Source organism: Rosa rugosa, chromosome 2 (genome assembly GCF_958449725.1).
Source record: "Rosa rugosa chromosome 2, drRosRugo1.1, whole genome shotgun sequence".
Lineage (NCBI taxonomy): Eukaryota > Viridiplantae > Streptophyta > Magnoliopsida > Rosales > Rosaceae > Rosa > Rosa rugosa.
In genome coordinates, this window is record NC_084821.1 from 12,796,574 (window position 1) to 12,868,662 (window position 72,089).

At 42.2% G+C, this 72,089-nt stretch overlaps 3 long non-coding RNA genes, 1 other non-coding gene and 1 pseudogene across 5 annotated transcripts; 1 reads left to right on the forward strand and 4 right to left on the reverse strand.

Annotated features, from left to right (window-relative positions):
- Nucleotides 1-19,617: 19,617 nt before the first annotated feature.
- LOC133731502 (uncharacterized) lies at nt 19,618-21,484 on the reverse strand. The gene is made up of 3 exons (XR_009856690.1): nt 21,459-21,484; nt 20,932-20,992; nt 19,618-19,897 (listed from the first exon to the last, which is right to left on the reverse strand). It is a non-coding gene; the product is annotated as an uncharacterized LOC133731502 (long non-coding RNA).
- Nucleotides 21,485-24,838: 3,354 nt separating this feature from the next.
- On the reverse strand, nt 24,839-27,446 carry LOC133732165 (uncharacterized). 2 transcript variants are annotated; one of them, XR_009856962.1, is made up of 7 exons: nt 26,838-27,446; nt 26,615-26,677; nt 26,445-26,529; nt 26,301-26,350; nt 25,689-25,737; nt 25,150-25,276; nt 24,839-25,063 (listed from the first exon to the last, which is right to left on the reverse strand). It is a non-coding gene; the product is annotated as an uncharacterized LOC133732165 (long non-coding RNA). The 2 variants fall into 2 exon arrangements; XR_009856961.1 differs by having other exon boundaries at nt 24,839-25,276; nt 26,838-27,443.
- Nucleotides 27,447-33,916: 6,470 nt separating this feature from the next.
- LOC133731671 (uncharacterized) lies at nt 33,917-35,870 on the reverse strand. The gene is made up of 3 exons (XR_009856753.1): nt 35,816-35,870; nt 35,289-35,349; nt 33,917-34,254 (listed from the first exon to the last, which is right to left on the reverse strand). It is a non-coding gene; the product is annotated as an uncharacterized LOC133731671 (long non-coding RNA).
- Nucleotides 35,871-66,294: 30,424 nt separating this feature from the next.
- LOC133730376 (uncharacterized) overlaps nt 66,295-72,089 on the reverse strand; it is a 6,990-nt pseudogene continuing 1,195 nt past the window's right edge.
- LOC133735003 (small nucleolar RNA R71) lies at nt 71,165-71,271 on the forward strand. Its single transcript, XR_009858743.1, has one exon. It is a non-coding gene; the product is annotated as a small nucleolar RNA R71 (small nucleolar RNA).

Here is a 72,089-nt window from a genome sequence, read left to right on the forward strand (position 1 = left end):
AGTTTCGCTTGATGGAGACTTCGTCACTTGGAAGGTGACAAGGGAGAAGTTCCGCTGGCAGGGTTTCGCTCAGTGTAGACTTCGTCACTTGGAAGGCGACAAGGGAGAAGTTCCGCTGGCAGGGTTTCGCTCCGCGTAGACTTCGTCACTTGGAAGGCGATAAGGGAGAAGTTCCGCTGGCGGGGTTTCGCTCAGCGGAGACTTCGTTTCTTGGAAGGTGATTACACGCATTTTTATGCATGTAATTGTATCTAAAACACTAGAAATAAGTTAATCCTCAAGTCAATTATTATGTAATTAATCCAATTTTATTTACTTTGTAGAAAATAAGCGGAATTGCGGAAATGAGAGAAAATGGTGCGAAATTGGAGAAAATTAAAGTTTCCGACAAAAGGACGAAAAAGTCAATGCGGGTCAACCATGGTCAACGCCATCAAGAGAGCGGAATCTAATTGCTTCCGAAAGTATTTGCGGAAATGCATTGAGAAGAAAGAAGAAAATAGAAAAGAAAAGAAAAAGGAAGAAAAAAAAAGAAAAGATAAAAGACTTTGCTGATGTCATCATGACATCAGCATCAGAATGGTTTTTTTTTTCCTCCCTCCCACGTGCATGTCTTTCTTCCTTCCTTTTTATTTTCTCTCTTTCTTATTTCTTTTCTTTTCCTTCCTCTCACCCTCTCTTGTGCTGCCACGTGGCAGTCTACCTCTTTTCTCTTCTCACATCCACACAACCCGTCTCATCCATTAATTCCATAGCCATATATATACCTCACCCTATTCTCTCTCTTCCCATCAACCTACAGCGCCGAAAACACAAAAACAGAGGCAGCCCCTTTGGGCTGCTCTCTTTTCCCATCTTCTTCCTCCATTTTTTTTCCCTCTTCATTTTCTTTAGTTTCTTTAGTTTTATTTTGGGAATTTAGAAGGACTCACTCAAGGCTTCAAGGGAATCATCATCAAGAGCACCACACCTCTATTTTGGGTAGTTGGGTGAAGAAATTGCTTGGTTCATTCTAGCCCATAGCTAGGAGTGACCAAGCTAACTCTCCCCTCTCTTCCTTATTATCTATTCCATAATTTTATTTGCTATTGATGATGTATTTAACTATGGATAGTGAGTAGTTCAATTTTGGGAGTTAGGGTTGTGAAGCCCTAACTCATCTTGTATAAATATTGATGCTTTAATTTTAATAAATGCAATTTCCATTGTGTATGCTTTAAATCCGAATTTATTGGTCCTTAGAAGCATGTTTCTAGGCTTTGTCACCCTTTGAAATTATGTTGTGAGCAATTGTGATGAATGGATTGATAAATTGACAACTTATTGGTCTTGTTGCATCTAGGATTTAAGTGTGGTAACCATTAGCTAGCTTAATTGTAGCTAAGCTTGCTTGGGTCTCTATTATCTTGCACTCTAGGCCTCTAATTTTGGATATTGCGGCCTTAACCGGCGTAATGCCCAAATTAGAGAGTTGATTGTGGCCTTAACCGGCATAATCAATACACCGAAAGGATAATTGGTTTAGTAGCCTTAACCGGTACTAGATACGGGACTCGACACATAGGAAATGCATGCATTTGTGAAATTGGCATTGATATTTGCAAGATAGTTAGTGTGAATCACCCGACACTCCCATGCTCCCATTAATTTGAAAACCCAAATTTAATTTTCTAGTTCGTTAATTAGTTGTTTAATTTACTTTTTGGTTGCATTTAGTTTAGTTAATTCACAATTCAAAACTTCCTACAATTTTCGACTCATTTGTTTATATCCACCACTAGGCTTTTAGTTTTGATTAGGCTTTGGTGAAAACCAAAGCCGAGCATTGCTAAGGTTTGGTGCCTTAGATTAGCATTTTTGTTTATTTTCTTTTTCTTTTCTTTATTTGCTAAGTGTCTTTATTTCCGATTACCCAAGGATTGTGGGTTAGCCACTAATCCCCGTGGTACGATAAACTTTGGGCTCAATATTTCCCTATCTTGACAACGATACGTACGCTTGCGTAAATGTGTATCCAAGTCAGAAGGTGACAAGGGAGAAGTTCCCCTGGCGGGGTTTCGCTCAGCGGAGACTTCGTTACTTGGAAGGTGACAAGGGAGAAGTTCCGCTGGCGGGGTTTCGCTCAGCGGAGACTTCGTCACTTGGAAGGTGACAAGGGAGGGGTTCCGCTGGCGGGGTTTCGCTCAGCGGAGACTTCGGAAGGTTGGTGATTTCTTCCCAAGTGGTTACTTCCATTAGACGCTTCGTCTGATGGTGATCGACACGTGGCTAACTCCTAGAGGGTTAGCGTCTGGAGGCGTGTCTCCTAAGCCTGGCCGTCTTCTCGCCATTAATACGAGTAATTATGGATTCCGTAACCGAGGCGACGCCTCGGTTAATCCGGAGAGTAACTGGAGACGTGGGACACGTGTACGGCTGGTGCGCGATGTCGTTTTTCAGTGGACGGTTGATGTCACTACGCCAATAATATGATCAGACGACAGTTTTTCACTGTCGTCTGATACCCCTCTTTGCTGTTGACTGAGTGAGAGCCGTCTGATGGAGGTATCAAACAACAGCGAGATTCTGTCGTTTGAAGAAAATTTGGACAAGAGCAAGAACTAACAAGGCTGTTGTCTGAACACCAGAAAAGACAACAGACCTCCTAAATAGCTGTTGTCCAAAGTGAATAAAGTCATCAGAATGTAAACAAAATGAACTTCTAAGGTCATTTAGGACAACATTTTTCTCATAGTAAAATGTTGTCCGTAGTCGACTCAAACAACATCTTTCTAGATTTTGCAGTTATTGAAGTTTATTTTCAACCATGGTTTTGCTACTATGATGTACTGCTTGTTGAAGTGAGACAATGTTTAATTTGTACTCTATGTTGTTTTGCTTTTGGTCAAACAACAGCATATTTGTAGTTTGGGCACTATGATGTAGTGGTTAATGAAGTGAGACAACAGAATATGTACCTTTAACATTGTGTTTTACAATGTTGGGCAATAGAACCAGTGTAAAAGATGTTGTTTGTTATGTTGTATAGACAACAGTTTTTTCACTTGAATTTTTTGTGCTCAATTGTCAGACAATGGTTTTCTGGTGAAATTGCATTGTCTGAGATTGGATAAGAAGACATACATTCTGGATATTGCATCTAACAAAAACCTATCAATCAACGCATTTATGAACACATCCAATATTGATACCAAAAACTTTCCATTGATTCCAACAAGAACTAAAATATTCCATTAGTTCGATTCATTCCAACATCGATCAACATAGTAATCAACACCCTGATGCCTACACATATACATTAAAACCAAAAACATGTGCTTGTATAACTCTGTCCAATGCACATTCACCATAATATGCCTATACATAAAGGCCAAAAATGGCAACTAGCTAGGGTGATTAAAATACCAAAAACATTATCCCATGCATTTACCAGCTATGTGTGATACTTCATGACAAACTTAGCCCACTCTGTCCTCACAGCATCAAGATCGTTTTGGGTGTAAACCAGTTCCTTGGATGATCGCCCCTGCCACTGAAACAAATATAGTACTATCTCAACATCACAAATCACATCCAACAAGAAAATGAACTTACAAAGCAGTTTAGGCCTAAATTTCAGGCTTTACCTTTGATGCAAATTCCAGATTCCTATCCTCAACTATTTCTTTCATGAACCGCATGATGAATATGCCACAGTCCTTGTCAGTTTGCTACACCGGAATACCCTAAAAACAATACATTACAAGAGCTCAGCAGTACAGTAACCATCATATGTACCAACCAAAGTAGAAAGTGTAAACCTATAAATGAATACTAGCGCTAGACATACCGCCATGTTTTGCCACAATATTGATTTGCGGCTAGATCTATTCCTGTGATCATTGTAAATTTTGATACCACTAACAAATAAACATAAGAAAGCAATAAGTTAAAATCGATCAATTACAAAGAAACAAACATAGACTTGCAGTGCCATCATTATTCGACTTTGAATCAGGAACCCATAGAACAGTCCTAAGGTAGCTCCTCTGTAATGTTTTTGGGAAAAAATCTTGATTGGCAGACTTGCGACAATCATTAGCCTCAAACTCTTATTATTTGGGATGCCATGGCTCTATTACTCTTCTAGCACTCTGAATAATAAAATAAGTAAGAACCATACAAACATAGATTTATAGCAACCCTTTTCTGTTTTATTTACATTCACATTCAAATTAGCAGAAACACTAACAAAAAAATGGTATGGACTAAGTACTAGGAAGGTCCTACTGACCCTTCAACAAAGCACCCAATGTAATTAGCAAAAAGACAAGCTTTTCCTCATCCCCTAGTTCAATTAAACATAACGAACACCCAAAGAACAACCCCCAAAAAGTTACAAGGTTCTGCATCCGGATAGTTCGGACTTTACTACAACCCGAAGCTGACTCAGTAACTCTTCCTTGTGTCTCCCACACTTAGCATTCTGATTCTGATTTTGATTCAACAACAACATACCAAAACCAAGTCAAAAATCACAAAACCAATCCAAGAATCCTTGCTAACAAAACAATCTCACTGGAATCAAAATCTAATTTCAAAGCAAGGTTTAAATTTCATACATGAGGCAGGAGAGGAACCCCATAGCCTGAAACTTATGCGGATTCGAAACAATTAAATCATCAAGACTAACAACAGAGGGAGTTTCCCAATCCAGAAAATCCGAAAACCCATCAAACAAACCCAATGATGGTTACCTGAGTGTTTTCTGAACTTTTTGCAAGTCTGTTATCCGACAACGACGATATTCGGGTTTCCTCCGGCGAAGAACAACCACGCGCTGCACTGAGGAGGAACTTAAGCCGGCCAACTCCTTAATTGAACCCAAACCCGAATCAAATATGTATATTCCAAAAGGCCAAAACATATGTTGATGCGTGTTCATCCCATATCCGAAAGATCAATTGGGGGTTTCAAAACAATTCCCCCAAATCTAATCCAATCTTCAAAATCCTAACCCTAGACAATAAAAAAAAGGCTCCAGAGATTGAGAAATACCTGCATTGAAGAAGGCAGAGGGGCGTAGGCTAGAGCGGAGTGGCACCTGAGCTCCTCCTTCATGAAATCGAAGAAGAGCAGAGCGAGAGTGAGAGGAGGAGAGAGAGGCAGTAGTGGCTTTGGTGTTCGTGGAAAGAGAGAGGTCCTTGGGGACTGAGAGAGAGGTCAGAGGACTGGGTTTGAGTCGAGTTCACAGTTTTAGAACATTTTTTTGATGACAAATGTTTTAGAACATTAGGAAGAGAGTGTGAAAAGGTTTTCTATGAAAAGGGGGAAATTTAATTTTTGGTCAAAACACTACTAGAAAAACACCATTTAAGGACATTGAAACTGTGTCCTTAAATACATATAAGGACTCTTTAAAAAAGAGTCCTCTATCCGGGTGTCATCATAAGTCCCAAACAAGGACACTGAAAAAGTGTCCTCTTATCTATACAAGGACACAGTTTAAGTGTCCTAATAGCCTTGGACATAGTGTCCTTAAATCGATTAGAGGACACCTAAACTGTGTCCTAAAAGCTCTAGAAACTGTGTCCTCTTTTCTATACTAGGACACACAAACTGTGTCCTAAAAGCTCCAGAAATGGTGTCCTTAAATCCTTCAGAGGACACAAAAAAAAATACTCATATGTGTCCTTAAAACTAAAACAGGACACTTAATAAAGGTAATAGAGGACGTTAAAAAAGTGTCCTTAAAACTTGTAAAGAATCCAAAAAAAAAAAATTCAGAGTATATGAACAGATCACATGAATGTGAACATAGTCTAATGAAAATGGAATAGAAGAAACCTGTGCTGGTGCAGCCAAAAGGATGCTCTCTGCTAATATATTGAACACCTTCATTTTCATCATCCAACCTCAGAAGAAAGAGCAAAGTCATCATTTCATAACCAAACAGAAATATAAGAACATATTAAAATGAGAAATAGATTAAGATATCACATTTTGATGCACAGATACAAAAAACATGAATGAAATAGGAGACTGACCCATTGTGGAAGAACCACCAGCCTGGAAAGATTTTGTTAAAAGCTCAATAATCTGATCCAATTCTACATTCAAGACTTGGTTGAACTGTGACTCACTCACTCCATCCCTGAACAAGAGAAACTAGGAGATAAAAGATCAAGAACATTTAAGTATAGATGATTGAATGATGCAACATGTTAATCACTGAATCAAGTAATTTTTTTTGCTAAAAATCTTTAACTCCTCCATAGACATTTTCAAACTTAGGATCTTAATAAGCTAATTCCATTATATCAAATCTTGAGATTGAAATGATAATAGATATCAAACCAAATTACACTTGTAAATATTCAAAGAATTTCTGAGGTTTTGTTATAGGGAGGAATAGGTTCACCTCTGAAACAACAATAGAGCAAAAACAATAACACAGGAAAATCAAAAGAGCAACAGAATCAAGAAACCAGCATCAATGAAACAAACATATTAAGGATTTGTTATATACCGAGTAGCCAAAAATAAAACCATCTGTAATTCACTTAGATCTGTGAGGTAGTAAATCAAAGCCTGAAACTGCATATTAGGAGTATGCAGAAAAAAAAAAAAAAAAAAAAGAGAGAGAGAAAAGCAAAGCAATCAATATCAGATTATATCAACTTGGCAAATCCAAATATGTAAGAGGAAGGTTCAAAGGGAACTTACTTTGTAGTCAGCCTCCATCTTGATCACCTCTACAATCACCAGAAAATTACATTTAGTATGAATCCTATTTATTACCATGAATAAGGGCATACTAATTGATTAACAGAAATTCAACCGCAAAGAAAAGATCAAATACCTGTTGTTTAGTGAATGTATTTTCAGTTATGTCAGAAAGCTCATCCACATTTGGAGGCTCAATCTCTTCATACTTCAAAACATAACAGAACTCAAATAAAGAAAAAAGATGCATACGATGATATAGATAGAAACAGAAGTCAATTAGCCACAATAAATAAGGATCCCCTGCAGTAAACAGAAAACACCAGACTTGTTCAAAATCCAAGTTTTAGTCTCTTATATTAATTGTTGCTATCATTCCCCTTGAATCTTTACCAGAAAGAAGAACCCACACAAGCAATCATTTTAAGTCCAGTTACTAAGAAGCATTAAACTATAATTCTTTACCTTAATTCCTTGAACTTTCTCAATTTCAATTACGTATCAAACAACCCAAAAGAGAAGATAATATATTACCTACAAATATTGTCAAGAATGTTCTGAAATGATGTGACTATCCACATTTCCTTGTATATATTGTATAGCCGTGGCAGCTGAAAGACAAAAATTGCATAATAAGAATTCAAGATTTTTACAGAATCCTAAACCCTAAAAGTAACATTGTTACTAGAACTCCCAAATTCATATGACCTATTTCTAAAAGGTATTCTTGGATTTACCTGTATCAACCATACAACACTCACTGTACAATTCATTGTTCACTATCCAACTAGCCATTTGGTCCCACTCACTTTGCTTCCTGCCATATATTGATATTCTGTACTCAGCCATCTGCAGTACAAAAATCAGAGCATCAGGCAGCGAGCCAATCTGGACATGCAGAGAAATCAGAAAGATAAACAAACAAGAAGGAATGGAGAGGGAGTGGTCATTTGTTCCATATCAATGAACATTCAGAGAGGCAAGGAAGGATAATTCAGAAACCTAAACTTCATCCAGATATCTAAATTATTATAAACACTCATTTATATCCAACAGATTGGGAAATTAAAGTATGTATGAATTAATTAATATTTGGAGCGTTAATCCACAGTAGCAGTCTAGCATTCTTCATAATTTATGATTAAAAAAAAAAACTGCTAAAACCACTACAAAAGTAGCAGAGAAAGAAAGCACCTGATGTTTACTGGCAGAAAGATTAGAAAACACTTGCTTTGTCAGCTCATCAAGGAAACAGCCTATTCAACAAAAGATGATCATGAAAATGCCTCTTAAGACTCGACAGAAATAACATCTCAAAAGCCATGGCTTGAGAATCCAATACTTCACTATGAAAAGAGCAAGTAAGCCAATAAACAATTATACCTTGGATAAGATTATCCTGCTTAAGGAAAATCTCCATGAGCCTACTTTGACCATAGGGGTTGTACTTCAAATTGAACTTATCAAAACGATGAAATGTGCTTTTGTCTGCATGAACATCCAAAAGGTCCACATTCAGGTCGTACATGTTGAAACAAATGTGACAAATGTTTATGTCATCCATGGTGCATCTTCACAAATATATTATAAATACACAAATAAGGACCTCAAAGAACAGAAGTCAAATATGTTGAAAATTGAAAGTGGGACAGAGGAGATACCCAGTCAAATCCAGACTCTCAAAAACTTCTCTCAAGGTCAAATAAGTGCCATCTCGAAATATTACAACCTCAATAGAAAAGTATATGAACTTGAGCAACCAATGATTATCATACATGAGTCGCAACTCATAACAAATAATATAAACTCACTACAGCTGATCATTCAGCGACTATAATACTGAAATGAAGGAAAGAAAGAAGAATCACTTGACAACGTATTGGCATTGAAATGTCAAATTACCTCATCAGGCTCCTTCCTCAACTTTGACTTTATAAACCTCAAAAGATGCTTCTGGTTCATGCATGCTGAGTGATGAACATGGATATTGACTTTCCTAACATTATAATAGTCACGATGTGGAGCACTTTTCTGGGCCAGAAATTCCTTATCCGCATTAAGCATTAAGTGAAGATTGAACTTCTACATGGTAGGCAAGCATATTGTTAGAAAACAATTACTTGTCCTCCATTCATAAGAGCATTTGTATGCATTTGAATGACTATTTGATCAATACAAGTCTACTTACTTGTTCCAGAAGATTCAAGTAATGTTGGCATAAAGTTCTGATATTCCCTGCTGCTATAACTCAAAGTATGTGGTGAAGGTCAATGAAAAATGTAGTTTGCATCAGCAACAGGATAAAGCTCTTCTTTTGCTGCAAAAGAAGGGGAAAAGGTAAGCATTCACTGAGAGAGAATCAGGAATCCAATCCATGACAAATAAGAAATCTAGAAAGGAATAAGAATCCTTAGCCTCTTACAATCTTTATTTGGATACACATGAATTACTCCATCTTGCATCTCTCTCAAGTTTGTATTGAAATGTCACATTACTACTGGTTTTCGACTACTATCATTGCAAGCCCATGAGTCTGAAACACAGTACCTTCTGAAGAACATGCAGCTTTTCCCATTTGGATTGCATCAGAATATAGATGTAAACCTCATTGTTCTTTGGGCAAAATGGCAGCACTACAAAACAACATCAAGTTATTTCAATCAAAATTTGATCTTTAAGCCCATAAACTACACAGTAATACCCTTCAATTACCAGACTCTAGTAAAGCTTCAATCTTTATATAGCCCAAAACCTGAAAACATTATTTGAGTGATCATGGCTCCAAGCATGGCAAGTGATGCATTGAGCAAAGCTGTGCACTTCAACCGTGGCCATTTCTTCAGAGCCTATCAACCAAAATGTTAAACTCCTACTCAGACTTGCATATACAAACTGAACCATTCATCCTAAAGATTTGTTTAACATTTCTTCAGAGCACAACAGGAGCATTATTAAGCTCGCAAAGCTTTATTAAGTTAAATTGAAGAACTTTAACCAATAACAGACATGAAGTCAATATTGTAATTAATGTTGATGATAAAATTAAAAGAGTACAAAAAAATCGTAGCAGCTCAAAATGAATGATCTGCAATAGGGGTAACTAGCAATAACCAGTATTTGAGAATGAATTGCGCAACAGGAAAATCGATTATACTTCATAAGACATTTAGACCTCTCAGTATATTAGAATTGAAGCAAAGCCTTTGATTTCAAGTTTGTTCTAGCTCTTTGTTCTAATCAATGTTATAAATCAAAATATTGGTATGTACCTTCTCCAAAACAAACGTAAATTGATTTGTCCTTTGCTCTTTTGTATCTCACTCCTTGAACTTTTACAGAGACTGCAAATGACAGAAAACCAATCTGACATCAATCGTTTTCAGAAAGATGATAATATCGTGAAAATCAAACAAAATCAGTTTGGGTATGTGAAGAAAAGATGGATAACGACGATATTGATGTTGATCTTACGAAGTCGAACTCTTACCAAGTCCTCACTGTTGGTGATTTTGACTGCCGACTTTGAGGTTAGCTAACAGTGATTCTGGATGTTGATGGAGGCTTCCCGAACACAATAGATTACACGTCTTGCTTTTATCCATTAAACTCAAGGGGCTAAGCGAATAGAGGCTTCCCGAACAACTGAAAACAGATATTTGTACAACGACGGCAGCGCCGTAAGTTGAGGAAAAACAGAGGGCAAAAGCAAAACGTCGTGGGCCAATTTCCAGGTAGCGGCGGCAGAGGCGGAGGAAGAGTTGGCCGGAGCAGAGAAGAGGGAAGGTGGCGGCGATCCGAACCGGCTGCAGGCTTTCGTCGGAGAAGAAGCAGGAGGAGAGAGAAAACAATGGGTATCCAGACGGCGCGTGCTGTCGAGGATGGAGGTTGCACAGGATTTGGGTTAGTGGCAGGTGGTGGAGACCAATTGTGTTGCAGGGTTTCGTTTTCGATCTGGTTTATGGATCTGTGGTTCGATCCAATCGGATTGCGGCCCAAATCCATTGGAGATTGGGGTTTCAGATCTTGCAGCAGGCGATCCCTTGATGGTGGGTTGGAGGAGGGTGACGGTGGGTGTCCCGGATCTGGTATTGATCTTCATAGATTGGGGGGTCGTGTTTTGGGGTTGGGAAGGAATCAGAGAGAGAAAGAGAAAGAGGCAACACTACAAATGGGGAACCTGATCGCGAGAGAGAGAGTTAAATGTGGGTGGGAAAAAGAAGTGGGAAGTTCAACTTTTGGCAAAAACAATAGGCGGGGGCTCCTGTTTTTTTAGTTACCCGTCCTTATAGGGTTATTAGGACACTTTGATAAAAATGTGTCCTTATAAGGAGTCCTTGTAGCCCATTTTTGTAGTAGTGAAAAATGGGCGGGCAAAATGAAAGTTTTGTTAGTCATGGAGGGATTGAGTGAAAAATTTGAGTTTTGGTTAAGTATGAAAACTCACACAACATAAATTCATATCCATTGTCTAAAAAAGAGTTGCACAACAGACTATAGAAACAACAAATAATTGTTGTCTGAATCCATTTGTTTAAAGGTATTTTGCACAACCGAATAAAGCAGCAATAAATGACTGTTGTCTAAACCGAATGAGTCAGACAACATCAAAATATAGTGATTGTTTGATAATACATTGCACAATAGAAATGTAAAAAGAGTTGTCTGAATAGATTTATTCAGACGACATCAAATTTCAACCATTGTCTGAATAATAATGAAACAACATCAACAATTATTATGTTGTCTGAAACTAGCTATTTGGACAACATCAATCTGAAAATCTGTTGTCCGTTTAAAAAATGAGGACAACATCACACCTATTTTACAATAACTGTTGTATGATTGAATCATACACGATAGAATAATTCTTGCTGTCGGCTGAATTTTTCAGACGACAGATAAAATGTGCGCAGTTGTCTGATTCAAATATTGGCGTAGTGTGTTGACATAAAAGGGGGCGGAACTCAGCGAGATTTGACACTTTGCTAAGGCTTCAAACTCTACTCGTCGTCTTCACGCTTTGCTCGTCCGAGACTCAAGAAAGAGGCTGCTGGAATTTGGTGGAGATATCGTTCCTGGAAAAATGAAGATTTTCCCCATCGAAGACTATTGTTCACCATCACACCGGAGTTTTCGCCACTAAGGTTTGTATTTTGATTCTCTTCCCTGTTTCATTGGATCTGTTTGTTTCTGGGTTTTGTTGTTTCTGTTTTTGGGGTGCTATATGCTTTTCTCTGGTGTGCTCTGAGGGTGTGAAGTGAGATTTGGGGGTGGGTTATGGTGTTTGGCAGAGGGTTGGTTTTTAGGGATTTGCTAGATGGTCGAATCTGGGTTGAGTGTGTTTCCTCTTGTTTTGGCATTTTCTGGCTAACTGTTCTTGATGTTCTTAGCTATAACTGATGTAGGCGTAGGCTAGATCTTGTTTGAGCTAACTGATTTGGGTTTTAGGGTTTGGGATGGCTAACGTCGTAGAGATTTAGAGCAGTGAGAATTCCGGGTCTGACGTGTCGTTCAGCGTGGCGGATAAAATATTTATTGACTCGTTGCGTCCGTCTGCCCATGTAGGAACCTCACTACCAGAATCGCTAGAGGTTGAGTTGCTACAAACCTTACCCTGGGAAGTAGCCATGGGTCGTGCCTTGCGTCCAGAGAGTTCTAGGGCAGGGGAGGCCGCCGCTGCCAAAAATAGGCGTGATGAGTAGTTGGCAAGGAATAGCGCTACCAGTGGCTCCGCTGGCGGGGGAGAGATGGCGGGGGAGGATGCTGAGTCAGCGTGGGTCCTCCAGGACGGCACCCCTGTTGACGAGGCAGGAGGGCGAATGACTGTTGCCGCCGTCAATCGGGTGAAGCGGATTTTCCGGTTGCCAGGTTCGGTGAAGCTGCGTCCGCCGACGGTGGACGAGAAGGCATCGATTCTTCCAGAGGGGTTTGCCGCCGTGCACGAGGCGATATTCTGCCAAGGAGTGACACTCCCGCTGGTGCCAAATCTTCAAATCTTGGTGTGCGAGTTTGGCCTTGCTTTTGGGCAAATTTGTCCCAATATGTGGCGGTTAATGTTGGCGCTGAATTCACTATGGCGGTTGTCCGGTTGTGAGGGACCAACTGTGGCGGAAGTGCTGCACTTCTACGAGCTGGTGTATGTGAAGCGCCAGGGTTGCAGAGGGCAGGTGAATTTGAGCGTCCGTCAGGGAGCGCCCAAGCTGATCGAGAACCTAAGGGATTCCATGTCCTACTGGCAGGGAATCTTCTGTGTTGCCATGGCGGGGTAGGAATATCAAGCTGGGTCCAACGAGGGGGAGCCGACGTTTAGGATTAAGTCGGAGTTTCAACATATCCGAGGTTGTTTACCGGTCTCCGCTGAACATAGTTGGCGGTTTCTCTTATGCATAGCCTTGTATTTCTACTAACGATTACCGTTTGTTTGTGCAGCGGGCTTGCGCTATAACCTGACTCGTGAAGAAGAGTGTCGCGTGGCACGCATCAGAGGCTGTTGGCGGAATCGCAACTTGCTGGACTTTCGCCTTCTTACCGGTTGGGAGTTGTTGGTCGATCAACGACTGACTCGTGCCGTTGGTAAGAAATCTCAGCCACATTGTACCTTCGATCAGAGTGCCTCAGGCTGACTGGTTTGTTGTTTTTTGTTTTTTTTTTAGAAACTCCGCCAGGTAACAAAGCGAGCCGCGACGCTTTTGATAAGGCTATGGACCGTGCAGAGATCGACAACTTCTTGGAGACCATGTATGCGTCCGGGCTGGCGGCTCAGCAGACGGTCGTGAACCCGGAAACGCTGGCACTGAGCCCGTCCGAGGTTCCAGTGGTGCTACCTATGCCGCACCACTCCCACCTTGGTGGTGACGGCCTGCCAGTCGTTCAAGCGGGGGCCAATGTGGATGGCTGGAAAAAGGGGTCTGCTACAGCCGCGTTGCAGAAAGAGAGGGTGCCTGCCAACCGGCGTGGCCCACATAAGGAGAAAACGGTGCCGCAGGCGGAGACCGTCACCGTTGCAAGGGAGGAGCCGCCGGCGAGGGGATCGAGGCCTGCGGCTGGGAACACAAGGGTGCTCCAGCGAAGGCGCCGGCAGAATGACTCCCTTGATGAGGAAGAGGGGGACGATGTGTAGACCATTGGGGCCCGCCAGCAGAAGAGGGCTCGACAAGCTCCGCCCAAGGCTCCCGTGGTCGAGGAGAGAGAGGCGTCCGCGAGTGACCTGGACTAGTTCGCCGCGTACGCAGAGTTCATGACCAATGGTAAGCGGGAATTTCTTTATCACCTCTGCGAGCAGCTGGGGTTTGGCGGCCTAGCTGGGATTTCGCACCCAACGGCCACTGACCAGTCGGCCTTTAGCTCGGCCTTCGGTCACTTGTCGGTTGGGCTGCATGAAATGTTCCTGGCGACGTCGAAGTAGCCCCGGGTTGAGCGGGAGCTCAGGGAGGAGACCCAGGGTCTTCAGAGAGAGCTGGCGGAGGCAAGGGACAGGCTGGCAGAGGTGGAACGACGCCTGACAAAGGTGGACTGTGATGCGGCAGATGCCCGCGGCAAGCTGGCGGTGGCCGTCAAGCGGGATTTGGAGCGGAATGGCCATGTCTCCAAGCTGGAGCAAGACATGTCCCTGCTGCAGGAGAGGGTGGCTGCCAAGGATAAGAAGATTGATATCCTGCAACGGGAGTCTGCCGCCAGACTAGCCGAGGTGAAGATGCTAGAGGGTGAGGTCGCCCGTCTGAGAGCTGAAGGGAGCCGCGCTGCGGCCTCTGCTGTTGAGACATTCAAACAATCGGCGGATTACAAAAATGCAATGACTGAGGCGGCGAAGGCTGGGGCCCTAGCCAATGTGGAGATGCTGAAACAGAAGGGCGTTATCGACTGGGTGAAGGTGTCCCAGCCCAATGTGCCGCCAGCTAAGAATGCCCTGCCGGCGAAGGGTGTGGTCCCCGCCCAAGCGGAAGGCGCTCTCTCGGGAAGCGGAGAGAGTGGCGCACGCCCGGCGGATGGCTCCCAGCGGACTCCTCCTCCTACCCAGTCAGAGGTGTCCTGTGCTGGTTTCCTGGCGGCTCATACTCGGGCAGATGGTACCATAGAGACTCCAAGTCCCACCGCCCGAGGGTCTGACCAAACAAGCCGCGCACACCCGCCGCCACATGCTGAAGGTGAAGATGCTGAGGCCAACCCCTGATATATGTTGGAACCCCTTTTTGTAGCCGCTGAGGTGTAAACTCCCTTTTTTTTTTTTTTTTTTTTTTTGTAATGAACACTTTTGGGTGGGGAGTCCCAGCCCTTTATATGGAATGAAGTTTTGAAATTTGGTGTTTGTAATGATATGCTTGTACCGCTAGGGTTTTGACTTAGAGTTTTCTTTTGCCAATCAATGAAATATTAAAGGAATTAAGATTGGTCCAAGTGCACCATGTAGCGGACGTGGTCCGCTAACGATTGCTGGCGTTGCCAGTTGCCCTCAGTGCTAGACTTGGTAACCATGGTTTGAATAATTCCTCGTTTCATTGATAGCTGATTGATCAGCGTTTACAAAAGTGGGGTAGTACCCGTTGGGTAGCTTCCCTTAGCTAAATATTGAACAAAAATTTAGCTAAGTCAAGATGCTCCTGGGTAGCGGCATGACTATTTGTAGTAATACCGAAGGTGTTCGGTATTCCAAGGGTGGGTCGTTGTGACGCCATCCTTGCCCATTAAGTAGGAGGTGTCTGGGCTAACTACTTCCACAATTTTGTATGGACCTTCCCAAGTTGGGCGGAGTTTTGTTGGCGGTGGAATGACTTCCTTCATTACCCAGTCCCCCAATTGGAGGTTCCGGGCCTTGACCCTTGCGTTGTAGAAACGCGATACCCGCTGCTTGTTTTGCAAGTTGTGCAAATGGGCCTTGTGTCGTTTTTCCTCTAGGAGGTCCTTGTCCAGGTTGACGCCGTCGCTGTTGGTCTCTGGGCAGTAGCCTTCGACCCTAGCGGTAGGTTGAGTTACCTCAATAGGTAGGACAGCCTCTGTTCCGAACATCATACAAAAAAGGGTTTCGCCGGTGGCGGAAGTTGGAGTTGTCCTGATGGCCCATAGAACTTCTGGAAGCTTCTCCGCCCACAAACCCTTGGCGTTGTCGAGTTTCTTTTTCAGCAGCTTCTTGATTATCTTGTTTGCTGCTTCGACCTGGCCGTTGGTTTGGGGGTGGGCGACAGACGCAAAACTCAATTTGGTGCCAAGGTTGGCGGTGAAAGATATGAGTTCTTTGTTGTTGAACTGTGTGCCGTTGTCTGTAATGATTGTATGTGGGACACCATAACGACAGTAGATGTTCTTCCAGAGGAAGTGAATTACCTTGGCGGTAGTTATTGCCGTCAGTGGCTTTGCCTCTATCCACTTGTTGTTGTAGTCGATAGCAACAATGATGTAATTGAACTGGCCTTTGGCGGTTTGGAATTTTCCCATCAAGTCGAGGCCCCACGTTGAGTGAACCCATGGGCCGATGATGATTGACAGTGGTTCCGCCGGTGCATGTGGGAGATCAGCATACTGTTGGCACTTGTGGCAAGATCTCGATATCCGCCGGGCGTCATCACCGAGTGTGGGCCAAAAGTAGCCTTGTCGCATTGTACGATTGGCCAAGGATCTGGCGCCCGAGTGGTTTCCGCATTCTCCGCCGTGTATCCTTACCAGCACAACCTTTCCCTCTTCTGGGGTTAAACAGCGGAGGTTGGGGTGGGTGAATCCCTGGCGGTAAAGCTTGCCATTCTGGATGTTGTAGCGGGTTGCTCTCCGCTGGAGCTGTCGTGCTTTGACTTTGTCCTCTGGCAATGTCCCGTTGCGCTTGTACTCGATAATCTCATCCATCCAGCTGGGATTGACCTCAATGGTGAAGATCTCCGCCAGGGTTTTTGTAATAATTGGCTTGTCAAGACACTCCACTTGTGTGTCCGCTGGACTTTGATGTGGCTGAGCGGTTGCCAGTCTCGCTAGTGAGTCAGCCTTGGCGTTCTTTTCCCTGGGGATCTGTGTGATGGTGTGAAATTTGAATGTATGCCGCTAACTGTTGGTCCTTGGCTTGGAAGTTGTCGTTGACCTGGTTAACGACTAATTGAGAGTCGCTGAAGATGTTAACGCTGTCAGCCCCCGAGTCGAATTTGAAGCCTTGAAGTTGAATTTCAATCCGTACTCCGCGTTCAGTCCCCCCGGTCCTGTTAAGATAACTCCGGTGCCGCTGGCCTTGGCGCTAGCGGAGCCGTCCACATGGAGGTTCCAGTCTGACTGCTGGGGAGCCGGCTCTTCAGCGGTTACCATTTCCGTTCCGGGCTCTGTCTCCCTGCTAGGTTCGTGTTGACACTCGGTGAGTTCAGCAATGAAGTCTGCCACCGCCTGGCCCTTCATGGCGGTTCTTGGTTTGTAATCAATGTCGAACTCACTGAGCTCAATGGCCCACTTGCTGAGGTGCCCTGAGTGTTCAGGGTTTTGCATTACCTGTCTCAGCGGTTGATTAGTTAATACATGGATTGTGTGGGCTTGAAAGTACTGGCGGAGGCGTCTGGCTGCAACGATGAGTGCGAGAGCGAGTTGCTCTAAGGGAGGGTATCTTGTTTCTGCTCCGTTCATGCCGCTGCCGGCGTAGAACACTGGGAGTTCCTCCTGGCCCTCACGCCGGACAATGGCGCAGCTTACCGCTGACACTGATACCGCTAGGTATATGTACAGTGTTTCTCCTTGCACAGGAATGGAAAGGAGAGGGACTGCCGCCAGGTATTCTTTCAAGCCCTGGAACGCCGCCTGACACTTTGGGTTCCAGTTGATGACTTTCTTGTGGGTCGTTTTGAGGACTTTGAAAAATGGGGCACACTTGTCAGTGAGTCTGGAGATGAATCGAGAAAGGTCGGTTAACTTGCCCTGGAGGCACTGGACAGTGTACCATATACTCAGGGTCCTCCTTGTTGAGGATGGCTTGTACCTTGTCCGGGTTAGCTTCGATGCCTCGTTCGCTGACGATATAACCCAGAAACTTGCTGGCGGTGACGCCAAAGAAACACTTTTCTGGGTTGAGGCGCATACCGTAGGCCAGGAGAATGGTTACTAGATCTTGAGGTTTGCCACATGTCCGCTAGCCTTTATGCTCTTGACCAGCATGTCGTCCACGTAGACCTCGATTATTTTTCCGAGATGTTCCCCGAACATGGCGTTCATCAGTCGTTGATAAGTTGCACCGGCGTTCTTCAGACCGAAAGGCATAACATTGTAGCAGTAGAGGCCCTTGTCGGTGGTGTACTCCTGGTCGCCGGGATGCATCTTGATCTGATTATAGCCGGAGAAGGCGTCCATCATGCTAAGGAGCTCATGCCCAACGGTTACATCAACCAGTTGATCAATGCGGGGTAGCGGGAAACTATCCTTTGGGCATGCCTTGTTGAGATTTTTGAAGTCGACACACATCCGCCACTTTCCGCTGGACTTTTTGACCATAACCAAGTTGGAAATCCACTGGGGATAGATGACTTGGCAGATGAACCCAATGCCCTGGAGATTGGCAACCTCCTTTCCTATTGCCCGGTACTTTTCCTCATCAAAGGCCCTCCGCTTCTGTTTGATGGGATAAAAGGATGGCTTGATGGTCAACTTGTGTGTGATGATTTTAGGAGAGATACCTGACATGTCTGCGTATGACCATGCAAAGACGGCAGCATTGTCACGTAGGAATTGAGTGAGTTCCGCCGCCACCTCTGGGTCTAGTTGGGCGCCTATGCAGACTGTCCGCTCAGGGTGCTCGTCCAAGACGCAGACAACCTTCAACGACGTTTCCATGTTGACCGGCTCCTTCTTTACATAGTTCTTCTCCTCATCCCTAGGGTCCTCGAAGATATTTGGTGGCGGTGCCTGGTTACCCACCGTTAAGATTTCATGGCGGCACGTTGACCGCGCTATAGTTGTTGAATAGCATTCTCGTGCCAACTGCTGACTTCCCCTCACACAGTCCGTGCCGTTGGGTGTGGGGAACTTCATGAGAAGCATGTATCCGGCAATGATGCATTTGAGCTTGTTGAGTGCCGGCCGTCTGATGATGACGTTATACGAGCTGAAACAATCGACGACTATGAATTCCGTATGTACCTCCGCCATGCATGGACTAGTGCCAATAGTTAGCCGCATGTCGTCAGAACCCAGTGGTTGCGTGACATCACCGGAGAAGATGAGCAGCGGTTCATGATCCCAGAGTAATTTTCTGTTCCGCTTGAGGTGGTTGTAGCAACCGTTGAAGATGACGTTGACAGCGGACCCACTATCCACGAGGATTCTCCCCACTGAAAATCTGCCAAGAATGGCGTCGACCAAGAATGGGTCGTCATGGGGTAGATGCACTCCGCGTTCCTCCTCCTCTGAGAAGGTAATAGGTTCCCAACCTAACTTTGGGAGTTTGGCTGATCTCTCGTAGCGGATGTTGCAGACTTCTTTTGGGTGATTAGCGCGTGCATAGCGCTTCCTTGCCCTGTGAGACATGCTAGTGATTAGAGCACCGCCGTCGATGGTGTTGATGTGGCCCAAGGTCTCAATGTTGGCGATCACAGGTGGCGGTTGGCGCACCTTGAACTGCTCCATCTTGCCGTCACGGTACAAGGTCTCAATGGCCGTTTTGAGAGCATTGCAGCTGTTGGTATTGTGACCACTGTCCTCGTGGCATTTACACCACTTGCTGGTGTTTCTTGGTTTTCCAGATTTTGGGTATCTTGGTGGGGGTGGCGGTGGGATCTGATCTTGCACTGATTGTATATTTCCTCATACGAGGCTGTAAGGACTATAAACACCGCATACCGCTGCGAGGACTCCATTTGTTTGTTGCGGTTATGACAGGACCCGCCCCAGTTTTCACCCTGAAATCCGAAGTGGCCCTGCGGGACCCACTTTAGAAGAAATTCTACCAAAAATTTGGCGGAACTTCCCCTAAAAGTAGGCTACCCAAAACCTGTAGGAAAACATTTACACTTCTAAATCATCCATCCTTAATCTTCTGGAGCCATCTGCTCCCCAAATCACAACTCCAATTTCACAAATATCAGTCTCAACCCAAAAGCAATATTAATCCCATAGGTTATCAGAGCAATACTAATCCACTAGGTAACAAAGAAAACAGAAATAGAATGAGTACGCGGAAGCAATGCTGTTGGCTATGCCTCGACTCCATGTACGCCCGACCTCAACTAATTTCGCCTGCAAACTGGGCATTTGAAACCGAAGGGCCCAGGGGAAAAGTATTGAAAAACACGTTAGCGTGAGTGGACAAAAATAAACAAATTTTAACAAAAGGAAATTTAATACTTTCCCCATTTATTTCTCTAAAAACTCCCGATGCATGCAATGTTTAAGGACAACAAAACAAGAGAAGTTCTGTACAAGAAAAACCGACTAGCCCCGCTAGTCACAACTAAAAGAAAAGATTGAAACTCCAGTACTCAAGAAAAATAGAACCAGCCCCGCTGGTTAAACGGAAATCGAACTAGCCCCGCTAGTCAAAAATAGTAAAGTGAGTAGGGGAAGACGATAGCCATACGAGTAAGCCTCCCAGGCTCGGGTGATAGCCTCCCAGGCTAAAGTACTCCCGTAATATACCCTTACGCCACTAAGTGTAGCGATAGGATACTGGGCTTCAGAATTACTGTCGCAGAGACAGTAACCAGCGCCACAAAGGCGGAGGGCTTCGGTGATCCCATCACCTCGCCACAAAGGCGGAAGATCAAAGCTAGCAATGATAATAGTCACCCAAAGTATGGCAAAAGAAAATCCGAAAACCACAGTAAAATCATAAATACATAAGGCTTCCCCAACTCTCGCAAATGAATTTCCAACGACGTGTCCCACACGCCAAGAGTATCTCAAATCAATAGCAAAAATGCAAGAAATAATAATAAATCATAATCTCCATAATTCGAAACAAAACCAATTCCAAAATCATCATCAAGGCATTCTCAATGCCAAAATCCGAAAGTCGATAAATAAATAAGAAAGATCGATAAATCAACGGCGTGTCCCACACGCCAAAAATAAACTCATATTCAAAAAATAAATAAGATAAAATAAGCATGATCCAATGACGTGACCCCGCACGCCATAAAATCTTCAAATAATAAATTATCCAAAACCATTTCCGAAAAAAATCATATGCACGAGAAAGTAATACGATAAATAAATTATCATCTCGGAAACAAATAAATAAATGCATGCATCATTCTTTGAAAATAAAAGTCCACTCACAGTACTATTGGGCGACCACGCAAACGAGTTCCTTCATTTAACCGTAGCTCGCGGCATTGCCCTGTACACAATTATATTTCTGTAAACGACAATCCGATAAAATAATTACGAACCTAAACGAAACCCGAAAATCCCTATCTCCATTACTTCTCAAATTCAACCCAAATCTCTTCCACAACACCAATTCCTCAATTTATATATTCCACAACGAAAACGAGGGAAAGCCGACGGCCGGATTTCCCACAATTCAATCACAAAACTTCAAACTTCGGAAATTCACAAATAATTCCAAACCCCTCCAAAATTCACCAAACTTCACATACAAGATCTACAACAATTCTACAATTTAATGGGCTAAAAACTGAAATTAAAACACTGCCCTACACGCCTCCACGCGCCACCAACAGTGGCAGTGCGTGGGCCCCACGCGCCACAGGCAACCACCTCCGATGGCCACCAAAATTTGGCAGCACCATCTACTCAACAAACCCAACCTCTTTCTCAACTACAACAAGTTCCAATTTTACCTGGAAGAGCTCCAATTTGGCCGTTGAACACAAGCCCAGAAAACCCAAGAACCCTAGAAATTGAAATTGTTAATTCGACCTCTACACTGCAAATGAAATTGTTAATTCGACCTCTACACTGTAAATTGAAATGAAAGACCTTAGGGGAAATGATCTATGTCAAAAACCGAACCTTCGATGCCAGTTTGGTGGCCGGAGACTACCGGAATCGGAAAATATCGGCGTTGACTCAAAACTGCTACAGTGACCTTCCTCTTCTTCTCGTTGCTGCACCTTCCACAGTTCATATTAAGCTACGAAACGAACCCAGAAATGAAGAATAGGAAGAGAGCTTTCCAAAGACATCTTATACGTTAAAATCCGTCGCCGGATGGAGGAGTTATGGCCGGAAGAAGGTGAAGAGGTCGGAGAGGAAGAGAGGGTCGGGGAGAGAGAAGGGAGAGGGCTCGGTAAGTTTCCGAAAATGGAAACTTACCACAGTAACTCGGCTATTTATAGAAACTTACCATATGAACAGTAACTTTAGTATTTCGCTTATAACTTTCACATACGAACTCTGATTTTTACGTACCACATATGCACGCGCTCGGTTTAACGTCCTCTACAACTTTCATGAAGAACATTTTCTCAAATTTTGACCCGAACAAAAAGTCAACTTTTAGGGCTACTGAAGTTACCGAAAAAGAGTAAAAGTAAATCAAATTGTCGTTTACTGTCCAAATGACTAGTAAACCGGTGAATTAAGATACGAGATGTTACATTCTCCCCTCCTTATAAAAATTTCGCCCTCGAAATTTCATGCTGGTTAGAAAGAAAGAACACACCAATTGCTTCAAAATACCACAATCTCAAAACTTATCAAGCTCTTCCTCAGATTAAGCTTTCCTTTTCGCAACCTCAAATCAAACCAACAGAAACTCTTATGATCCCCACTACAAAAGCAATGAAGATATGGCTATAATCCAAAATTATCAACGTCCAAAGTTGAATCACTTGTCTTGTTGAACCATGTAGCACCATAAACTCGCAAGTACATGAATTCCGGGGTAAAAGAAAATTCATTTCAATGGTTAGCTCAGATAACACATGGTATTGTCGTCACAAATCACCCTATTAAAATTATAGCATTCATAACCTTCTCACAAAAGTCGCTTAGTGAAAATCCAACCCATTTACCAACAACATTGTGATAACCATGCCACAAGATGGTCACTGCTAATCAACAATTCCAAAAGACATCACTTCCTTAGCTACCACAAGACAGCACTTCCTTCCTTGTTTGTGCTTAAGTTCCTAATCGAAGGTCGTTCACGTAAAGGTCCTATAGTTGTCAAACATACAAAGGTCGACCTCAAACGAACCTATAAGTTCTTAATCAAGTAGATTATGGGGCCACTACACTTCCACTGCGCTACTCTGATATCTGACTAAAATCATTAGTCCAGCCTTGAGATGACGTTCCGAGCCGACTAAGAAAACTCATTTGATAGCTACCTTACTGGCCACACATATAACACCTCACTCAAAAACTTTTATAAATACGATAATGTGGAAAAACTTTTCTAAATCAAATGTGTCACAAGAAATTTACTATTTACAAATGCCTCCGATCAAAACTGCTAATAATTCTCACAAGTTAGTACTCGCTTAACTACCATGTCCTGTACCACATCCTCAAAAATCCAGTGCAAGCAAGAATTATAACTACTAACTCTACTCCAGCTCAACGAATTATATCCGGAAGAAGATGCATCACACTCAAGTTGTTCTTAGCCGAAGCTACACTTCTTTAATAGTCATAGATCTGAAATCTGGTTGAATCCATGTCGTTCTCGTTGATCTCTAATGCCACATTTGATAATTCTACTTCATATGCCAATGTAATTCTCACAACCGAAAACACCACTATCCGTACTATTAAATACTTGATTGGAATTCAGATCAAACTCAAATAAAATAGCTTCCTTAGATAATTAGAAAAACTCTCTCTCATAACTGCTCCACCAGTCCCAAGTAGAACATTTCCAACCATCTGTCCGACATCACCTCATAACAATTCTACTACAGGTATGACATATAGAAAAGTTCTAAATTCTGTATGTGTCAAATCCTCTAATGGACACATACCTCTAATGGACTATGATGCATCAAACAACACTAGAAATTGTTCCAAATCTGATCCTAAATCTGACCAATAGGAAAGAAATTCAACATTTGAAAAGAAAAATCCTCAAGCTGGAATCTGGTCAGAGGCAACAATCCCAACAAAATTCACAGCATCCCTTGTTGACTCAACAGTTCTAAAGTATAAATATGCCCTCAAGCATTACCAAAAAGTCTTATCCACTACTAAGCAAAAATTTGCAAAAACTCTTTTGCTCAAAACAACCTGGAGAGAAAGTCGAATAATAGGCCAAATGGAAAAGCTCAAAGTCAATTAATTAAACAAATAACACTTTGCGTACCACAGAAACGAAAATCTAATTCCCAAGACAAGAAAATGAGATATCAAAAAAGTTCATTATCTGATGTTACAAGAATCACTAGAAATTAATCATGTCAAACAACGTTCACTATGCCAATAATAGCTTCAGACGACAGATATCATCTGTCGTCTAATATGCAAATTATCTGTAGTCTATCCAGCTGTCATCTCTAATGGCATCAGACGACAGATATCCTCTGTCGTCTGTTCTCACTCAGACGACAGAAGTTTCGTAAGGCTCTGTCGTCTGAACAACCCAACTTTGAAGGATTTGGAACTTTCTGTAGTTATTAATCACATACAACGACATATTAATGTTGTTGAAATGAGGTACAAACTACAGTTTTAATAAAACCTCTGTCGTCTGAAAACAAATAAGAACACATATATATGTTGTCTGAAGTTACCAAAATAAAGACTTGTTTGACAACCTATTGTTTGAATGCATTTTTAACGACATTTAATTGTTGTTTGTAAATCACTTATAATTGGGTAAATTATGCTCATCTGTCGTCTAAATAGTTGTAAGACTTTATTTTTATGTCGTCTGTCTTGTATTCCAACCACAGTTTTAAGTTTTTATGTTGTCTGATAGAAAATAAAACTTCACATTTCTGTTGTTTGATAATCAATTGAACTTCAATTTTCTGTTGTCTGATAAAAGTATTATGTAGTTTGATAGTGAATTGAACTTCAGTTTTCTGTTAAAGGCATCTCTGTAGTTTGATAGTGAATTGAACTTCAGTTTTCTGTTAAAGGCATCTCTGTAGTTTGATAGTGAATTGAACTTCAGTTTTCTGTTGTTACTGTATTTGTGATACAACATATCATAAACCTGCATTTGTTGGATTTGATGGATTTGAACCATAGCAAACCTCATTCTGTACAGTAGTCATCAAAAAGAATTATAAGATCAATTCCTCATTGCATAAATTAACCCACCAAAATACATATCCATCAGTAGCATAATACTAAACTAGCTAGCATGCTACCCTTTACATTAACTGATTTTAATTACTGCCATTGTTGCATGGATCCTAATCTAACTAAGACAAAAACCTAGTAGCATCCATAGAGTAGTTACAGCAACTGCATGCATTTGTTCAACACTTTCCATCAACTGCATGCATTTGTTCAACAATTTCCATCAGTTCTGTCAAAATGCACAAAAGCAGTTCCTAGACACTACTACTGCTCATAACCTACCAGAAACAAAAGCATATATATAGGCTGATACTTAATTTTCTGGGAACTTCAAAACATGCTTAGCCCATTCCGCTCGGATCTCATCAATATCCTTGTCTGTGTAAACCAAATTTGACCTCGTTCCCCACTGCAATAAGGAAATGCAGCAAATTAAATATGAAAGTTATATGCACAGAGCATGCACTATATCATTCACAGAAATTTCTTATCTAAGTACCTTTTATCTACTCAACTACTGATTATACTAAGCCTAAATGCCTCGAACAAAGAGAGCTTCAACTAACAGAAACAATATATATATGATAGAACTTTTCATAGGACAAAGTCAAGGATGGACACTCTTTTTGAGTATAACGAATATGTAATTATGCATCACGTGAATATTGGAACCATTACAGTATATATCTGCAAATTAAAACTTAAAGTATTGTTGTGCTTCTAGACCAGGTAAATTTCACATATACCACTTAACCATCTCAACAACATGAACAATATCATTCTATCTCAATAATTCAGAAGACAAAATTCATCTTCTTTACCTCAGTGTATGCCAGATCTTTGAAACCACTTCATACATCTCCCTGTTCCCTGTTCAATATGCACAACCTCCAAAATCAGGCAGCAATACTTTTACTTCTACATAAATTAAATCAATTTCTATAAGAGGAGAAAACATAATCAGGCAGCAATACTTTTACCTCCAAAATCAAGCCGTAATCTGCAATCCAAAAGAAAACATAAATTGATTTCTTAATGCATAAACTTTAAGAAGAGATTCCAAAAGAAAAAAGAAAAAGGGAAAGAAGGAAAGAAGAGACCTTGGCAATCACACCAGTGCTACAAAAATATTGAAACAAAACACAAAGCACTCATAATTTGACTCCACTAGAACTCAATTCAAAGCATCTTTCTAACTCAGCTTATCAACAACACTACCATATAGAATAATAGAACAGTGGAAGCCACAATTTTACTCCCAACACCATATACCTGACCCAATTATCAAATGCAGGAAAAAGAGTGCATAAGAAACTGAACAAAGCACTCACAGAAGCAAATGAAATAACCAGATGATGGGTTTTTTATAAAATGGTTCCAAAACAATCAGATAAAAGATGAATCCTTTGCCAACAATAGAATCAACAACTTACCAAAAGATTTGAATGACAGCAGATGCAAGATTTCTAATCAGCAAGTGAACCTACCATATCAAATGCATTAATTTTCAGCAGATGGGTAACTCATAAAAACTGCAAAAACCAATCCTTTATGATATGAACAATAAGATTCTTTACCTTCCTCTCCATAATGTGCAGCCAATACATCAGTTGGGATTTCTTGCATCCCATATATTTCAATATCTGTCGAATCCCTCCCAGCCTTTGTAAAATACAGTTTTTGCCAAAAAGAGTATCAGTAGAGTGAAACAAAAGAAATAAAAAGACCAAAATCAATGATAAGCAACCTATGGATTTGCAACTTGTGCTGCATCTTCTGCCCCTTCTGATGCCAATGTACCAGCAATGTCCTGGAATATAAAAAGAAAAATTGAAAACAGAACCAATAATTCATTGATAGAGATTTCACAGGCGCATATTTTCAAAGAAGTAATTTGGCCCTCAAGCATTTTGGTGGACCAAAAGAAAAAAGTAAACTATATAACCAGACAACCCATGAATGCTACCTACCTTCAGGTGCTGCAACTGAGAACTATAAACCCGCTTCGAATACTCAGATAGAAGTTGACCAAGAGCATCTGTATTTGGAGGAATTGCAGCACCAAGTCCGGCCATCCAACCATCCATTATTGCAGTTGAAAGAAGCTCCAACTGACCGGTTGCGCCTCCTGATGCATCATCTCCCGTAACAGAGAGAAAGTCAAAAATGATTGAAGGACAAAGGACAGAGACTTATAATTAAAAACAAAAATGAGTGAATGATATAATTGAAAACAAAGGACAGAGGACAAAGTGAATGATATAATTGAAAACAAAAATTGAAAGAATCATACTAGTCGTAGGATATTGCTGACATGTTGTGATATGATTGAACCAAAAAAAATAATTGAAAGCATCATCCACCCACCTTAAAGTGAATGATATAATTGAAAACAAAAACTGAAAGCAAGAACTGAAACCATCATCCAGACATCCACCCACCTTAAAGTGAATGATAAACAAGAACTGAAAGCATCATCCACCCACCTAAAAGTCTCAACAGAATGCAAAAATTCAAAGCCTAACTCATGTAGATGTGGACATGGCCGACATGTTATTCCTTACCAGTTCTAGGTTCAACTGATTCGGCGGGTTCAAGATTCAATGTTACGTCCCGAACCAGTTCTAGTAAATTCACCCGTTTACTAGTCATTTGGACGGTAAACGACGTTTACTTTCACTTTTACTGTCGTTTCAGCACTTTTAGTGGCCCTAAAAGTTGACTTTTTTGTTTGGGTCAGAATTTGAGAAAAGTTTCTTCATGAAAGTCGTAGAGGACGTTAAACCGAGCGCGTGCATATGTGGTTCGTAAAATTCGGAGCTCGTATGTGAAAGTTATAAGCGAAATAGTAAAGTTACTGTTTACGGGTACTGTTCATGGTAAGTTTCTATAAATAGCCGAGTTACTGTGGTAAGTTTCCAATTTTGGAAACTTACCGGCTCTCTCTCTCTCTTCTCCCCCGACCCTTTCTCCTCTTCGGCCCGATTTCTTCTCTTTCCGATTTCTTCCTTCTCCGGCCGACCCACGATGGAATCCGGACACCGGCAGGCTCGCCTTCTCTCCCTTGTCACGCCTGGGGTGGTGTTTTGCTGTGGCTCGACCGGTGGAGCTCGGAATCGAGCCGTGAAGTTCACTGTAGCAGTTTGGGAGTTTTGTTGATTTCCGGCGATTCCGGCCGTCTCCGGCCACGAAATTGGCATCGAAGGTTCGGTTTTTGACATAGATCATTTCCCCTAAGGTCTTTCATTCCAATTTGCATTGTAGAGGTTGAATTGATGATTTTTCATTTCTAGGGTTCTTGAAGCTTCGGGGCTTTCCTTCACCGGCTTGATTCGACCACTTCGAGGTAAAATTGGATGATGTTGTAGTTGGGAAGTTGGTTGGGCTTGTTGTGTAGATGCTAGTGCCGGAGTTTGGTGGCCATCGGAGGTGGTGGCCGCCGGCGCGTGGGGCCCATGCGCTGCCGCTGTTGGTGGCGCGTGGAGGCGTGTTGGGCAGTGATTTAATTCCAGTTTTTAGCCCATTAAATTGTATGATTATTGTAGAGCTTGTATGTGAAGTTTGGTGAATTTTGGAGGAGTTTGGAATTATTTGTGAATTTCCGAAGTTTGAAGTTTTGTGATGGAATTGTTGGAAATCCGGCCGTCAGATTTTCCTCGTTTTCATTGTGGAATATGTTAATTGAGGAATTAGTGTTGTGGGAGAGATTTGGGTTGAATTTGAGAAGTAATGGAGATAGGGATTTTCAAGTTTCGTTTAGATTCGTAATTATTTATTCGAATTGTCGTTTATGGAAATGTACTTGTGTACAGGACGTTGTTGCGAGCTATGGCTAGATGAAGGAACTCGTTTGTGTGGTCGCCAATAGTATTGTGAGTGGACTTTTGTTTTCAAATAAGTGATGCATGCATTTATTTATTAAAGTATGCTTTATTTAATTAACATATTATTTTCCGAGCATATGAATTGATTTTGGAATTTGATTTCGGTTTATCTCGTGGATTTGCTTTCAATAATGATTTTCATGAAGTAATTATGATTTATACCGGTTGTGAATTTCGGTTATTAATTTGTTATGCTCGGATTCGAATTTATAATTGATGTTGAATTTCGACGAATTATTTTTCCGAGATGATTTCCGGAATTTATTAATATATTTTATTCGTCGATCTTGAGATTTCTGGAATATTTTTCGAAATGGGATTTTGATGGAATTTGGCATTTGGAATGTCTTGTTGATGATTTCGGATTTGGTTTATGATTTCGAGAATATTTTTGGCGTGCGGGGTTACGTCATTGGCATATGTATTTTTCTCGTGAGATGATGGGGAAGCCTTATTGATTTTCGAGTTTTCAGATGGATTTTAACCCACCATACCTGGGTCGTTATATTTTATTGCTAGCTAGCCTATTTGTACTCCTCCCTGCTTACTATGTGTTTGTGGGTGAGTAAGAGCAGAGCATGGGATGCTCCAGAGTGTGGGACACTCCGACCCGAGCTTGGGAGGCTCCCTTCTTGTATGGTGATAACTTCTTCCCCATACTTTTTCGTGACTTGACTAGCGGGGTTAGTCCGTTATTTTCATAACCAGCGGGGCTGGTGTGTTTTCACGAGAATTTTGGATTTCGATGTTATCGTAACCAGCGGGGCTGGTGTGTTTTTATTAGAATCTTGGATTTGTTGGTAAATGTGTTTTTCTTAAATGTTGCATGCATCGTGTTTTTAAAAGGAATAAATGTGGGAAAGTATGAAATCCTTTTTCTTTTAAATTGTTTATTTTTGTCCACTCACGCTAACGTTTTTCGTCTACTTTCCCCTGGGCCTTTCGGTTTCTATTGCCCAGTTTGCAGGCGCTATTAGTTGTGGTTGAGCGTACATGGTTCGAGGCATAGTTGGTGAATAGCTTCCGCACTTCTTTGTTGGCTCTGATCTATCGTGGGTTACTGTTTGGGTAGTCCACTTTAGGGGTGACTCGACCAGTTCTCGGTAGAGTTATCTCTAAGGTGGGCCCCGCAGGGCCACCTCGGATTTTAGGGCGAAATTCGGGGCGGGTCCTGTCAATTTGGTATCAGAGCATTAGGTTGTTAGGTTCTGTAGACTCGTTTCTATTCTGTTACCTTATATGCTTGGTGTTGCCCAGTACCTCTCGAGTGATGGCCCGACTGCAGCGGTTCTCCATCGTGTACTCTTCGGTGCTGTGGTATTCATCAAGTGTGTAAGGTACAAAGCTAGTTGGTTTTCTTCTGGTGCTATGCCTCTTGTACGCCGACCTCTTAGGGTTTTCTTTGCGTATTCGATTGGTTAACTGTTTTGCGCCTATCCCTAGTGATGGTAGAGTAAAACTACTCTACAGTTTTGAGTTTTGTTGCGAAATGTGATTTGAGGAAAATGTTGTGGTTGTCTTTTCCTCGTGCCAACAAGTTTGTTAGGGCAAGGATTAAGGTGCGGAAATCGGAATTCGATTTTTTGTTTGAGTGTCTGAGACGAGTGACAATAGCTTTGGGCTGTCTCTGGATGATATAATTGTTTCGGAATCAGGATCATTGGTGGGAATGGAACTAATGGTAGTTTTGACTTTGAATCAAGTTTCGAGAATTGTGTTTGGTGATGTGATCGGTTGTTAAGTAGCATTTGAAATATTATTGGAAGTTTTTGGTGATTCTTTGGGAACCTCAGTGTTGGAAACCATTTACAAGAGGAAATTGGATTGTTACGTGGTGGGACCACTTTTAGATCCGTGTGTTGTGTGGTTTGATACAAGATATTGGACGAGTGCAATTTGTTCTCCATCATGGATACCGTTCGAGGAAGACCTGGTGAATGGTGTTTTGTCGTCCTGGAAAACTATTTGCTGTTTGAGTTTAATATGTGTAGAGGATTGCTTTGGAGGAATTGAGTGGTCTTACTATCTTGGTGTCATTACTGGTGGTAATGGTTAAGCTGTTGAGATATTAGTTCTGACGTTGAACTGAGTCTCGGAAGATGTGTTGCATGAGGTGATTGGCTATGTAAGTGACATTTGGGGACGTGTATAGTTGTTACTTGTCCGTGTTAATTTCGAGGGCGAAATTTTTATAAGGAGGGGAGATTGTTACGTCCCGAACCCAAATTCACCCGAGAGAGAGAGAGAGAGAGGGGGGGGGGGGGGGAGAAGAAGCATACCTTATTGGTCGAAGCCTAATCGCGACCGCCCAGAGCCCAGCATACCCACCTAGCGCCGCCCAGGAATCGGCTAGACAGACTAGATGGAACCTTGCCCAAACTTACTTTACCCAAACTTCTATACCCAAAACTTCCATACCCAAACTTGCTTTGCTGGAATCGCAGGAGGATGAGAGTGTGTGTGAGCTTGAGAGGGTGAAAGGGATTGAGGGACTGAGGTTCATGAGAGTGAGATCGAGCGTGCGAGGGAGAGATTGGCTGAGAGTCAGAGGCAGCAAAACGAGCCCGAGTTTTTAGATCTAGGGTTGTTCTTTTTTTCTTTCAGCTAAGGGAAAGGTCCTAGCAAAAGGAGCCCGAGTTTTTCTTTTTTAGCCAAAGGAGGGATCGAATACTTTAGATTAGCAAATTAGCTGTCAGTTTCCCGTTTACTCATACGACATATGAATGTAGTCCTAATTTTCCACTCGTTTCCCATTTACTCAGACGACATATGAATGTTGTTCTAAATTTCCACTTTTTCATGCGAATTTATCAGTTCTTTCAGACGACAGATATCTGTCGTCTTAATTTTCTAACTTACTAAAAAGTGAAATAGTATGGATTTTCATGCTATTCAGACTACAAAATTAATTTATATGTCGTCTAAAGAAGTTTAAAAGATTCAGACGACAGAAAACAAAAATTCTGTCGTCTGAAATGTGTCGTCTGAAGGCATTATTGGCATAGTGGTTGAACTTGCAAGTACTAGAATATAGTCAACTCTTCTTATTTAACTTAAGGCCAATGCTGATAGAGGACGACTGTCCTTACCAAAAAGAGGATAAGATGGCCACAAATCCGCTCCTCGATCGACGCTTAACTTATAAAATTTCAGCTACAACAAGAATCCCTATGACTTTCCTGTGCTAACCAAAATTGTACCAAAAACTTTCCAAATCTTTTCACCAAGAATTAATCCAATAACATAACTCAATCATAGTAGCTCAACAATTAGTACTTAAATATCTGTTGAACCCTTGATAGAACATAAGCCCAATCAATTTATTCCAACTCGACTCCTACTTCCTGTTCAAGTCGTCTTACCCTTAAATAAGTAGTGACCGGATTTCACTCATACTAACAACTTCCTATACATTTCCAATTAAGGGTCACCAGGGTGACAAGGTTCGCTCAATTCCTCCAAAGAAATCCATTACATATATTCGAATCAAGCAATAATCAATTCCCCAAGGTAGCTAACACAATTCTCAAAATCTTTCCTGAACAATCCTTTATATAAATCATAGGACACCCGTCCAACATCTTGTAGCACACCAAGCGATATCCGGATCCAAACATGGTCTCACCACAATAATGATCCAATTTCCTCAAAGTAATCATTACTGAAGTAGATCACTTAAAAAAAAAAACATGCTATAATACCTTCAGCCCAAAATAACAAGAGTCCTGGTCAAACCTTGACTCGAAATATTTCCGGAGCTAACTGAAAACTTATTTCCTTAAAGTTATTCCACCAACCGCTAATATCATATCACAACCCATCCGTTAGGCAAAACTTCCACCAAGAGCCTATCACAATTCAACCTTCAAGGCTCCATGATTCAAAACTCGAATCCGATTCCGTATCACATAGTAATTCCGTTCGAACTTCTATGGACACCCAACAAGGTCATTACCGCTATTCCCCAAACTTATGTGTAACTGTTTCACTCAAAAGCGGATAACCAAGGACACCTATTTGCATAATATCACATACGAAGAGTTGATTCCAACTCTCCCAATTATTTACCGACCAAAACAGTAACTCTATTATAAAACCTTAAGCATTCTACCAATTTCTAGAACTTCAAACACATAACTATAAAAACCCACTCATGTTCATCTCCCAACTCGATACCATCCAAGACTCAGGTAGACAAAACTATAAGTTGTGGTATCTAAAGTCAACTTCTTTTATTCCGAGCAAAACTATGCTTATACACCCTGGTTAGGTCAACGACCCAAATCGATAATTTTTAAAAAATTTCATTCTATTTAAAATTCTCATTTACTGTTATCTCTTCCCACTTACCAACATCAGTGACCATAGCCACTTGAAAACACAGCCTCTAGACATAACGACCCAGGACATCTCTTCAATTTCCTCTGTTGTCTACCGGAGAGTGATGCGTAATGACGCCGACATAAGGTGTCCAGTTGAGATACATTCCAATGTGGATTCTCTATAAATGATTTCCAACAATGAGATTCACAAAGAATCTCCATCGAATTCCAGTAATATTCCTCATGCCGCTTACAGAGCCGATCGTATCAAGTAACACATTCTCCAAAACTCAATTCAAGGTTAGAACCATCATTATTACTAATTTCAATTCTCCAAAACCGGATTCTAAAACAGTTATAATACTCAGAGACAGCCCAAAACAATGGTCGTTCATCTCTACCAATAAAGTACAAAATAAAACCCCGGTCTCGCACCTTAACCATGCCCCAACAACTTGTCGGCATCGAGGAAGGGATAACCATAACATTTCCTCGAATCATATTTCATAGCACAACTCGAATCTGTAGAGTAGCCTTACTCTACCAATACCAGGGAAATGTGCATATGTAAGGAGACCAATACGTAGCGGAATCCCTAAGAGGTCGGCGTACAAGAGGCATAGCTCCAGAAGAAAACCAACTAGCTTTGTACCTTACACACTTGATGAATACCACAGTACCGAAGAGTACACGATGGGGAACCGCTGCAGTCGGGCCATCACTCGAGAGGTACTGGGCAACACCAAGCATATAAGGTAACAGAATATAAACAAGTCTACAGAACCTAACAACCTAATGCTCTGATACCAACTGACAGGACCCGCCCCAGATTTCACCCTGAAATCCGAAGTGGCCCTGCGGGACCCACTTTAGAAGAAATTCTACCAAAAATTTGGCGGAACTTCCCCTAAAAGTAGGCTACCCAAAACCTGTAGGAAAACATTTACACTTCTAAATCATCCATCCTTAATCTTCTGGAGCCATCTGCTCCCCAAATCACAACTCCAATTTCACAAATATCAGTCTCAACCCAAAAGCAATATTAATCCCATAGGTTATCAGAGCAATACTAATCCACTAGGTAACAAAGAAAACAGAAATAGAATGAGTACGCGGAAGCAATGCAGTTGGCTATGCCTCGACTCCATGTACGCCCGACCTCAACTAATTTCGCCTGCAAACTGGGCATTTGAAACCGAAGGGCCCAGGGGAAAAGTATTGAAAAACACGTTAGCGTGAGTGGACAAAAATAAACAAATTTTAACAAAAGGAAATTTAATACTTTCCCCATTTATTTCTCTAAAAACTCCCGATGCATGCAATGTTTAAGGACAACAAAACAAGAGAAGTTCTGTACAAGAAAAACCGACTAGCCCCGCTAGTCACAACTAAAAGAAAAGATTGAAACTCCAGTACTCAAGAAAAATAGAACCAGCCCCGCTGGTTAAACGGAAATCGAACTAGCCCCGCTAGTCAAAAATAGTAAAGTGAGTAGGGGAAGACGATAGCCATACGAGTAAGCCTCCCAGGCTCGGGTGATAGCCTCCCAGGCTAAAGTACTCCCGTAATATACCCTTACGCCACTAAGTGTAGCGATAGGATACTGGGCTTCAGAATTACTGTCGCAGAGACAGTAACCAGCGCCACAAAGGCGGAGGGCTTCGGTGATCCCATCACCTCGCCACAAAGGCGGAAGATCAAAGCTAGCAATGATAATAGTCACCCAAAGTATGGCAAAAGAAAATCCGAAAACCACAGTAAAATCATAAATACATAAGGCTTCCCCAACTCTCGCAAATGAATTTCCAACGACGTGTCCCACACGCCAAGAGTATCTCAAATCAATAGCAAAAATGCAAGAAATAATAATAAATCATAATCTCCATAATTCGAAACAAAACCAATTCCAAAATCATCATCAAGGCATTCTCAATGCCAAAATCCGAAAGTCGATAAATAAATAAGAAAGATCGATAAATCAACGGCGTGTCCCACACGCCAAAAATAAACTCATATTCAAAAAATAAATAAGATAAAATAAGCATGATCCAATGACGTGACCCCGCACGCCATAAAATCTTCAAATAATAAATTATCCAAAACCATTTCCGAAAAAAATCATATGCACGAGAAAGTAATACGATAAATAAATTATCATCTCGGAAACAAATAAATAAATGCATGCATCATTCTTTGAAAATAAAAGTCCACTCACAGTACTATTGGGCGACCACGCAAACGAGTTCCTTCATTTAACCGTAGCTCGCGGCATTGCCCTGTACACAATTATATTTCTGTAAACGACAATCCGATAAAATAATTACGAACCTAAACGAAACCTGAAAATCCCTATCTCCATTACTTCTCAAATTCAACCCAAATCTCTTCCACAACACCAATTCCTCAATTTATATATTCCACAACGAAAACGAGGGAAAGCCGACGGCCGGATTTCCCACAATTCAATCACAAAACTTCAAACTTCGGAAATTCACAAATAATTCCAAACCCCTCCAAAATTCACCAAACTTCACATACAAGATCTACAACAATTCTACAATTTAATGGGCTAAAAACTGAAATTAAAACACTGCCCTACACGCCTCCACGCGCCACCAACAGTGGCAGTGCGTGGGCCCCACGCGCCACAGGCAACCACCTCCGATGGCCACCAAAATTTGGCAGCACCATCTACTCAACAAACCCAACCTCTTTCTCAACTACAACAAGTTCCAATTTTACCTGGAAGAGCTCCAATTTGGCCGTTGAACACAAGCCCAGAAAACCCAAGAACCCTAGAAATTGAAATTGTTAATTCGACCTCTACACTGCAAATTGAAATGAAAGACCTTAGGGGAAATGATCTATGTCAAAAACCGAACCTTCGATGCCAGTTTGGTGGCCGGAGACTGCCGGAATCGGAAAATATCGGCGTTGACTCAAAACTGCTACAGTGACCGTCCTCTTCTTCTCATTGCTGCACCTTCCACAGTTCATATTAAGCTACGAAATGAACCCAGAAATGAAGAATAGGAAGAGAGCTTTCCAACGACATCTTATACGTTAAAATCCGTCGCCGGATGGAGGAGTTATGGTCGGAAGAAGGTGAAGAGGTCGGAGAGGAAGAGAGGGTCGGGGAGAGAGAAGGGAGAGGGCTCGGTAAGTTTCCGAAAATGGAAACTTACCACAGTAACTCGGCTATTTATAGAAACTTACCATATGAACAGTAACTTTAGTATTTCGCTCATAACTTTCACATACGAACTCTGATTTTTACGTACCACATATGCACGCGCTCGGTTTAACGTCCTCTACAACTTTCATGAAGAACATTTTCTCAAATTTTGACCCGAACAAAAAGTCAACTTTTAGGGCTACTAAAGTTACCGAAAAAGAGTAAAAGTAAATCAAATTGTCGTTTACTGTCCAAATGACTAGTAAACCGGTGAATTAAGATACGGGATGTTACAGGTTATCCCCATGGGATGGGCGGTTGCCCTTGTTGTAGTGTTGGTCCTTCTGCCGCTTGTTCTGGTGGTGGCCCTACTGCCACTCCCTCTTCTTGTCAGTTGGCGGCGCTGAAGGGGTCTTGTTAGCTGTTTCCTGATGACTGGAGGATGGTTGTGTTGACTTTGTTGGTGTTGCTGGTGGCGGTGGGGTTTCTCCATATGTGATGAATTCCGCCTGGGCGTGAATGACCGCCTCACTCATGACGTGGTCATATGCCGCATTTGGATGATTGTAGTTGAGGTGATAGAGGAATGACCCCTTGAGGAGTCCCTGCTTGAAGGCCGCCGATGCCATTGTTTTGTCTAGGTCGCGGAACTGAGATGCTGCCGCCCGCCACCTTGTGACGAATGCCTTCAGTGATTCGTCTGCCCCTTGCTTGACGCCGAACAGCTGACTTATGTTGTGATGTCTGGTGGACAATAAGATGAACCGAGAGAGGAAGGCGTGTGATAGCGCATGGAATGAGTCAATGGATCCCGGCGGACACTCGAAGAACCAGTTCATTGCTTCACCATCCAACGTTTCGTTGAACAAGTGGCACATGGTGGCGTCGTCAAATCCCTTGTTGTTGGTGACCTTCTTTAAGGTGTCCATATGGACGAAGGGGTCAGACATGCCGCTGTAATGTGACATCTTTGGGGTTTTTGCGTATGCTGGTCTGATAGTCTGCAGAATCACAGCGGTGAAGGGCCCAGGTCTGGAATCGAAAAGCGGATTTTGAGTTGGCGCTGGGGCGCCCGACTCCGCCCGGATTAATCTCTGCTCCAATTGTTGCATCCTTTCTAGTATCTGGACGGTTGGATTGCCGGCGAAACCAGCTTGGATATTCCGCTGGACCTGTCTGCGCCTTGGCGCAGGCGGATTGCCTTCAGTCCTCGCCCTAGCTTCCGAGCGGTTGGTGTGCGGCAGTGATTCCGCCTCCTGCTCCAACATTAGTTGGGGTATGGGCGGTGGTCCCATCCCAAATAGTTCAGGTGGGTCCAGCGGTACTTGCATATGTATGACTGGTCCTGGTATCAATGTTCCAGTGTTGGGCTGACTACGCTTGGTGCTGCGTGATTGCTTGCTCTGCGCTGGATTAGCGGTGGCTTCCAGCGTCCTCTTTAGTTCATCAAAACGTGACATCAGCGTAGCCACTTGTCTTTGGGCCTCGACCTTTTCTCTGCGCTCCTCTTCACGCTCTCTGTTTGCCTTATGAAGGTTCGCCAGTGCCAGCTCGTACATAGTGGTGAGATCTTGGCCCGGTGGGTGGCTGCTGCTTGGATTTGCCTCACCGTCGGGGTTGGCTGGGGTGTTGAATAGTGCCCGATTAACGCCTACCGCTGGGTCGGAGGGTTGGGGAATGGCGGATTGGTCTGCCTGCTCTTCAGCGTTTCCCCCGCTACCGTTAGTCATGGTGATTGTGGTGGGATGACCTTTTGTTCAAGGATTCCCACAGACGGCGCCAATGTTAATGCTCAAAGTCTGGCGGTAGCCAAACCTTCGTTTAACGCGGGTCCGGTGGGCGGACCGCTACTCTGTGGATTTAGTGATCTTCGCTAGCTGTCAAACGAAAGACAGGGCGTCAGAGGGAGACCGCGTTGGGCGGTCTTCACTTCTCCGATGCCTAAGTCAGTCAATGCATATAGACAACATAACAATAAATGAGTAGTAAATGCATAATTAATGAGGAGAGATGAGAGAACCTTTTATAGGTGAAGAGGAGGCTGATCTTCTCCTTGTTTTCGATGTGGGACTGATGTGCTTCAGTCCCCAGCTTCAGGAGCTTCTGATGCTATCTTGGCAAAGCGCGTGGCGGCGCATCGACGGTGATCTGGGGGTGATCCGAGACTCAGGCTATAGCTCACCTGGCTATGTATCTGTATGTTATTCCTTTGGCTGGAATTAGTACCTCTGGTGGTACAATGAGCGTAGCCCATTACAGCTAATTATGCTTGTAAATGTACATGTATGTACACAATACCAGCCTTTTCTGATTTATTTAAGATAGCTTAGGACAGCCAACCCAATATTTCACTATTGTGGTCACTTAATTATTGCTGACTTTGATCAATCTGGCTTGATTAGTGGCCAAATCTAGTCCATGATATTTGATTCATTAGCAAATTACCAATAGCTACAATCTCAGCCCATTTTTTTTTTAGGAGACAATCTCAGCCCATTTATTACCAATAGCAGGCCTGTTTTTTGCCAATTCCCTTGTGGTACTGTAGCTGAACCTTGGGCAAGGTCTAAGCCCATGCGACCATTTTCCTACCATTTTTTGAATTGTTCTGTTAATGAGAAAATTACCAAAGTAACCTCAACTGACTTCTAAATAGATAGAAGGCTTCAGACCACAAGGCTATCGTGATTTTCAAAACTGTTTCAATCTCTGCGTCATTGAAGCCGCCAGAGCACATCGGAGGTCTGATTCTAGTGGAGGTCTGACCCTCAGTAGCATACTGACCCCTAGTAGTAAATTGACCCTCATTATTCATACTGACCTCCAGTAGTAGACTGACCCCCAGTAGGCTTCTGAACTAAACGGAAAAAAAGAAAATGAATAACTGATGTCATTGCAGATTAAAAGGGGAAATCCAATTACATGCATTGCTCTCTAATTGCATAAACTAAAGCTAAGCATAAACTGAATCATATATTCCACAGATATCAACTAACACCAAAACAATCGAAAACAACAAACTCAATGGGCACATTCTAGGCTAAACAATCGCATTCGAAACACATTCAACTAATTCAACCACAAAATCACTTCAAATACTCACCACTTCCTACTCTCTATCCACAAATACTCACCAAGCCTTAAAATTGAAGCAAAGGTCTTCTTTGCCTCATCTATTCCTGCACAAAAGAACAACATGCATCAAAAAAGGAATAATTGTCGGTAAAAACCCAGAACTCGTCCAACTGATTCAGGAGGAGGAGATGTAGAGGTGGGAGGTGTCCGTGTGTGGAAGAGAGAGATGGAGAAGAAGGTTGCGGTGCTCTGATTATGTTAAGACGAAAAAAATACCTTTGATTCGTACTGGCCCCCAATGGTCTTGTCCTCGGAGTCGGCGGAGCAAGCGACGGCCTCGAGCTCTTCCTCATCCTCTGCGTCTTCGATAGGCTCCTCCTCCTCGGAATTGGATAGGGCCTCGTCGGAAGAGACCTTGGGTTTTGTTTTGGTGGTCAATATACTACTAAACCTCAGCAGTTCCTCTTCGCAGCCTAGCTTTGTCGCCCGGATTCGCCAGAAGATTTTGATTTTGGGACAGTTTCGATTTTGGATCTGATTGATTTTGGGAGAAATGGTTTGTTAGAGTCTGAGTGGCATGTTTCGTAATTTTATCAGTCTTGGAGTGTTTTTCTTTACTATGGGCTAACAGGCCGTTGCAGTTGTTGGCCGCACGGGCCATTAATTTTGGAGTCTGCTATTGGTAAATAATAGTGTCATTTTGTAGTTATTGGTAAAAAGCTCTTGATTCATTGACATATCAGTCTTCCATTTCGACTGACATATTGGATCATTGTTTATGGTTGAGGTTGTAGTCCTTTATTGGGTGTTATGATTCCGATCAGTTTGTAATTACAGTTTATTTGGAATGAGGCTAGGTGAACAAGTTATTGGATCGTTGTTTATTTTATTTTATTTCATTTTTTTTTTTAATAAAAATTCACTGAAAAATTTAACGACTACAAATGTTTAGAATGACATCCCTTATAATTTCGGGAGCTATGACAAACCAACTTTAGCTATCACTAGTGCCTAAAGCTTGATTAGCAAGTAAGTGAGCAACTATATTGGCCTCACGTTGAACATAAACTATCCGAAATTCAGGGTGATCATGCATTAGAGCTTTTCACGTCCTCGATCAGAAAACTCAAAGTTGAACAATCAGTTGAGCATTGGTTTATTTCATGAACCAACATCAAAAAGTCAGTTTCAAAGACTACCTGCAGGTATTCTAGTGATGTAGCTATTTTGAGAAGGCCTCTTGAAGTTCAGTCAACTATGCATGAAATGGTGATGACAATTGCACAAAGGGCTCTGTAGCGTCAACCATTAACTCGCCATTTTCGTTTTTAAATACAACATCACTGGAGGTTGAGGTAGTGATACCATAATTAACTACGGAAGACAGTCGTTGTATAATATGTATAACAAAAAAATTGGTTGATTTTTAAATAATGAAATATTTTATTCACACTGAAATCTGTGTGAATAGGTTTTCACACGGACATCCATGTGAATAGGTGAGATATAATCTTAGCATTCACACTGAAGTCTGTGTAAATTGTTGTTTCACACGGATTTTTGTTGTTATTGGTACTGCACAAATTCATGTGGGCCAAATTCTACTTTGTTCACACAGATTTCTGTATGAAATTGTCTTTCACACGGATATCCGTGAGTGTTGAAAATCTGTGTGAATTAAATCTATGTGGGTTGTCCATTTTACTTGTAGTGTGACATCAAGAACACATTTCATAATTTTTTTTTTGGGAGAAAATAACAACTCCACTAATAATAAGAAAGATTACAATAGGTAGATGTAGAAATTGCATCAAAAATGAAAAAAAATAAAACCATGATACCAAAAGGCATAAAAAATTAAGGGGTTAAATACTGCTTACTCCCTATACTTATAGGGTTTCATCGTTTCAGTCCCTGACCTTCGAATGTCACCTAAAAAGTCCCTGAACTCCCAATTTCCTCCAAATTGGTCCCTGCCGTTAAGTATCCTTAAAAAACTTCGTTATCTTCCCCTAAAAAGTCTATTATACCCTTAATTACTTAAAAAAAAAAAAATCTCTTCCTCTTTTTTTAAATTTTTTTTCTTTTTACCTCTTCTTCTTCCAGCTTTCTCGCCTGCTTCTGTTCATCTCCTCATCAAGATGGTTCCAATCCACTAACCTTCAAGAGGTGAAATGAAAAAAAGAAATAAAAAAGAGAGAGAGAAAAAAAAAGTGAGGGTATAATAGACATTTCAGCAACTTTAACAGAAAATTTTGACGGCATGGACCAATTGGGAGGAAATTGAGAGTTCAAGGACTTTTTAGGTGAAATTCGAAGGACAGGGACTGAAATGATGAAATCCTATAAGTATAGGGAGTAAACAATCTTCCACGTACTTATGTTACAAATAGTGTGACCGACTATGAAATGGCATTCTTCTAACTTGTAACTGGTGATGTGACTGTCCCAGCATCTTCCACGTAAAAAATACTCAAAATAGAAGCCAATATGTAGCCATCTAACCAAAAAATTAAAAAGCAAATAAAAATAATCTACCAAGCCTATACCAAATCCATAGACCTAGCCCAAACCAAGATTTGACCCAGATGCCAGATCCAGACCCAGATCCAATCCAGATCCAAGCCAAAAGGGTCTAGACGCAGCCCTAGACCCAAATCCAGATCCGACCGGGATCCCAGATTTGGATCCTAACCAGTAGATCCGTCTACATCACGCTGTCGTACGACGTCTCGATCCTAGAGAGGTTGTCGACCCTCTATGCCGCCGTTCATAATTGCCACACCGATGCTTTCCTATGTGATAGGGCCTGCCCCGGGTTATACCTTGGAATCCTAAGTGGCCTTGCGGGGCCTATCTTAGAAGAAATTCTATCAAAAAATTAGGTTGAGCTTCCCCTAAAAGTAGACCACCCAAAACCTGTAGAAAACACAATTGCACTTCTAACAAACTTGTACTTACATAAGCATTTGCCTAAAACATAATTAACTATAATGGGTCATGCCTATACCGCCGCCAATGGCATCAGCACAGTCAAAGGTGTTACCTCTTGGAACACAGTCAAGACAGGCTACCACCTGAGCTCCGGCTTAGGCCAGGATCATCGCTGACGCGCCGCGCCAAGATCACCTCACTGAAACATCAGAAGTTCCAAACTGATGCACATCAATCCCACATTGGAAACAAGGAAGAGATCAGTCTCCTCCTCACTTATAAAAAGTTCATTCCTCTCTCCTCATTTACTACGTACTCATTTATTAACGTTACCATGTCAACATAAATATATTGACCGACTTAGGCATCGGAGTAGAGAAGACCGCGAACCGCAGTCTCTCCTCTAACGCCCTTTGTATTTCATTTGACAGGTGACGCTAGCGCTGTGCTTTCATCAATAGCTGTCCGAACTAGGACCAGCGTTAACGGGATTCGGTTACCACCAACCTTATTCTTCCGGAGCCACCATGCTCCCCAAATCCCAACAACTCCACAACCAAGTAAAACATCTCAATAACTATTTCCAAAACAAAAGATTTCCAACATGCAAAGTCCACAATTTATTTTACACAAATCTCCATAATTACTCACAGTCAGGTCATAGACCCTGAAGATAAATACTTCAAATTTAAAACAACATCCCTAGATGATTAGAGCAACTAAGACAAGAAACTGAAATAACAACTAGTATGTTAAACATGTAACCTATAGATGATGACAGCAGCGGAAGTGGATACTATGCCTCAATTCCTACTAATGCCGAACAACAACACTGCAAACTGCACAATTGAAACCGAAGGGATCATAGGAAAGTAATTGAAAAATGTTAGTGTAAGTGGACGAAGATAAATAATCAAATTAACTGAAACAGAGAGTTGAATACTCTTCCAGTTTTATAACATTCTTAAAACCAAGCATGTGATACACCTTAGCATAAGAAAAAGCTTTAAATCAACTAATATGAAACACATTTATCGGAAAAGGAAGTCGACAAACCAAGACCAACTAGTGTCCTCATCTATGTGTACAACGGTAACCCTAGGGGTAAACACAAACAAACCCACATACATCATCACACAAATCTCAAAATATGCTAATCTAACCTAGGCCTCCAGTACATCCCCTTTCTCCTGGAGACACAACTACTTTTATAGCCACCAGTACATCCCCTCTCTCCTGATGTCTCCACTCATGGAGACTGATTACACACATTTCTATACGTGTAATTATATCTAAAACACTATAAATAAGTCAATCCTCAAGTACATTAATATGATTAATCCATTTTTATTTATTTTGTAGAAAATAAGCGGAATTGCGGAAACAAGATAAAATGACGCAAAAGTGAAGCAAATGGGAGTTTTCAGCAAAATACCGAAATTATCGATGCGGTTAACTACGGTCAACACTAAAAAAAAAAAAAAAAGTAAAGAAATGAATGAAAATGATGAATGCTGCACGTTTTGTTAATTTTAATTAACAAGCCCAGGCCATATTTCTTTTCCTCTTATCATCACCACCACGTGCCTTATTCACTCTTTCTTTCTTTTTCTATTCTTGGTTGACCACCCACATTGAACTCTCTCTTGGAAACACATGTAGCAAGCCATTGATCAACCAAACTCATCTAATCCTTGCAGGCCACCGAACTCTCAGACCTCTACTCTTCTTATCGGCCCAACCCACCAACCCAATTATCATTCTCACACATCACTCCACATATATATAGCAGCCAACCCTATCAATTAGACAGGAGAATCAACAGCGCCGCACTCCACGTTTTCAAAGGGAGGGCTGCTGCCCTCTCCCAACAGCCACCATCACTCTTCCTTTCCTCACAACTCCCATTTCTATTTCTATTTTCTATTTCTCTTTTCTCTCACATCCTCACTAACAAATCTTTATAAATTTGTCAAAGAGCATCAAGATTTGAATTTGGGTAAAAGTGAGAAGCCATAAATCAAGGCTTGTCATATTTGCTCCATAACAATTGTGACTTGCCCTTGTAACTTCTCATTTCTCTTTACCTTACTCTTTTTAATTTATTGTAATTGATGTATGTTCTTGATATGTTGATGGGTTGTGAGTAGTCTATTAGGAAACTAGGGTTTGAGCCGTAACATGAATTTAATGTAATAAATATGTTTTGATTTGATGGTTTTTAATTTCGTGTTTGGCATATGTTCTATTCTATAATATTTAGCTTAGATGCATGATTAGGAGCTTGATTAACTCTTGAATGTGTAGATGAGCATGCCTAGAACAAATTAAGGGACCTAATCACTTCTCTAATTTATGGCTAGGACACTTGTTTAGAACATGGTTAGTTACAATACTAATTTCGATTGCCGTATTGGCTAGCTTGGGAACCTTGATTCTAGGACTCTTCGCCTTTTGGTGCAACAAGAGACCCTAACAAGGCTCTAGATTGTCCCACTTGAGTTTCTACGGCCCTTGATCCGGAGTAGGAATACCCTATAAGGAATCTAATGACCCATGAGCCTTGAAAAGCCTTGGGTACGGTTCTTGATGCTATTATGAATTGTTTGACCATTGTCGGAACATACTTGTGCATTGAATTTTGCTAGGAGGATACCCTAGTGACCTAATTTTCATTTCTTACTTTTCTTTTCTTTATTTAATTTAGTTGTTAGCTAAAGTTTTCATTTAAATTCTTGCAGAGACCACTAGTCCATTCCCCCTCTCCTAGTGGTGCCGCATCAACTACATAGCTACCAGTACATCCCCTCTCTTCTGGCGATGTACTCCTGTGAGACCACTAGTCCATCCCCGAGATCCTAGCGGTTTAACAACATAAATCACAGTTCAATAAACAATCGAAATATAACAAGTCAACCAATAACTCACCTCATCCTAATAGTTCTAAGGACGTGGTTTGAAGGAAGTACAAATTATTAATTGATCGATAATCCAAATTCAATGCAAGATTCATAACAAAATATTTTAATTTTCATAATATCGCAATTCAAATATTAATAAACAAATTAACTACATTTATTTCAAACACGAGAAAATCACTAAATTAATATAAATCCAATATCGCCTTCCAAAATACCAAATTTCAAGAATTAATATTTATTTCTGAAAAATTAGAATCGCATGCATTTTGATTCAAAATAAATGTCCACTCACAGTTTATTGCTAAAACTACCAAGTATGGGGATTCTCGTCCAATGATGGACCGGTGGCTCGTCATGTAAAAAATTATAACTCGTAATTTCGTAAATGACGATTCAAAATTAATTACAATTCTAAAATGCAACCCGAAAACGCCTTGCACGAGTAATTCGTCGAATATCTGAAATTACATCGGAATCAACCCAAACATCAAGGGTTTCGCCAACTTAATTAATTTAACATCCCAATGAAAATTGAAGACCATCCAACAGTCGGATCTCCTCGAATCACAACTCGAAAATCTGAAAATTCAGAAATTCCAATTAGTACCAAACTTCCTTCGATTTCCACCAAATTATATCTATAAGCTCTACAAGCTAACAGCAACACAACCAGTAAAATTTGGAGGCTAGAATCAACCCACACGACACAATTAGCTGCGGCGCATAGGCCCCACGCGCCGCCGAGCCAACCCTCGAATTGGGTCACAATACCCATGCCAAGATCTTCCTCTTATCAACCCCTTCCATTCCTAAAAGTACAACAAAGTCCAGAAACTAACCAATTTACGAGAAATTATCTCGAAAACGGGAGAAAGACCTTAGAAATTTAATCGTTCGATTCGACCTCCACACTTCAAATCGGATCAAGAGACTTGGAGGAATTGATGTGTGTTCCAAGAGCTTCAGAGCCTAAGAAGAATTGTCTCTGAAGTTGGCCGAAAGCTTGAGTTCCTGTCGAGTACCCGAAATGCCACCGCTACTGCCTTCTCCTCCTTGCTGCACCTTCTACACTCAAATCAAGCCACCAAACCACCACAGACTTGAAGAGGAAGGAGAGAGCTTTAGTTTGACTTTCTATTTATAGTAATTTCCCAAAACAGTAACTTTAGTTTTTGACCATAACTTATCCATACGAACTCTGATTTGAGCTTGCTGCGTGTCCACGAACTTGATTTACATCTTCTAAACCTTCCATGAAGATACTTTTCTCAATTAAGGAACGAAATAATAAGTCAACTTTTTGGTGCTCCTAAAAGTGCAGAAACAAAAGTAAAAAAGTATCAATAATTATCGTTTACCGTCCGAATGACTAGTAAACCGGTAAATTGGGGTACGGGACGTAGCACTATGATCCCTACGCGGCACCACCACGTCCGCCGCCTCACCTTGACTCGTCTGATTGCCATGGACTGTAAACAACAATTGTTCTCCTCGACCACAAAGTAGACATCTAGACCAAATTAGGTTCCGCTCGACTCACCACAGCGTCCACCATTCCACCTCTTTCCGTCACCATATCCGAATGGTGAAACCCCAACTCGAAGGTCTTTCGGCGCTGTCCTTCACAAAATTGACCACGCCACGAGACAACAAGCTGGAACGTGCCGCCCAACACCTTCTCACCCGCAGGTAGCCCAGATCCTCCATTCTCATGGAGGAGAGTTTCAGAAATGAAACATCGTGATGGCGGCCGCTCTTTACCTTAGCAGAGCACTAGGTTTTTTACCCCCACAATTCTTATAATGTACAATACCGGCCACACCAATTTATGTCGTTTAAGAAAGTCATACCTTTAATCAGAAGAAAAAAAAATAATGAAGCTATTATTTTTTGTTTTTTTTTTGTTTTGTTTTGAATAACTAATGTTTTAATTATAAATTCTGAAGTATGAAGACACATATATATTTCATGTATCTTGGGGTTCCCATCTTTCAAGGCTGTCCAAAGAGTGTTTTTTCTGAGGCCAATTGCAGACAGGGTTCGGTGTAAATCAAGTTTCTCAAGCTGCTAGACTACAACTCATTGATTCAGTAATACAGGCTCTTCTAATACATAGCTTTCGTGTTTATTCTTGGTCTTGTTCACTCCTAAAGCAAGTGCAACAGTAGATTTGAATTTTTTTTTTTTGGACAGGTGACCCTCTAAAGAGTGGAGTTGCATTGGTGGCTTGGGATCAGGTTTGTATGGCTGAAAGCAAAGGTGGCTTGAACTTGAAAAACTTGTTTATTTGTTTTGAATCAAGCTCTTCTTCTCAAGAGAGGGTGGGATGTGGTATCTAAATCCTCTTCGTCTGCCATCTTTCTACATGAACGGTTTCTAGTGGATGGGCTGAAGCCATGTAGCTACTATAAAAAGTCGTCCGTTTGGTTTGGGTTGAAGCAGGTTTGGCAAACACTTCTTTCTAAACTTCGTTGGATTATTGGGGATGGCAAATCAATCAGGCTATGGAAAGACAATTGGATAGGTGAAATTCTAGGGATAGCCTTTAATATCGACCCCTCATCTTTGGAGCATTTGGATAATAAGATTAGTGATTTTATAGTCCTCGGCAAGTGGGATCTGCCTGATATCTTTGTTCAGGTTTTTCCGAAAATTGCAGCTTCACTTACTTCCCATACGCTGCCAGATGAGCCGTTAAGTGACCAGGTGGTTTGGGCTGAGTCTTCATCGGGTATTTTAACGTCAAAGGAGGCATATCATTCCCTTCTCCCTTTTCCTCCCTCTGTGGAGTGGGGCACCATCATATGGCATCCGGCTATCCAGCCTAGTAAGATCATTTGTTCTTGGAAAATTCTTCACCGTAAAGTTTTAACTGATGAAGCTCTTCAACGTCGCGGGGTGCACCTTTGTTTCTAAATGTAGCATGTGAGGTGAGGGTGGAGAGTCTTGGGTTCACCTCTTCTGGGAGTGTAGAGTCATCTCGGAGCTTTAGCAGTGGTTATTTCAAATGATCAAGTTGGCTCCCCTCCAGCAAGCTTCTCTACCTGACCTTGTCTCTAATGCTTTTCTTTCAAGATTTGTTAAGTCACCGAGGCTTCTATGGCGCATTGCCTTCTACAATTTGCTTTGGTGTGTTTGGTCTGAACGGAATACAATGCAGCATGAGACAAGTTCCTTTTCTTTGGCTAACCTCAAGCATTTTTTTATTTTATCACTAAAGGAGTCTGCTGGGCTAGTGTTTGCTTTCTCTAATTCATCTTCATCTATGCCCATTTTTGAGTTGTTGAGAATTTCACAACTTAGACCTACAGCTCCCCGGTTTATTGCTGTGTGTTGGTTACCTCCACTGCTTCCTGGGTTGAAAATAAACACTGATGGTTCATTTGGTGGACCAGAGCTTGCGGGTTTTAGGGGGATTGTTTGAGACTATGAAGGTGGTTTCATTTATGCTTTCGCATCTAGAGTGAGAGTTTCTAGTGCCCTAGATGCTGAAGTGCGTGCTTGTATTCCTCGAGGCTATTAAGGTTGCCAAACTAACGGAGTGGCAATACCTTTGGATAGAGTGATCAGATTCTTTGGTGGTGGTAAGGTATTTTGCTAATCCTACTCTAGTTCCTTGGAGGCTACGTATCAAGTGGTTGAATGGCATGATAGCTGTGCGTCATTTGAACATAAAGGTTACACATATCTTTCGTGAAGGAAATTTAACGTTCCGGCAGACGTGTTGGCAAACTTCAGCGTGGCTCATGAGGGGAGTCATGCTTGGCATTCCCTCCCCTAGTTCTTGGCCCCTTCTTTTGGACGGGACTTCACCTCTCAAGGGGATTATAGGTTCAGATGATTATTATGCATGGGCTTTGCTTGGGTGTGTCTGCATGGGAAGGGTTGGTTCTTTTGTAGTGGAATTTTCTGGAATGTTCTATTTGTTTATGGCTCTTGTTCATTTTTGGGTATAGCTTTGGCTTGGTTCTCCGTCCATATGTACTTTTCTATTATTATCAATAATATCTTGGGGAAGGATGAAGAGTTAATGCTCTCCCCGCTTCATTTAAAATATATATATATATATATATATATATATATATATATATATATATTTCATTGAGTTAGAAAATCTCCGATGATACTATTTTTTTTGTTAAGTTTGTTAAAAAAATAGCTAAAATTAGACTATGAGCTACTTTTAGAGTCTTCCAAATAACTCTCCATGTTCAAAACTTCAGGGAGGAAACCATAAATTGTTAGTTCCTTATTAAAGTATTGGTAATGTAGAAAAAATTGTAATTTGAAAATTATTTTAAGGAAACGATATTTGAGAGAGAATTGCTGTGTGTTCTCGTTGATAATAGGAGCCTCTTTATATAAAGGATTACAATGCATAGAATGTGAATCGTACAAGGAAAGGTAATCATACAATGAATGGATATCTCTAAGATATTCTCCGAGATTGTCTCCAATTAAAACCCTATTACTATTAGGTCAAGTAACCTAGAGTTTGGGCTAGACACAATTCGGATTTACTTAAACACTCTCCCTTGTGTCACCCAAACGCGGTGCTTCTCTCTTTGCCTCGTTAAAAATCTTGCCAAGTAACAAAAACCCTGTGGGACAAAAATAACCTCGGTCGAGGGGAAAAAGAGCACAACACGCTCTTCACGTTTCGAGACCATACATGCAGACATCTCCCCCTGATGTCTGCATCTCCCCCTAATGACTACGATCATGGGAGTTCAGATAACTTCCGCAAACGATGCTAGCAACATGTTTCTCGAAAGTGGAATTTAGGCAATGACTTAGTGAGCAAGTCTGCCACACTGTCCTCCGATCGAACCTAGTTCACTTTGATCTTGAGGAGAGTCTGTTGTTGCTGATTATCCTTGGTGTTATCGCTTTTGATGTAGCCTTGCTTCATTTGTTCAAAACAAGCAGCATTATCCTAAATGCTTGTAGGCTCATCTGTGGTAGACTTCAACCCACAATTGTTCGAACATGCGTAATTATGGATCCAATCCATATACATTTATGAACCACTTCGTGAAGAGCAATAAACTCTGTATTGTTCGAAGATATAGCGACTAGGGTCTATTCTGTAAACCTCCAAGATATCATGGTCTTTACCCATGGTGAACACTTAACCAGTTTGGGAATGACTTTTGTGTGGGTCAGAGAGATACCCAACATCAACAAAACCTTTCAAACACATGTTGTTTTGGGATGGGGATAGTGAATGCAGGCCAGTGTTGGCGGCGTTCCTGGTGTGTGATGGGTCCGAATCCATCATCTCTCTGTAGGGATAAAACAAGCCCATATCAATCGAACATCTCAAATACCGAAAGATATCTTTTACACCAATCCAATGGCGACGCATTGGAGCAGAGCTATACCTTAGCTAACAAGTTCACTGCAAATGAGATATCCGGTCTTGTTTATTGAGCTAAGTACAATAATGCGCCTATTGTACTTAAGTAAGGCACTCCTACCTCTAGCACATCTTCGTCATCATCATTTGGACGAAGAGGATCCTTTTTAGGATTAAGACTACAGATGATCATGGGGGGTGCTTGAAGGTTTGACCTTGTCAAAATGCCTAAGCATCTATCAACACGATGCTCAAGTTCCAAACTGAGACATAATCGTGTTCTCCCAAAATTCTTCATCTCAAACTCGGATTTCAAGTGTTCAGCGGTTTCCATTAACTGTAAGGGCTTCCAATGAAGATCATGTCCAACATGAATCACGATAGAATCTAAAAATTGTTATGAAAACGCGCAAGCATATCCCTTCCCAATCAAGTGGTCACTTTAGTGAGTGTTTCAACCTTATTGTAAACGGGCTCTGTGGTCTAGAGCCACTTGACTTGGGTAAATGAAGTTCACCATGAACCTTTATGTATATTCCTATCTAGATCCCTATATAGATACTTAGTGGCCCACATTCGTAAGCAGATGATCAGTTATTTGGAAACTACCAAACTGACAGGATAGTGGAGTGCAGTGACATCCATTACGAGAGAATATGTCTCATCGTAGTCGATTCCAGGGCATTTTGTGAGAAGCCTTACGCCATAAGGTGAGATTTACCATCTCTTTTTCTCACCACGCTTTCTAACGAAGACCAATTAGTCAATAGGTTTTATGTTAGAAGGTGTTGGCATTACTGGCTCAAAAACCTTCTTCTTCGTTAACCTGGATCGCATCTTTCCATTTAGGCCAAATTTCTCTACATTGGTATTCATTCATCAACGGAGCATGGTTCGATATCATTGGACTCAACAAACTCATGCGCAACGAAATGCGCAATTACATCATCAATTATGATGGAGTTTCTATCCCACGTCTCATGTACACTAGTGTAATTTTCATAGAACTCTATATTCTCAGGAATAGGTTCTGACGTTGAGGCGTCCCCTAACGATAATCATAATTCGGAAGATTCTCATGAGACAGATTTTGAGTGTCGATGATTAAAGGATTGGAATGTGCCAAAGTATCCTTCGAACCCATGGGCCTCCCGCGCATCCTAGTTGGGGCCATGGCCTATATCGCCAAAGTGCCACTCTCTTTGGCGTTGACGCCATGCCTACCTCCGTGTAGGGTGGCGCTACATCCTCTCGTAGGGACGTCCTTCCTTGTAGGCAAATTTGCAGCAGATATGTGTGATCTCATCACTTTAATAGGGATTGTTAATGTTTAAGATTCAACGGTGGCTAAACCTTTGTTAACGCTGGTCAGGTGTGCGGATCGCTACTTATGATGTGATCAATATTCCCGCTACCTGTCAAGTAAAATACAAAGGGCGTCAAAGGGGAGACCGCGCTGGGCGGTCTTCTCTTCTCCGATGCCTAAGTTAGTCAATGTATTTATGTTGACAGAATAACAGTAGGTAAGTAGTAAAATGCGTAATTAATGAGGAGAGAGGAGAGAACCTTTTATAGGTGAGGAAGAGGCTACCCTCTTCCATGTTTTCGATGTGGGACTGATATGCTTCAGTTCCCAGCTTCTGGAGCTTTTGATACTATCTTGGCGCGGTGGTCTGAGGGTGAGCCGGGGCTCAGGCGATAGCTTATTTGGCGGTGTTTCTGTAGGTCACACCCTTGATGGTCTTTGGTACTGCTGGCGGTAGCATGAGCGTGGCTCATTATGGCTAATTATGCTTTGGCAAATGCTCATGTAAGTACAAGTCCCCAAGTCCCCAGTCAAGGAGGGCAATCTTGGTTAGGGAGTTGCCTAGCAGGTTGAAGCATTACTTCTGCTAGACTTATGAAAGCATAATTAGCGTCAGTGCGTTGTCAACCATAGACCTTCTGAGCGAATGCTTTATACCCTTTCGGGTGGGTCCCTGTTGGGCCCCCAGGGAGTCCCCCACTCCCCGGCTAAGATAGACCTCCGTTTGGTCGGTGCATTGTTTGTTGAGGGGAACTGAGCTGAGCAGAGGGTGTTGGGTAGAGAGCCCAATCTTTGATACCCGAGTGGCGGGGGTCAACGTGCCTGATTAGGGCCGTCGTAGACTGTTGACATGTCCTCGTGTCCCGGAGGGACGTAGCTTGACTGTAACGTCGCGTAGCGGTTGTCGTCAGAATGAGGCGTTGCCTCGGGAATCGCCTTTGGCGGAAGTCCCTCCGCGGATAGTAAGTGGCAAACAGTGTCGCGGGGACCTGCCTGGTTGTAGCTCAGTGAGCGGTGTTACGCTCAGCGGAGATTGTTGCTTTCAATACTAAAAGGGGAGAAGTCCGCTAGCAGCGTTGCGCTTAGCGGAGGCTCTCACTTGGAAGATGAAAAGGGAGAAGTTCCACTAGCGGAGTTGCGCTTAGCGGAGACTTTCACTTGTAAGATGAAGAGGGAGAAGTTCCGCTAGTGGAGATGCGCTTAGCGGAGTCTGTCTCACTTGCAAGATGAAAAGGGAGAAGTTCCGCTAGCGGAGTTGCGCTTAGCGGAGCCTGTCTCACTTGACGGTTGGTATGCCTGCTTTGTAGACGGTTACTTCGGATAGACGCTACGTTTGACGGCGCACGACACGTGGCCAACATGTATTGGGTTAGCTTGTGGAATAACCTCCCCGCAGCACGCCTGCGTCTTCGCCATTAATATGAGTAATTATTGAATTTGTAACCGAGGCGAGGCGACGCCTCGGTTAATCCGGAGAGTAAGTGCGATCGTGGGGCACGTGTACGGCTATCGTGCGATGTCTTTTTTCAACAGACGGCTAAGATTGGTTTGATGTTGACATAAAAGAGAGGGACACTAAGTGGTTTAACACTTTGCACTTTGAACTAATATCGTTGTTTTCAAGCTTCGCTCTGAGATCCGAGAAGGAGGTTCTGCAATTCCGTGAAGTTACCAATCCTTGGAGGATGAAGACCTGTTGAAGCGAAGATGAGCACCATCAAGCGCACCAGAGTTTCCATCTTTGAGGTTGGTAGTTTGCATCTCGTCCCTGTTTTATTGGGGTTTTTTTTTAAGTTTCTGTGTTTGGTATTCGGAGTGATTCTTGCCCTTCCCCAGTGTGTGTTGAGGGTCTAGAATGATGTTTAGGGATGGGTTTAGGTGATTGACAGAGGGTTGAGGTTTCTTGCTTTGTTAGATGGTCGAATCTGGGTTTTAGGTGTATGGTTGTTCTTGATTTGGTACTTTCTGGGTTTTCTGGGTATGGTTGTTCTTGATGTTCTTGGCTGGGAATTGATATAGGGATAGTTTAGATCGTTGTTGAACGAACTGACCTGGGTTTTTGGAGCTTGTGATGGCTAGCGTGGTAGAGATCTCGAGCAGTGAGGATTCCGGGTCTGACGTGTCGCTCGGCGTGGTAGATAGGATATTTATTGACTCGTTGCGTCCGTCTGCCCATGCAGGAACCTCATTGTCCGAATCGCTAGATATTGAGCTGCTACAAACCATACCCTGGGAAGTGGCAATGGGTCGTGCCGAGCGCCCCGAGAGTTCTAGGGCAAGGGAGGAGACCGCCGCCCGCCATCGTCGTGAGGAGAGGCTAGCCAGCAACAGCGCCGCTAGCTGTTCCGCTGAGGGGGAAGAGGCTGGCGGTGAAGAGATGGAGTCCGCCTGGGTTCTACGTGACGGTACCGTAATTGATGAGGCGGGAGGGCCGAGGACTGTGGCCGCCGTCAACCGTCTGAAGCGGGTATTCCGCCTTCCAGGCGTGGGGAAGTTGCGCCAGCCAACCGCTGATGAGAAGGCTTCCATTCTGCCAGTGGGGTATGCTGCCATTCATGAGGCCATCTTCCGCCAAGGTGTTACCTTTCCGCTACTCCCCAACCTCCAGATCCTGGTGTGCGAGTTTGATCTCGCCTTTGGGCAGATTTGCCCCAACATGTGGCGATTGTTGATGTCATTGAACTCGCTTTGGCGTCTATCTAGGTGTGAAGGGCCAACCGTAGCGGAGGTGCTTCACTTCTACGAACTTGTGTATGTGAAGCGCCAAGGGTACAGCGGGCAAGTGAACTTGAGCCGCCGCCAGGGGGCACCCAAGCTAATCAAGAATCTAAAGGATTCCATGTCTCCTTGGCGGGGGACCTTTTGTATTGCTACCGCAGGGTGGGAATATCTAGCAGGGTCGAATGACTGGGTGCCGACATTCAGGATTAAGTCGGAGTTCCAACCTATCCGAGGTTGTCGCTAGCCTCCGCTACTCGGAGTTGGTTTTGCTTGTACGATGATTCCTCTATTTTGTTCTAACCATTACTTGGTTTTTGTTTTGTGTAGCGGGCCTGCGTTTTAATCTGAAGCGCCAGGAAGAGTGCCGCGTGGCAAGGATTAGAGGCTGTTGGCAGAATCGCAACCTGCTTGACCTTCGTCTGCTCACGGGTTGGGAGTTGTTGGTCGATCAACAGTTGACGCGCGCCCTTGGTAAGTAGCCTCCGCTGACCTGTGTCCTAGCTCAATTTGTTCCAGGCTAACTCGTTGTTGTTGTTTTAGATACGTCGCCAGGTAACAAAGCGAGTCAGGACGCATTCGACAAGGCTATGGACCGTGCCGAAATTAATAATTTTTTGGAGAGCATGTACACCGCTGGGTTGGCGGCTCAGTAAACTATCATTGATCCACAGACACTGGCGGTGAGCCAGTCAGAGACTCCTGTGGTGATGTTGATGCCTCACCACTCGCATCTTCCTCCCGCTGGTCAGACCATGGCGCCGGTCGAGGGTGGCGACGGGCAAAGGGCTGCTGGAGGGAGCAAGGCCCCTGCTGCCTCTGTGCCGCCGATAGAGAGAGCGCCAGCCAACCGGCGTGGGCCCCAGAAGGAGAGTGTGGTACCCTCGAAGGAACCAGTTTCCATTGCGGGGTTGGAGCCGCAGATGACATCGAGGCCTATTAATGCTCAAAGTCTGGCGGTAGCCAAACCTTCGTTTAACGCGGGTCCGGCGGGCGGACCGCTACTCTGTAGACTTGGTGAACTTCGCTAGCTGTCAAATGAAAGACAGGGCGTCAGAGGGAGATCGCGTTGGGCGGTCTTCACTTCTCCAATGCCTAAGTCAGTCCAAACATATAGACAGCATAACAATAAATGAGTAGTAAATGCGTAATTAATGAGGAGAGAGGAGAAAACCTTTTATAGGTGAGGAGGAGGCTGATCTTCTCCTTGTTTTCGATGTGGGACTGATGTGCTTCAGTCCCCACCTTCGGCGGTACAATGAGCGTAGCCCATTATAGCTAATTATGCTTGTAAATGTACATGTATGTACAAGGCCTGTCGCCGCTGGTGCGACACGGGCGGTTCTGCAGAGGAAGCGGCGGCAGAATGACGCCGATGAAAAAGAGGCGGACGATGCAGAGATTCTCGGTGTCCGCCAGCAAAAGAGGGCCAAATAGGCCCCGCCGAAGGTGACTGTGGCCTTCGCTGGCGAGGTGCAGCAGGGCGGCCTGGACTCGTTCTCTGCTTATGCGGAGTTTCTGACCAATCCTGAGAGGGAGTTTTTGTTCCATCTCTGCGAGCGGCTCAGGTTCTGCGGACTAGATGGGACCGTTCGCTCGACGACCATTCAGCTCGGCGTTTGGACATCTGTCTGTTTGGTTGCACGAGCTGTTCCTCGCCACGTTAAACCAGCCTCGGGTTGAGCGGCAGCTGAAGGAGGAAATCAAAGGTCTCCAGAGGGAGTTGCAGGAGACCAAAGACAAGCTGGCGGATGTTGAGCAGCGCCTGACCAAGGCAGAATGCGATGCTATGGATGCTCGCGGCAAGCTGAATGTCGCCATTGAGCGGGACCTCGAGCGGAACGACCATGTGTCCAGGCTTGAGCAAGAAATTGCCCTGCTGCACGACCAGCTAGTGGCAAAGGCCAAGAAAGTTGAGATCCTCCAGCGGGACTCTGCTGCCAAATCTGCGGAGCTGAAAAGGTTTAAAGAAGAAGTTGCCAGGCTGGGTAATGAGAAGAGCCATGCAGAGACCGCCGCTGTGGAGTCGTTCAAGCAGTCGTTGGCGTACAAGCAGGCCCTCACGGAGGCGGCGAAGGCTGGTGCCGCTGTAAACCTGGATATGCTCAACAAGAAAGACGCCATTGACTAGGTCAAGGCGTCGCAGTCTGCCAGTGCGTCGAGCCAGCAGCCTGTGCTAGCGGGCGGGTCTATTGTTGCTCAGCCTGGAGGTGCGCGTTCTGGCAGTGGTGAGAGCGGTAATGGTCTGGCGGACGAATCTCAGTAGACTCCACCTCCTACCCAATCTGAAGTGTCCCATGCCGAGTTCCTGGCGGCTAACACTCGGGAGGACGGTACTATGGTGACGCTGAGTCCTACCGCTCGTGGGTCCGATCAGACGAGTCGCCTGGTCGATCGACAATCGCTAGTGGATGGTGAAGAAGTCGCTGCCGCGCCCAACAATCCCTGAAGATTATTCGAGCCTTGTGGCCTTGCACTTGCTGAATTATTTTTTTTTTTTGTAATGCCGCTAAGGCCTCTTTGTATTTTGACAATATTTTTGGGCGGGTAGTCCCGGCCCTAGATATACAAAGTTGGTATTTGCTTTTGAAATTTTCTAAGTGTGGGGTTCTTTCCGATGATTGTGTTTGTTTGAATGTTGTTATACCGCCAGAGTTTTGACTTGTGCTTCTGTCAATCAATGAAACATTAAAGGAATTAAAATTGTTCCAAGTGCACGATGTAGCGGACGTGGTCCGCCAAATATTGTTGGCGTTGCCAGTTCACTCTTGTGCTTGGACTTGGTGACCATGGTTTGAATAATTCCTCGTTTCATTGATAGCTGACAGATCAGCGTTTACAAAAGCGGGGTTGTACCCGTTGGGTAGCTTCCCTTAGCTAAATATTGAACAAAAATTTAGCTAAGTCAAGATGCTCTTGGGTAGCGGCATGACTATTTGTAATAATACACAAGGTGTTCGGTATTCCAAGGGTGGGTCGTTGTGACGCCATCCTTGTCCATTAAGTAGAAGCTATGTGCCAGGGCTAACGACGTCCACAATTTTGTAAGGTCCTTCCCAAGTTGGGCGGAGTGCCGTTGGCGGTGGAATGACTTCCTTCATTACCCAGTCCCCGAGTTGGAGGTTCCGGGCTTTAACTCTGGCATTGTAGAAACGTGATACCCGTTGCTTGTTTTGCAAATTGTGCAAATGGGCCTTGTGGCATTTCTCTTCTAGGAGGTCCCTGTCGAGGTTGATGCCTTTGCCGTTAGTCTCGGAGCAGTAGCTCTCGACCCTAGCGGTAGGTTGGGTGACCTCAATGGGTAGAACGGCCTCAGTGTCAAACATCATACAGAATGGTGTTTCACTAGTGGCTGAAGTTGGGGTAGTCTTGATGGCCCATAGAACTTCCGGGATCTTCTCCGCCCATAAACCCTTGGCGTCGTCGAGTTTCTTTTTTAGCAGCTTCTTGATTATCTTGTTTGCTGCTTCGACTTGGCCGTTGGTTTGGGGGTGAGCGACAGATGCAAAGCTCATCTTGGTGCCCAAGTTAGTGGTGAAAGATATGAGTTCCTTGTTGTTGAAATGTGTTCCATTGTCTGTGATTATTGTGTGGGGGACGCCGTAGCGGCAATAGATGTTCTTCCAGAGGAAATGTGTTACCTTGGAGGTAGTTATTGCCGTAAGCGGTTCTGCCTCTATCCACTTACTTTTGTAGTCGATGGCAATAATGATATACTTGAACTGGCCCTTGGCGGTTGGGAACTTGCCAAGCAAGTCCAGGCCCCACGTGGAGTGGATCCATGGGCCAGTGATGATTGACAGGGGTTCCGCTGGGGCATGGGGTAGGTCAGCGTATTGTTGACATTTGTGGCAAGACCTTGACACCTTTCTGGCGTCGTCGCCGAGCGTGGGCCAGAAGTAGCCCTGCCGCATAGTGCGATTGGCCAGAGACCTAGCGCCTGACTGGTTTCCACATTCCCCGGCGTGTATCTTTGTAAGAATGATTTTTCCTTCCTCTGGGGTGAGACACCGGAGGTTGGGGTGAGTGAATCCCTGGCGATAAAGCTTTCCATTCTGGATGTTATAGCGGGTTGCCCTCCTCTAAAGTTGCCTTGCCTCGACCTTGTCTGCTGGCAGCGTCCCATTGAGCTTGTATTCTATGATTTCATCCATCTAGCTGAGATTGACCTCAATGTTGAAGATCTCCGCTAGGGTTTTTGTGATGCTTGGCTTGTCAAGGCATTCCACCCTTGTGTCCACTGGACCTTGGTGTGGTTGAGCGGTTGCTAGTCTTGCCAAAGAATCAGCCTTGGCGTTCTTTTCCCTGGGGATCTGTGTAATGGTGTGAAATTTGAATTTTGTGAGAAGCGTCTTGACGTACCCCAAGTAAGCCGCTAACTGATGGTCCTTGGCCCGGAAGCTATCGTTGACCTGGTTAACGACTAGCTAGGAGTCGCTGAAAATGTTGATGTTGTCAATTTTAATTTAGTACTCGCAAGTGCACGAATCAATTGTAGAATAGAGGTGCAAGCACGAGGTCATTCCCTCAAGGACTGATTGAAACAATTTTGTTATGACAAATGTGCTACACTTAAGTGAGACAAACTGATTTTTATGATGTGATTGAGTTTTAAACGGAAAATTAAAGAAAGAAAAACTGAAATTAAAGACAAGAATGAGCAATGAGATTCTTTAGAGTTTAAGAACAGATTATGAAGATGCTAAAGGATTGAATCCACCACCTAATACTTCCATCCGATTCTCTAGTTGTTAACTATTGAACACCTAGATTTCATGCTAAAGATTTCCGTACATAAGCCTTATTGATCCCGGACATATGCCAAAGTTCTTCTAACCTATGAATTCCAACTTATTGATCCTGCATAGAACTCAAGTAGCCAAACTATAATTTACTCTACTTAATGATCAGGTTCAAGCAAACATGTTCAACTCCATTAAGCACAAAAGAACTAGGAAATCATGCAAACAAGAATATCGACTATGATCAAGCACTTGTATTCTCAATTCACGACTCGTTAATCACAAGATTGAATTATCTTTTGGCACCCTAGAAAACATCTACTCATTGATCAAGCATCATGTTCTCTAACCAAATAACTCATAAACAAAACCTAGGTCTTATTGATCCCGAGCAAAGATTTTGAATAAAAGTTCTATTGAAACGGTGATTAAGAGTTTAACATAGAAATCTAGAAATTCAATAGCAAACCAACTAAATAAATAGAATAGTCATACTAGGGGCTTCATCTCAGCCCTAGCTTAGAAGTTTAGCAATCCATAACTATGAAAAACATGACTAGAATCAAAGAAAACATGAAACAAACAATAGAAGAATTGAGGAACTCGGGTCCAGCGATGGTGAGAGCTTCTCTTCTCCTTATTCTCTGCGGAATATGCTGCCTCTTGTGTCTCTAGACGTTCTAGGTTTTCTGTCTTGTACGTTCCTCCCCAATCCCTACGTACTTGACTTGGGCTTCTTAGGTCTTCTAGTCCAACTTGGAATAGTTTTCTTCTCTCCAAAGAAACGCAGGGTTATTAAAGTCAATGCAAGAAATTACTCCAAATATGTCAAACACGTTCAGCCTTGTTCCATTCAAGTGCTAAGAACAACGGACTTGGGCCTCACAAGTCAGATTCCGAAAAGATATGCGAAATCCGTCAGAATCTGCCTCCTCGAACTAGGTTCGCTTAAATCATCATAACTTCCTCCACAAGAATGTAAATCCACTTCCATAAAATTCCTTAGAAAGCTAACATCCGTATCTTTCCAATGGTGTAAGGCTCGCCTGCTAATTCCTTCTGAGAAGATACAGTTTAATACTTGAAGTTGACGCAACACAGAGACAATTCTGGAAAATCAGGATGGCCAACATCCTTTCAATCCTGCGTGACTCTAAGCTCCAAATCTTTCTTTTCTCCAATTTAACCTACAAAACACAAACACAAAGTAAATGACTCAAAAATGATAAGAACTAAGCCTAGAATCCTACATTTAAGGGTATAAAATATATGAAATTATGAACCTATCAAATACCCCCAAACTTAGATTTTGCTAGTCCTCGAGCAAACAAGAAAAGAAAAATAAATATGACTCAAGCACGGACCTAATGTCTTCCAAACATCTCAGAGAACTTATATTGCCCACAAGTATAGTCAGTCAAGATTCAAGCATGAGGTGACCCGAGAGGGGGATCCCACAGCGCCGCGACTCTGAGCCAATGAGAAACCGACATGTCACGAATGGCATCCCGATAACTCATCAACCCGAAATCGCAAGGCCTTTTGGGTTTGGACTGTTGGTTCACATAACACTTTCTTGGACAAATCATTCTAGCAACCTAACAACATATTTTCAAAAGCGGAATTTATAGTGGGCTAAAGGATTTGGGCTTACAATAGGAGCCCAATTTGGTAAATAACAAATCACCAAGTAAATACAAGTATGAGAGACACGCCCCAGGGTTACGGGTCTCTCGAAATTTTGGTAAACGATTAGGAAATAGATAAAAAGTAAATAAACAAGCTACTTCAAAATCCGATTAAGGACCAAAACCTTCTTTTGATAAAACTAAAGAGAAATGCGCCAAGCCGTGCCATGTGCCTCCCCTGTACGCTTCCCGACCACATGCTCGAAACCTGCACACTATAGTAGGAGTGAGCTTTCGTCCTCGCATGCCCAATAGGGGCCGACCCAACCATGCTAGGTTTGAAAAATAATATACTTTAAAATATTTACTACATAATATTGTGCACGTTTATCGAAAAATACTTTAAGAAAAGTGGCAACCACAAACATTTGTTTTCTTTCATAAAACATATGCAGTATGCTTCACACACTTGGAGCTTCGAGATACTTACCTGCCGGCTAAAATAAAACAAATCGGTGACTGACCTGGTTCGTCCTGAATTCGAGAACCGGCCAACTACTCTGTAGTACTTCCGACTACAAGTAGCGAAAGTGTCCATTTCCTGGCCCTGAGTCTCCTATAACTGGTTCACTGTCTGTACTCACTCTTCCTCGACAAACATAGGAGCACGGCCCCCTCCGGAGGTTCACGGTTATCGACACCGTGGGATCCCTAGGAATCAACGCGTCTAGGTCCCATTCACTTTCAGGTCACAAGTACACACATACAAGGGTACAGTATCTCAACATGCAAGTCTAGCCTCGGTTTTCACAATTAGCAATTATCAATTCCGAAAACACATGTATGACGAGGCATCGACTAATGAACAACCAAAAACGTTCTTACAGGGAACATACTATCTTAGTATAGCATTCCACATATACTGAAAAGCCTTTAACAAGGAAGGGACAGCTCACCCTACCTGGATATGGAGTGTTCGTCCACAATGAGATTCGTTCTCGACTTTCAATACTTCGTCCACTTCCAAAGGCACACGCACAAGCCCTTTATAATAAAATTAAACCAATAAGTAACTTGACATCATTAACTTAATCAATCAAGCACCTAAGGCATTCACTTAATTTCCTTAAAGTCTATCGGAATATCCTTTAACATACAAAACTACTATCCATTCCCAAATAATCCAAATGATATTGCATTTGAACCGATTGGGATATGGTAATTATACTTAGCACTTTGACTTCATTTCTTTAACCTTTTTACTTTAGAAAAACAATTCACAATTTCCATTCCCGAACAATTCACTTAACATAGTAAGCTCATTCGGGAGATGGTGATCACACTTCTTTCCATGTTAAAATTTCGGTCAACCGGTTTGACCTCATTTTATTTAGTCTTTAAACCTCAAGCAATTAAATAGCAACCGCCATTCCCGAATAATTTCATTCTACGGTAAATCCGGGATATGATAGGTTTGGAATATTTCTATTCACGGACCTTAAATTGAACATCCCACATATTAATTCACTTATCAAAATCCGGTCCATTCTTATTTACCACTTTTCTCATGCATTTAACCAAACCACCGATTCCATTCTTATTTTACATTTCGACGTCGAAAACAAAATCATCCTTTTTATTCTCAAGACAATTATCCTCTATTCAATAAGCCGATTCATACTTATTCATGCCCAGTTTCCAACATAACTGTTAATCCACAAAATCCTTTAATCACTCAAGTACCACAACCAAATTTATATCACGCATACTCAATAAAACCATAACTTTGATCAGTACAAACAGACTCCAAAATACACAGTCCCTTACCATTCTTCTTTTCCCCAGCCAGAGGCTATTTCTAGTTGTTGCAGTCCATCACTATCAACCCATTCGGACCTCTAGCAGAAAAAAACAATACTATCAATATTCAACACTCAACCAATTTTCACACCCATTATAGAGTTTGAGGTTCTTAGTTCCTTACCTTATTCGATTGCAACCAAAGCTACCCCAGTAGCTCATCTTCTCCGATACTCCAAATTGCAGAAACCCAAGACCTCAAGTCTCCATCTCCACAACAGAACAACAACTTATTTAATTAGTCTCAAAGTCCAAACAATCAAACTCTTAAATTCATAGGCCTGCATTCCTTACCCATTTTCAGTTCTGCCGAAACCACAACCTCCATAACGTACTGCTTCTTGCAGTCCTTCTGGATTCTTCACCATCCCATCAAGAACTCAAATCGAAACCAACACCAGAAGCCTCCCCTTCTAATCTGTATTCCTCCGTCTCCTCCGAACCCAATATTCAAATATCCCAAATTGAAGAACAAAACATCAGATGTCCATTACTTCGAAATTGAAACTCAACCATACAATGAAAGGGGCCTCAGGGTTGGCTTACCAGAATGATTGGATACGCCGGCGGCCAGCAGCGGCGCATGTAGTGCGTGTGGCGGCTCTGGTCGGAACTAGAGATCGAAACTATGGGGTTTTGGTGGTTGACATGGCTCTGATTCCGATTAGGGAGGTCGTTGAGCTCAATTCGAGCTAGAAACCGGAGATCGAATGCATGCAGAGTTGAGGCCTCCGGCAATGCTCGAACGGCGTCATTAGGCGTCGGCGGCGAAGAGGACTCTCTGGGTTTTGCTCCGCCTTGCTTTCTGAGTAGAACGACGGTGGCGGAAGGGCGAGGGAATCGCCGGAAAATTGATGAGGGTCGAGGAACAGTGACGCGCAGTCTTGGGTTGTCGCGTGCGAAGGGGGACGACGGTGCATGGCCGGGATTTTGGTGAGGTTTGGGTCGGAATTGGGTTCTGGTTCGAAGGGTGGAGGCGGTGTCAAGAGGTGGTGGCCGGAACCGGTGTTTTCCGGTGGTTGCAGAGGGAAGAGGAGAAAAGGAACCAGAGGTCGGGGGAGAGAGAGAGAGAAGGACGCGGCTGCAAGGGAGAAAAAGGGAGAGTTTTGGTTTTAGGGTTTCCCATTTTCCTATTTATACTTGTGTACGTGAAATACCAATTTTGCCCTTGCGATGAATTACGGAACTCTCTTAGCTGATTTTCTTCGGGTTTTGGGCTCGTAACTTTCCTTTCCCTCGTCCTTAGTAATTTCTCGACGTCGCCTAGAGTCCAAACTCGATTTTGTTAAAACTAAAAATCCAAAACTTTGTTACAACTTAATTTATCGTCTTCAAAACTTCAACAGACGGTCGCCTCACTAAACTTCGGTAACCTTCTAGGCCCAAACTTAAATCATAAGGCCCAATAGGTGGTCTCGACACCAAAACAGTCTCCGAAGTCAATTTCTTCACTTAAATCACCTTGCGAAAAATCTTATTGGTGAAAAATTACCTTCTAAAAATTAAACAAAATTTTCGGGGGCTCACAAAGCAATCACAATATCAAATTCACAACTTCACTTAAAAGCTAATCTATTTTGATGACCATCATGCTCAAAATTTAGTGCAAGGACAATCAAACCAATGAGACAAAAGAAACCCAACTTCCTCATGTTTCAAACAAGTGTCAACTCAATTTCTCACAAGGATGCACTCAATTTCTTTTCACTCATGATTTTTTGACTATGGCATAAGCTTCCATCTTCACTCAAATTATATGTGAGAGGAATGATGTATAAAGGCAAACAAATAGCTCACATATGAAAACAAGAAAGAAAAGCTTTTTCTGAAAATATTTTTTTTAGTTATGATCTCATGAAAGGAATGCCAAAACTCAGATGAAAGGCCAGTGACACCATATTCTCACCCCTCTGCACAAGTCTCCACAAATCGAATGCACAACTTTAAAGATCAAAGAGGTCTTTATTTAGGGTTGTAATGGGGCTATGGTGTAAGTTTCAAGAAAGAAGGATCGGGAAATCACAAAAATTCTAAGGAAATTAGTAGAGCACTACGATGATAATATAGAGAGATAAGAACTTCAATGAATTTCCTCAAGGCAATAAAACTTGAAACACATGAAGCAAGACATTTTTTTTTTCTTAAGGCCGGATGTCATCTTTTTGGGCCTTTGCTTCATTCTAATCACCATAATACAATAAAACAACTTATCGAATCCAAGGAAATTCTTCTTTTTTTCTTTTTCTATTTTTTCTCTGCTATTCTTTTTGGGCCTTTGTTTTTTTTTTTTTGTTTCGATAGCCATCTATATATTTTTTTTCTTCCTTGGATCGACATTTACAATGACACTCCCCCATACTTGCTTACAAAAATACCTTGAACAATAATGAATCTCTGAAAATTTTGCTCCACTAACTCCTTAGAATAGGGTCAAGATATAGCTATACTAGGTTAAAGGGTAAGGAATTTATGGTTGACCAAAGAAAAGGCTTAATGTAGGCTCAAGAGGGTTTATCTAGGGGGTTGCACAACTTGTGTGCATAACGGGACACATGCTTTATTTGGCTATGGTGGTGAATCCTAGCGCCTTTATCCTTTCCCATCCATCATGCAATTCAACCATACGCTTCAAGAGGCTTTGGGGCAAGTTCTAGCATTTGTCCTTGTATAAAATATGCAAGTCGAATCCGAGTCTCAACCAAGATGAAAAAAAGATGAGATCATGCAAAATCCATGCCAAGAAAATAAGATGATCTATTCTAATTCACTCAGAAAAGAAAAGCACATATATAAGCTCAAATTCTCACAAGGGTTAAAATCAAGTTTAACTCATCCTAGCATGCATCAATCAAATTTCAATCATAACACCAATCTAACCATCAATGCAAGACAAGCTGAGCACAATGGTCATAAAAATCTATTAACAATTACTTAAAATCATGAATCAATACATGCTTGCTATCATCTTAAGACCATAATATTATCCGTTAGAAGTTCATGCTCATCATAGTATTTGGAAGACCCCTAAGACTTAGACTAACAAGCAAACAAGACTAAAAACTCAATGAAAAACACAAATTTTTATTTATTTATTATTATCTTCTTCTTTTTTTTAAACAAGGTAAAACAAAACATAGAACACAGACCTAAGAAAAATTTAAAAAATACGAAATCTCACCCCCAAACTTAAATTGAGCATTGTCCGCAATGTGAAAAACAATCAGTACCAGGATTGAAGTGCATACTGCAACCCCAGAATATAAAACAGTAGTACAACAATAAAAGGAAGGGGACAGAACACGACCAAAACAACTAACGGATGAAAAAGAACTACTAAAATAGGAGAAAAGAGTTAGGAAACGTCCCTGGTATGAAGGTAGCAGATGTGAACACGATTAGAAGCCCCATTCTTGATGAACACACACTCATCTTCTTCCAAGAATCATTGGGTTGCCTCCCAACAAGCGCTAAGTTTTATGTCTTCAGCCAGACCAAGTTTAAGCTCATTCATTTGGGGGATCAGTGAACGAAACATGCTGCTCATTGGTGTCAAAAGATGTCTCCAAGTAAGGTTTGAGACGTTGACGATTCACTTTGAATACAAAGTTGTTCCTCAAGTTCTTGATTTCAATTGCTCCATGGGGAAACACCTTTGTGACCAGAAAAGGACCCATCCACCAAGATTTCAACTTCCCTGGAAAGAGTCTCAGTCGAGAGTAATATAGCAGCACCTTTTGGTTTGGTTCGAATGTCTTTTGACGAATGACTTTATCATGAAACCTCTTGGTGCGCTCCTTGTAAATTTTTGCATTCTCATAAGACTCATTACGAATTTCCTCCATCTCATTCAGCTGCAATGCTCTCTGTTCACTGGCTGCATTCATGTCAAAATTGTAGTGCTTGATTGCCCAATATGCTCGGTGCTCCAACTCCACCGGAAGATGACAAGCCTTCCCAAAAACTAAGCGATATGGCGACATGCCAATTGGAGTTTTATTGGCTGTCCTATACGCCTATAGAGCATCATTCAAACGTTGAGACCAATCTTTTCTATCCGGGCGAACTGTTTTCTCCAAAATATTTTTAATTTCCCGGTTGGAAATCTCAACTTGACCACTAGTTTGAGGGTGGTAAGGTGTAGCCACTTTGTGAGTGATGGAATACTTCTTCATAAGTGATGCGAATGGCTTGTTGCAAAAGTGTAGTCCTCCATTGCTTATAATGGCTCTAGGAGTGCAAAAATGAGCAAAAATATTGTCTTTGAGAAAGGAGAGTACCACCTTGTGATCATTAGTCTTGCAAGCAATTGCTTCAACCCACTTTGATACATAATCCACTGCCACCAATATGTAGAGATTGCCAAAGGATTGAGGGAAAGGTCCCATGAAGTCTATTCCCCAAACATCAAATAATTCAACCACCAAAATATTACTCAAAGGCATCATGTCACGTTTAGAGATATTACCCATTCGTTGGCAGTGATCACATGAAGAACAAAATTCAAAAGAATCCTTGAATAATGTTGGCCAATAAAAGTCACTTTGGAGAACTTTAGCTGCTGCTTTCTTGGCTCCAAAATGCCCGCCACAAGCATAACTATGGCAGAAACGAAGAATGCTTTGAAACTCACTTTCTGGTACACATTTTCTAATCAATTGGTCTGGGTAATGTTTGAATAAATATGGTTCATCCCAAATATAATGCTTCACTTTAGAAAGAAATTTATCCCTCTCTTGCTTGCTCCAATGCTCTGGAATTTTTTTAGTAACAATAAAGTTCACAATATGAGCAAACCAAGGAGGAGAATCACGTACCATAAATAATTGTTCATCAGGAAAATTTTCATTCAAAGAAAGGCAGTCCACTTCATCATCTTCATGCACCAATCTACTCAAGTGGTCTGCAACCACATTCTCACTTCCTTTTTTATCTTTTATCTCCAAATCAAATTCTTGAAGTAAGAGAACCCAAAGGATTAGCCGAGGCTTGGCATCTTTCTTGGCAAGTAAATATTTAAGGCCAGCATGATCAGTGTAGACAATTACTTTGGAACCAATCAAATAAGACCTGAACTTGTCTAGAGCAAACACAACCGCAAGCAACTCTTTCTCTGTGGTAGAATAGTTAAGCTAAGCATCATTTAGAGTCTTTGAAGCATAATAAATAGCATGAGGAAGCCTCTCTATACGCTGCCCCAAAACTGCACCCACCGCATAATCCGATGCATCACACATTAATTCAAACGGTAAGTTCCAATCCGGAGGCTTTATGATAGGAGCTGAAGTTAGGAGGGCCTTGAGCTTGTTAAACGCCTCTAGACATGCTTCATTAAACACAAATTCTACATCTTTTGCTAATAAATTGCTCAAGGGTCCTGCAATTTTGCTAAAATCCTTCATGAAATGCCGATAAAATCCAGCGTGGCCAAGGAAAGAATGCACTCCCTTTACTGTTGTTGGTGGAGGAAGATTAGTAATTAAATCCACTTTTGCCTTGTCAACTTCAATGCCTTTGCTTGAAACAATATGTCCCAACACAATACCTTGCTTGACCATAAAATGGCACTTCTCCCAATTTAGCACAAGATTGGTTTCTTGACATCTTTTGAGCACTAGAGCTAAATGAAACAAACAATCATCAAAAGAAAAACCAAAAACAGAGAAGTCGTCCATAAATACCTCAATAAATCGCTCCACCATGTCGGAGAAAATACTCATCATACACCGTTGGAAGGTAGCCGGTGTATTACACAATCCAAAAGGCATTCTCCGGTAAGCAAAAGTACCAAAAGGGCAAGTAAATGTAGTCTTTTCTTGGTCCTCTGGTGCAATAGGAATTTGATTATACCCTGAATAGCCATCAAGGAAACAATAATAACTATGACCCGCCAATCGCTCGAGCATTTGATCAATGAAAGGTAATGGAAAGTAGTCTTTGCGTGTGGCACTGTTGAGCTTTCGATAATCAATACACACTCTCCAACCCGTAGTCATTCTTGTAGGCACTAATTTATCTTTTTCATTTTTCACAACGGTTATTCCCGACTTCTCAGGCACCACTTGAACTGGGCTAACCTATTGGCTATCTGAAATTGGATATATAACTCCAACATCGAGGAGCTTCAAAATTTTAGCACGCACAACTTCTTTCATTAGTGGATTCAAACGCCTTTGTGCATCACGTGTTGGCTTCATATTGTCTTCAAGATGGATTCGGTGCATACACATTGTAGGACTTATACCTTTAATATCTACAATTGTCCATCCAATCGCTGTTTTGTGAGCTTGAAGAACTTGCAACAACTTCTTTTCATCTTCTTCACAAAGGTCCGAAGCAATAATCACTGGAAGTGTCTCACATTCACCCAAAAATACATATTTCAAGTGTTGTGGCAGTGGCTTGAGCTCTAACTTCGGTGCTTGCTGAATGGAAGGCACAACTTTATTTGTGGACAGAGGTAAAGACTCAAATTGGTTCCACTTTCTTGATTCAAAAACCGGTGCAACATTAAGAAGCTTCTCTAACTCATCAACCTCTCTCTTGGCATCAAAATCCATTCCCGATTGTGTTAAACATACTTCAAGGGGATCTTGAGATGAATTCAAAATAAAAGATTCATGAGTAATAGGAGAAATAGAATCAACCATAAAGCATTTACCATCATCAGAGGGACGTCGACCCGCTTCAAAAATCTTGTACTCCACTGACATGTCACCAACTGTCATAGATAGAAGTCCATCTTTCACTTTAATTATTGTATCTGCTGTAGCCATAAACGCACGACCCAAAATGATCGGTACATCCTCACTTGAATAAGCATCTGGTTCAGTTTCAAGAATGACAAAATCTGCAGGCAATATGAACTTATCGACCTTCACTAACACATCTTCAACAATTCCCTTTGGCCTTTTGACCGATCGGTCTGCAAATTGCAAGGTGATTGATGTTGGTTGCAAGTCACTAAGCTTTAATTTCAAATATAGAGAGTATGGCATTAGGTTAACACTGGCCCTCAAGTCCATCAAAGCACGCTCAAAATAATGGTCACCAATTGTGCAGGGGATTGTAAAGCTTCCTGGATCCTTCAACTTTGGAGGGAGTCTTCTTTGAATTACGGCACTGACCTCTTCTGACAACAACACCTTCTCATGATCTTCAAATTTTCTCTTATTAGTGCATAACTCCTTCAAAAACTTCGCATAGGCTGGGATTTGTTTAATGGCATCAAGCAAAGGAATATTAATTTGCACCTTGCGAAATAGTTCCATAATCTCGGTCAAGTGCCTATCTTTCTTTGGCTTCTGAAGCAACTGTGGATATGGAGGTTGAGGAACAAATTGAGACTCTGCAGTATGCCTTAAAGTCGTTTCTGGGGTGCTAGAAGTCGCTGGGTTTGAATCAGTTCGTTTTCGGGATTGCTGTTGCAGCTTCAATCCTCCTGCAGAATCCTTCTCTGCTGATTCATTAATTTCTGGGACAGCAACAGACTCATCAATCCCCTGTTCAACTTCTTCTTTTTGCTCGACTTCTTCTTTATCTCTTGGACTACGAACTTTAATATCAACTTCTTTTCCACTCCTCAACATGATCACAGCTTTCATAGGCTCATGGTTCTCAAATTGACCCCTTGGATTAGCAAGAGTTTGGCTAGGTAAACGCCCTTGTTCTCTCTCATTCAAGACAGTGGCAATCTGACCAACTTGAACTTCTAGCTTAGAAATAGCTTGAGATTGAACTTGCTGCTCTTTCTTGGTCTCTTGAATAGCTTGAAGCATCTGAGCATTGGCCTTTTGAAATTCCATCTGATTTTGTGCAAGTTGCTGCATGGTTTCTTCAAGAGATGGTTTCTTTTGTTCAATTGGCCCTTGATAATTTTGCATGGGAGGATTCCTTGGCATCTGCACTTGATTATTATTGCTATAAGAGAAATTTGGATGTTGCCTCCAACCTGGATTATAAGTATTTGAAAAAGGATCATTCACAGGCCTTTTATAATTATTCACCATGTTGACTTGCTCATCTTGGATGAAATTTTCGGGACAAGCCTCTGTGGTATGTGCAATACTTGAACACAAAGCACATGTCTCCCTTGCAGTCTTATTTAACAGAGAAGTAAGGCTCTTCATTTGGCTTGCCAAGGCTGCAACTTGCTCTTCCAACTTAGTGTTTGCACTAACCTCATATAGTCCTCCTCTTTTGGGCACTGATGTATAAGGATCATATTGCTGCGAATTTTCACATATAGTCTCAAAAGCTTGAATTGCCTCTTCTGCTGTCTTTCCCATCAAGCTTCCACCAATTGTAGCATCCACCATACTTCTACTTTGGGAGTTCAAACCTCTGTAGAAAAATTGAGCCTTCTGGGGTTTAGAAAATCCATGGTGAGGACACTTCAAGAACAAATCCTTATAACGCTCCCAACTCTCATAAAAAGGTTCTCCTTCGGGTTGAGAGAAACCAAAAATTTCTGCTTGGAGAGCATTGGTTTTCTTAGCTGGGAAGAATTTCAACAAGAACTTTTTAACCAAATCATCCCAAGTATTAATGGAACCAGGGGGAAGAGAGCTTAGCCACTTTCTTGCCTTGTCTTTCAATGAAAAAGGAAAAAGCCTTAAATGGATATGCTCATCTGATATCTCATACCGAAAAGTTCCACATATGTCTTTGAATTCCTCCACATGGAGATAAGGATCTTCATTTGTCTTCCCATAAAAGTTAGGCAAGCTCTAGATTGTTGTTGGTCTAATCTCAAAACGCACTCCTGCAGGAATAGGAGGTACAACAATACAAGATAATGTTGTGAGTGCAGTAGTAGCCGTGAACTCCTTCAACGCTTTTGTTTCATCTTCTGCCATTGGAACAGCAACTTGTGCTTGAGTTCTTGCTTGCCTTAAGAGTCTTCTACGAGTTCGTTCAATCTCCGGATCGTATACAATGAGAGCTAAATTCTGGGATCGAGAACCCTGCATTAACAAAATTCAAACCTACAAGAAAACAAACAAAAAAAATAAATAAATAAGTAAAACAAAAGAAAAAAACTATACAAAAATTAAGTACGGCACAACTGACAAATCAAATTAAATTAAATCAGTCCCCGGCAACGGCGCCAAAAATTTGTTGTCAATTTTAATTTAGTACTCGCAAGTGCACGAATCAATTGTAGAATAGAGGTGCAAGCACGAGGTCATTCCCTCAAGGACTGATTGAAACAATTTTGTTATGACAAATGTGCTACACTTAAGTGAGACAAACTGATTTTTATGATGTGATTGAGTTTTAAACGGAAAATTAAAGAAAG